This window comes from Protomyctophum bolini (assembly GCF_963924005.1).
Source record: "Protomyctophum bolini genome assembly, chromosome: 13".
Taxonomy (NCBI): domain Eukaryota; kingdom Metazoa; phylum Chordata; class Actinopteri; order Myctophiformes; family Myctophidae; genus Protomyctophum; species Protomyctophum bolini.
This window is the reverse complement of record NC_137874.1, coordinates 10,056,491-10,128,579: the sequence shown is the minus strand read 5'-3', so window position 1 is coordinate 10,128,579 and position 72,089 is coordinate 10,056,491. Positions and strand designations below refer to the sequence as shown.

Below are 72,089 nucleotides of genomic sequence, written 5' to 3'. Positions count from 1 at the left end.
TCAAGATTTGAAGGAAAGAATACTATAAGGCTTCTTTTTTTATTTACATTATAATCATACTAATTGGGATGGGAATCACTGTTCAAAGTAATTTTGTTGTTATGCTCCTGCTTGTTGCTCAACACTGCATACCACTAACTGAACTGCAGACTCACAGCAAACTACAGAACACATACTGTAGGCACTGGTTCAACACAGTGGTATGCAAACATTTATGGTTTATGGCTTTCATGGCTTTATGATTATGGTGTAACCCCTGGCTGCTGATGTCATACTGTACATTACTGTATGCCCTGGATTCTTTTTGCTCTATATGTTTCTCTGTTCTCACTGGTTCTCAAAGTGGGGTCTGTGAATCTCCAAGGGCCCCTTTTGTATTAATTGGGGGTCTGTGGTCTAATGGGGGTCCTTGAAATTAAAAGTGTCGAAAATGCAATGATCCATTTGTACACTCTCAGAATTAAAATAACATTGATTTTACAATATAAATAGGGCGTCCCAGAGACAGAAATGCCATTAAATGGCAGTCCGTAGACCAATTCATGTCAAACTGGGGGGGTCCTTGAAATTAAACAGGTTGAGAATCACTGCTAGAGCCATCAAATATATTCTCTTATGGAGGTCCCTGGCATATCTTCTCAAATGGGGGTCCGTGTGTCAATTTGGGGGTCCTTGACATGAAAAAAGTGTGGGGACCTGCACTGATTTATAGACAGTGACCCAAAAATGGGTCCCAGCCCATTGTTTGGGAAACACTGCTGTAAGTAATCTTCAGAGAGCATGTTGTGTTCTACAACCTGGCTCATGTAGCTGTTTAAACCCTACATGCGGCACAAACAGGACACACACTGTAAATATTTTGAAATTCGAGTCTCTTTTCATGCTCACCGGGGTCAAAGGTCTTGTTATGGCTTCACGCTGTTTACTTAAAAGAACATCTCTTGATGTCTGTGTGTGCTCACGTTGCTCAGATTACGTTCTAAAAACGGCGCTTATTGTTTTGCATATACCGTAACATGGAGTGACTTGCATTTTTTTCCTTCGACCTCCTGAGGCTGGTTTTTTGGTAAACGATCAGAAGCGTCTGAGTCACCGGCCAAAGTTATGTACGGTTCGGGAAAAGATCATATTCAGGCCATCCTACACTGACCACCAAAAAAACATTCACGAATATGCACGCACGCACGCACTACACACACACACACACACACACACACACACACACACACACACACACGTTTGTATTACTATACTTTGGAGGACATACTGTACTGTAAACATGTCAAGTCCACCATGGAGGCAGGAGAGATCCTCTATAGATGACTTTGGATCAGGAGGAACGACGTGGGCCAATACTGGGACACTAGCCATGGGTCAGATCACCCTGGCTGGGTCACCCGAGGGATGATGTCGAAACACTTTTTATTTTGTTGCCTGTTGATTTTTAACACTTTTTGTCTGTGCTTAATTGCATCTTTACCCTCACCATCACATGCTTAACTTAGCCTGACCTTAACCAAAGTCTAATTACAACGCTATATGTGAGCCTATAAGCTCTGTCCCATAAATAGATGCTTGGAAACTATGGGCTATATCCTCACAACGACAGAGATAAAGAAACCCCTCAACACACACACACACACACACACACACACACTGACACACACACGACACGAGCAGGCAGAAAAGTCCACAGTAATCCAAACCTATGTAAATGACAGGGCGAGCGTAATTACAGTTGTGTTAATATGACATAATGTTTGAGCCGTCCACAGATGCCGACAGGCTGACTGGATGAAACCGTCACCGCCACTACATCATGTCAAACCAGGAAGCATTAGCTCATCGCCTCTTTGGAGATGCATTATGGGGACACGCTGTGGGAACGTCGACGCACTGTAGGCCTACACTGTACAATATGCACCCTGTGTTGCACAGCAGTGCATTTCATCAGTGGTGTCAGTCATGTCAAGTTAGACAAAAATAGAAAAATAGCCACCGCTCATCTGCTGAAAAAGACTTAAGGGAGGTGCTGGAGCCACAAAGGTATAGTATAAGAAAAAATAAAGGGAAGCTCCGCACACTCAGATCTGCGCATAATCAGATTTATTAGCAAGCTTTCGGTCTACTGACCTTCTTCAGGCATGTCATGTCAAGTTAAAAATACATCTCCGACGTTTATACTAACCTGCTCCAAGGATCTATATGGCAATGATTCCCAACCAGTGGGAATTTGCCTGGTTATATATCCGGGCTGGATCCCGCATGGCTAAGTGGGAATCATGCAGATTCAGATATTAGGATATGGCAAGTGGGCCCACTAATCGCTGAGGTTTAATTGACAATAAGGTTAATACAAATACAAATAATAATAATTATATTCTTTCTTTAAAACCATGATAAATGAGTTTTCATTGTGATAATGATAAATACTGATTGATTGATTGATCATTAAAATGAAACAAGCTCTAAAAGTGCATGCGGCCCACCCATCTGACCACTTAACATGGCAGTGTTAGTCAATTAATTATTATCTCTGAAGTAGCTACAGTGTATTACTGTAAGGACATGTCTGACACGGTTATATATCAGACAGTAACATACGGTATAATGCAGGCTTTGTAGAAGGTGTGCATGCCGGTGTACAGTACAGTACACAGTCTGTATACTGTCATTTTTGATGAGCTGGTCTGGAGTACGGTTCACCTCAGAGGGGTCTGAGTTCTTTTGGAGTGTTAGTAGTCCACTTCAGGTGCTGAAAGGGTCCAAGTGATCCACAGTCATGTCAGGGTATAGGAGGTCAAGTGGTAATGCATGCTTGCACACCAGATATTCACCTCCGGTCGTCTGTACTATACTGTACCTGTATAGTTACAGTATCTGTCCTGTGTTTCATGACCACACTGCCGTTATGACGCATACATTTCCCCACACGATCGATAACCGTCTGTCTGACTGCCTGCCTGCCTGCCTGCCTGCCTGTGGTTTGCTGCAGGTTCACACTCGAAAAGACGACAAAGGAAGCAAAAAAGACTTGTCAAATGGTATACTTACAAATGCTTTACGAGGGACTGACAAGAGTACAGATGTGTCAGCCTTGTGGCTATCATCACCCCACAATTACTGTTTGCCACCCCCTTAAAAAAATCGAAAGACTAAAGAGGGGGTGGGGGGGGGGGGGGGGGAGCAGGGAGCAGACAGAGGCACAGGATGCTAGGTCAAAAGTGATTGAGATTCTATTGGATAGCGCAGATGAGAGAGGTCCCCCTCTGTCCACCTGCTGATGCAGGTGTTCCATCAATCCCCGTCCTACCTGGCTAACTCTGAATGACTCTGGCCTCTTCATACCTTCTGCTGTTTGCTGACAGACTATGCAGCAGCCACATGCTTATCAGCTACAGATCTGCACCCTGCTCAGCCCTGATACCAGATTAAAGTTCTACCAAGTCCTCCTGTGGACACACATGCACATGTCACACATGCACAGTCACACAAGCACGCGGCCGGGCACAGACACACACACGCGCGCACAGTCACCCATACACTCGCAAGTTTCCTTGAAGCAAGTATGAATGTTCCGAAACTCGAAACCAAATTTTCATTTTGCACCAATAGCGGAGTGTTGAACTGCGCTTGCGACTTACGTAAGATGAATTTGGTGGTGGACCACAAGTCTAAGATAGAGTTTCTGTCGTGCTTTTATGGAGTGCAGCGCATGTTGAAAGTTAAAGGCCTCCACTTGGCACTGTGCTGACTCAGAAAAACCTCACAGCATGGAGTCACTGGAGAGAGAGAGAGAGAGATGGGTTATTTGATTTAAATCAAGTCATTCCATCTGTTTGATGTGGGTAGAGTGATAAAAATGTATGTTTGTGGTGCAGCATGCAAAAAAGTCAAGTTTATTTGTTGGCCACTAGATATGCACTGATATAAATAAGTCTAAAAGCAACACTAGCAGCCCCTAAAGGCTGTACTGCTCCTTACACCGAACCGGACCAAAGTGGTTTGAATCAAGTGACATTGTTTTTTAGAGCCCAAAGAAAAGCTACAAAATAACGTTTAAAGGAGCATTCAGTGATTTGGGTCCGCCCCGGTAAAAAGATGTGCACTTACACACGCTCTACAGTGGGGGAGAGGAGGGGGTTAACTGGGGACAGGGAGGAACTCCTTATTTACAGTACATGGTCAGCACACTCTATACTAGGGAGGATTATAAAAAATAAAAATAAAAAGATATTTGAATGAAGTGAAATCACTGAATATTTAATTTAATTTGGGAGGTGGAGCGCGTTATTGTAGTCACTTTAGGAGGCACTAAAAGAAAGGCCTATTCGGTTATGGGATATCTTGTGTACAACGCTGTCAGCCTGAGGGTGCCGATAAAGGCAACGTCATGGGGTCATAGGGTTCATCCACTGTGCCGAAAGGTTCATGGCAATCCTAGCATGGGGTTGTTGTGAAGTGTGCAAGTAGAACCTTTGGCCTAAGGTTGGCGCTAGAAGAAAGGACATGGGATGACCAAAAAAAAGACTCATTAGGGTTGATCCTCTGGGGGACATGAAGGAGTACAGCAATTGCCATGGCAATCCAGCAAGTACTTTTTGAGATCTATTTTTGCCCGGCTATAAAAGTTGCAACCATGAAAGTTGACAGACAGACAGCTTATTCTGCTGTTGCTATTGACTCTTGTGGGTTAATTCCTTGGGAATGGGGAAAATGAGGGCAAATGCTTTCGAGGTTTTTCAAGTGGGTCCTGTTCCAGAAAAGGATGGTAACCAGTCGTTGAGAACAAAGCTATAGGTCGTTGTTTTCATGTGCAATGGATTCCATCCTATGTTGTGTGAAGCCTATACTATGCATGTGGCCAGCTAGGGCAGGCTCTGACTGCAAGTGTCTGGGCGGATTGGTGCTGAGAGAGATTCTAAAGGCCCTGCAGGGCTGATGGGACACTTTATAGCAGTGGTTCTCAAACGTTTTCATGTCAAACATTGACCCTCAGATTAATGTGGGGAAATGAACAAACTACAACATTATATAAAACGTATTGCCAGAAGCATTGTTAGCATAACAGAGACATAATGCACCAAACACATTCCTGACTTTTTTTGCTCTATGTTTATTTAGAATAAAGTGGAAGGACGGTGTGTTTATGGAAGCCTTTGCTTTGAAACCAGAACTGTGTTTAGTAATAAAGAAAAGTAATTCACACACAACACATGGCACAGGATGCAACAATCAACATTTCATAGCCAGTATACACATGGTTGATGCAAGCTACTTTAGACTTTTGTTGTTTTGGTGAGTTGCACCCCTGGTAGCAATATATGCACTATGGATGTAATGTGTTAACAGTAAAATCTCCCTAAAACCTTCCAAACCCAGTAGTATGAACTGAACCTATCATCCTAATTGAGGGAAAAGAGACCAATACAATGCAGGCTGACTCTCGGGGAGAACATTCAGTACACTAAACCCGCTCACTTTGGACCCATTACTGAAAATAAGTGGTTAAATGTTGTACCGTCACATCAGTCAAGTCAAGCCGTGCCTCGGCTACGAGAAAATGAGGGTCAGATGAGAATATAAAACCAGTTCCCTGCACTGGTTTGGCTATTGCTGGGTGAACGCTCACCGCAGTGAAAACCATATGCTCTCGGGCAACAGTTAGAGGTCCATTGGTGGACAGAAAAAAAGCTTGGAATAATCCCACAAATTTGAAGATGCCACGATTGCTTTGCGCACGTACGCCACATACTTTAGTCTGAACTAATTCGAAAATGCTTATTTGTTTCAGTGAGGAATCATCTTTACAATGCATTTGACTTTGTGAAGCAGTATAACGTTGTGTGTGAATGTATGGGCCTATTCAGTGATGAATCTGATGTTACTTTTACTTAAGTGTGCATATACCCTGGCTATAGGATAGTGAAAAGACAATCTGAGATCTTTACATGCCGGTATACATTTTAGGATTTTAGTTGCTAGAACCTATGCCTAGCCTACTGATTTGGAATCCATGCATATGTCACCGCCCCAATAAGGAAGTATACGGACTACCGGTACATGAAGAAATGTGATTAGTTCTGTAATTGTTTTAGCAACAAAAGCTGTGAGATTGTCCTCTATTGAGTGAAGCATTGACAATTTGACATGCATGTGCAATATTATATTATGGTATTGAATTGTACATTGGAAGTTCATCATGTTAACGTTATCTGCTCTGCCTCATGACAAATCCATTAGACCCGAGGTTGATTTAAAAGAAGCACCTCCTAAATCCTAACCTTTTCTCCTAAACCCTTCTGTTTTTCTGGAAAAACTTCAAATATCGTGTATCGTGTATTCTAAAAAATGTCAAGGAAAAGATATCGCGATATACAGTGTGTATATATAGCAACAACAGTTCAACAGATCTAAATGGGTTATGGTTTCTTTTACCAATGAAAAGTGCTTCTTGGGCACGGCCATCCACGTCAAATGCCTCACCATGCCTATACAGTTGTCTGTGGGTTAGCTAATGAATGGGAGTTAGGTTACTGTGGTCCTTTCCGTCCTGTCCTTTCTGACACAGCGCTTTCAGCCTGCAGCAGTGGCTCTCAGAGGCAGATGCCAAGGGACTGTCTCCTCGCCTGCCAATGCAAGCACTTGTTTGCTTTTTCCACAGAAATGCATGAATGTTTGCAAGGGCACATCTACGTTAGCCTGGCTAATAAGCCAGACTAATATCACACAAGTACTCCGGCAGGCAGGCAAGGCTGATTCGGTCAGGCTACGTCTACGTGTGTGTGTGTGTGTGTGTGTGTGTGTGTGTGTGTGTGTGTGTGTGTGTGTGTGTGTGTGTGTGTGTGTGCGTGTCTGTGTGTACTGTATTTGTGAGCAAACATGTGTGTATGTCTTTCAGTGTGTCCTGATCTATACGCTGTGTGTGAGTGCATGTGCATGTGCACGGCAATGCATGAAGTTGTGCGCGTGCACGCATGAACTTATGTGTGACTTACGACCCCAGTCGGTCCACAGAGCCAGATATTGGCTCACTCTGCGCCACGAAACCAATCTGGATGTTAATGCATTCAGTGGCCGCTGTTATTCTGATGTCCCACTGCTGACGCAAGTCTGCCCAGCAGGTTCTATTTGTGCATCAAAGCGGCTCCTTTATTGGACAGAGATTGCACACAGGGGTCTTTTGTTTCCCCACTGCAATATAGTTTCTTAGTTGACCCTTTTATTCACTTGCACTCATGTCTAGAATTATACTGGCTGTCCGGCAAGTTGAGAAATTAGCAACCATGAAATGAGATCAGCAGGTGGGGAGGGCTTTGATGCAGCCATTTGCAGACATGGTTGGTTAATAAAACAAACATGGATCATCATGACGGAGAATGAAGTCACTCCTCTGTCAAAGCAGTGTCACTTGGGAGCGCCGTTTTCCAGTTTGTCAAACAAAAGTTGTTGTCCTTTCCGTTCACGTCAAACATTGATTCCTTTATTCCTTTCATTCAAGGCCATTGTTCATGGCCAGCCTTATGTGCATTGCAGTTAATGATGTCTTGATCTTGTCAGATGATTTCACACAAGCACTTCATCTCAAGTACTTTTTTTTAGGAATTTCCCTCGCTTTGTGCTTCCTGGATGGGCGTGCCGTGGCATAGTAGTGTTTGCCCTCTGCAATGATCAGGCAGCCATTGTTGGGAGATAAGAGCCTTCATTGTCCTGAAGAACCCTGAGAGATATAAGGACTCAACTGGCACACCGCCAGTCAGTTCAGAGTGAACATGGCCACATTTTTAACAATGACCATAGACCTTGACCCCTTCTATCTCACTTAGAGCTGAGGAGACAGACCCTGAGTGAGGAGTGACTACCGTCTGCAGAGAGGAAGGGAGGAGGGGTGGTGCTGCTGGGGTTGCGACGGCCTGTGCAGATTAGTAGCAGTGTTTCTGATAAGGAAGACGGACGGCATGAGGAAAACCCTCACGGTGACCTTGGCCCGCAAAGCGGCCGTTATTGCCATGGAGATGTGTGTAGCGGTACTTAGGCATGTGCTGACCAGTTACTGAACCTTGATCTGTGATGTCCTCCAATCAGGAGACGGGGATTGTGTGGAGAGTTTTCCCGTAAAAACAGAACAACAGAGATGTTGACCCAGAGAAGTTATAGCTTTGCCCTGTCCCTGACCCGAGGAAGGTTAGCCACCAGCGCAAGCATTCCATTCTATTGTTTCACAAACACCTGATAGCAATTTTATTTACGAGTTGTTGTTGTTGAACATTCATTTTGCTGCTTAGACACCTTTAGGGTTTCAGTGCAATTTACTGTTAATTGATGCTTTCTGTTCTTGATAAAGTTTATTATTAAGCGAAATGAATATTCATTTGAATCATTTAGCTCTTATCTATAATGATGTACAAAGAGCAAATCAGCAACATTATTTCACACAATCATTGCAATAGTAAAACTAGAAAGGTTTGCACTGATGCGAGCTGCAAGGAATCCGCTGAGAAATTAATTCCGTCTTGAATTCTTCATGTATTCGGTCTTCTTCATGTGTGAAGCCATTTGCAGACTTTTTTGCACATTTCATGGGTTTATACTAGAAAGTTCTGTTCTTGATGAATTCTGTCTTGCCTAAGAAAAGGGACAGAAATTTGACTTTTGGGGTTACAGAAAAGGTTACAAAAAAATGTCCATTGTCCATTGAACTCAAAGAATAAAAACAAGTTTACTTTACTTAGCTCACTAGGCCAACAGTATTAGGATGATGCATGATGATGATGTATTGACCCACATGATGTCACAGGGACCCTGAAAAAGTTTATATGCATGGAATATATAAGTAATAAAGTCGAGCAATTACTATAGTCTGGTTGGCTCTGGCAACCACTCTTATTATTCATTCATGTTCCATTCACTGACTCAAGGACAGCATCGTTTTTGGGAATATTCAGTGAACCTTACCATGTTTCTATATAGGCTATTCAGAACGGTACAATTCATGTTTGCCACCATAGAGTCTATGAACGGTACATTGATTATTAGTATGTCATTATATCTGTACACCTGTCACAGGCAATTACATCACACATCTATAGGCCTTTATATTTAAACATCTGCAAATACTGAGCCGGGCTAATGTTTCTCCACTGGACGCATGACTGCTGCCTTCTTGCCGTTTCCCGTAGATGATTGCATTCACCTGGTGTCCATCCAAGGTCTCAATTAGTCCCTGATTAGCCCGTGGAGTACTGCATCTCCAGGATTGGAATCGATAACCACTTCCTGTGACCACAGGGTTAACCCATTCTGACCGGGCACACATTTTGGTGTTAGCATCATGTTATGCTTTAGCTATTGAAAAATAGCAGATCTACAAGCTCATATCGCGCCACCGAGTGGCGCGATACGAGCTTGTAGGTCTGCTATTTTTGAAAAATTCGAAGAACGACTGACATTTTTTTGAATCTGATCTCAGGTCAGAATGGGTTAATCAGACCAGTGTGTGTCCAGTGGAAATCTTGTATGAATCTGATCTCAGGTCAGAATGGGTTAATATACACAGTATTCTGAAATTGAGCACTGTTCGCCTTGTAGCAAATACGTTAGCAAACATTATAGGGAATATGGGTTAGCACGCTCTACTGTGATATAGTTACCACTCTGTCACCTGGCTGCCAGCCAGACCTACACAATAAAACCTTAAGGCCAGCTCGACAGAGCATAAAAGCAGCAGCTGGGGCGGCAGGCAGCAGGCAGGGCATTCATTGAGACCAAAAGTAAATGGAGTCATTCTGCTGATGTGGGGCCAGCTCATCGGACTGGCTGCTGTTGTAACCCAATTACTATACCCGGTCCACATGCTTGTCAAAGCAGTGGCGTTGTGCGGAGAGGGGGAAGCCCTCTCGCCTCCCTCCTGGCTGTATGGTCAGTCACCCTATTAAAAAACGAGGGGAAAAAAAAACATTTGCATTTGCAAGAACGAGAGAAATAAAATATAAAAAGAAGGGAGAATAAAGCGGTGCCTAATGAGTGTGACAGGCCTGCAGGTGAGAGATCTCAGGCCTCCTCATACCTACAAGGATCAAGGATAGGGAGTGGGAGAGTGACAGAAGGGAATAATCTGATTCAATGGCAATGCATTGACACTCTTTGTTTTGTTTCATGTTATTCAGTTCTAATCGTCACATGATCGACTCATGCCACGAGTGAACTCCTGTAGGCAGCATATAGTTCAGACCTAATAAATAATAATAATAAACCGCACCAAGAGCTAAAATGCAAGGTAAAAAGGTGACTGCGGTGGGAATGTGTATAGAAGAGAGATTGACAGAGACCGTGATAGAGGGAGACATGATGCAGGCAGGGGTGTGGAGCTAAAGAAAGTGACAGGATGTGGTTTTCAGTATTTAGGGAGTAGTGTAATTGATGATGTGAGAGTGAGTAGTTGTTACATGCAACCGGATGCACAGGTCACCCCCATCTGCCATTACGTACGTACGCCCTTTAAGCCTCCCTCAACTCGTCCTACCACAGTAATGTTTGTGTGGAAAAGGGATTCCCCTGATAATGCTCGGGTATATCGGATCTCTCAAGTTGCAGTGTCCCCCTCCACTCTATGAGAGGCGCAACGTTACATCATTGGTGTGCATTGCAACACACTTGCACGTACGCCATGGACGTGGTACTAGTTGCTGTTATAATCTGATAGCCCATGGCTGTGTACTTGTACGTGAATACACAATGTACTAGATATGTATTGTGAACTGTAGCATACTTTATAGTTAGCTACGGAGACATCTCAGACTGCAAGGTCAGCTTGCTGCAGTTGTTATGTCTCAAGCGTTGTTGTCACGTCATTGGGATCCAGCCGTACCAACTCTAAGGTTACTTAGAGTTTACAACAGTTGCATTGGGATGGATTACATGAATCTACTTGGAAAATGAAGACATTTTGTTGTCAGTGTTTTGATTCTTCATTCTTATTCTTATAAATAATCCTTAATTGATTTTGTAGTTCATCATTCCAAGCTACTAGAAACAGCCTTTTTCTGCAAAGTTAGCATGCTGAAATTGAAGCTTGAAATCTTGTTTGAAATGACCAAACCTGATGCCATTGATAGGCAGGTTTCTGAACAGTCCACAGTCATACTCTGAGACACAGGCCAACTAGACAAAAACTCATCTTAGCGGTCCAGGCACCTTGGCTGGTCCAGGCACCTTGGCTGGTCCAGGCACCTTGGCTGGTCCAGGCACCTTGGCTGGTCTTGGCACCTTGGCTGTCTACCTACTGTAAATCTACCAATAAAGGCAAAAAAGCCAAATATCTTTGGCTAAAATTATCATTAGTTAGGGCCAATTATACGAATATAAGTTGACAATTTGTGAAATGCTTTAAGTTATTCATCAGGCTATGGTGTAGTGTAGTTATAGACTGACCCCTGAAGGCCTGAAGGCCTAACATTGGAATTAACTGCACCCCATATAATGCTGCTGATTATGTTCAAAGCTCTGTCGCCATCTAGTGGAATCAGAGGATGATACAGAGTGTCAGAGACCATTAAAACCCTGTTTTACTGGTCATTACATTTTCATCCCATAACACTGTGACGGCCCCTGGGCCTTTAAATCTACTCTGGGGTTCGGTGGTTCTTTGTGTGTGTGGGGGGATGTGCCTTAACCAGTCCATCGCAGCGCTGGATTGGAGGGTGGAGCCAGAGGTGATTAGTGAAAGGGGAGACACCTGGCCAGTGTCTTCACAAACACTATTTAAGACACCTGTGCTCATAATGCTTCAAAACTGCATTTCTCCACACAGAGCCCCTTGTCTTTTAGTTTGCTTTGCTTATAGGTTTTTGGCACTAAGTATGTTTCCCTGCCAGTATGATTTGGAAGCTTTGATTGAATTGCTTTATTTCAACTTTTTTCACAAGTAATTCAAAACACTATTTTGATTTGTCCTCCGGTGTGGTTTCCCCTTTTTTGTTATGGCCTCAGAGCCAGCCATAACCATAGAATTTGTCTGTTCTGATGATGAAGGTCTAAGCGACCTGAGCGACACTAAAGTACAGTGTGCGGGACCTCTGCTTTGTCTTTCAAAGATACCCTTTTCAATGTAATGAATAGGGACAGATAAAATATAGTATGTATACTGAGCTATACGCCTACTTGGGCACTATAAGCATACCACTCAAACGTTAAGGTCACCACCACATCCTTGTACATCCTGCACGATACCCAGGTCACAGACACAGAATAAATGTAAATATAGATGGTGCCGTGCAGGCACTCCAACAATGTGTTGGCTGGAGAATGGTCTCACACACGCGCACACGCACGCACACACACACACACACACACACACACACACACACACACACACACACACACACACACACACACACACACACACACACACCTTTTTCAAGTACGGTATAAATATACTTTGAAAAAGGGTCATTTGCATTTGCGCCCTCTACCGATATTGACGTCAGACTTCGGTGCTCAATAGGGGCTCAAAGGTCAGGGTGCCCTCTAGAAAATTGGGCAGACTGAGACACACTCAGGGATGGAAACAAAAGATCGGGCTGGGAATTTAAATTACCCTCATATGTCATGTATAAAAATGAGAAAGTAGTGAAAGCACAGTTAATTCAGCTGATCTGTCTCTCAAATAAATACAAACTAAAGGGCCCCAGCAGCACAGTCTGTTTTGCAAACCACATATTTGTACTGCACACAGGATATGAAACTATCTCTCGACAGTGGGCCTACTTGTTGTTGTTTTTTCCACTCTATGGGAGGAAACCGATGACAAAAAACAAGAAAGGGAAGTATGAGTAACAGAAGTGGTCGGTATCATGAATGTCATGTTGAAATGTGTTGGCTAGTGTGCCACATCTCACACTAAATACAATGCTGCTAAATAGAACCAAAAGTGACAAAGACTACAAAATAAATCTCCTGGTCTGGATGGAATCCCTCCTGAACTGCTCTCTGAGCTATGGTATTTACTAATTTTATACATACATTTTACTTTATGCCTGAGCATAGATTTAAATGTAAATTAGTTAATTTCAGACTTATGTACCATCTGTTCTTCTGTTAAAGGAGACTATTTACATATGTTTTGGCATTGCCCCTCTATCAAAAGTTTTTGGAATTGGATTAAGGAGATTGTAGCAACCATTGTTGGTAAAGCTCTTCCCAGCTGCCCAGCCCTCTTTCTCATTGGTTATAACCAAAACATTGCATTAACCTTTCAGGACAAACGCATATTATTAGCTGCCTCAACTGCATGCTGCTAAGAAAATAATTATCAAAAACTTGTTGACTGGTTGAAATTGGCTTAATTTTCTGACATTTGTTTACTGGAGCGTTCGACTGCCAAGATGAATGGTGCCAGAGCGGACACTGTGGACAACTGGTCCAAAGCTCTTGACGTAGTTCAGTTAATTATTTAATTGATATGACGTTGTGACCAACGCTTTGCTTTTGGCTCCCTTGTCTGTATCTGTAGCCCTTGTACTGTACTGTACATGTCTTATTTGTCTTGTCTGTGTTTGTCTGTGTTTGTCTTGTACTGGTCTGTAATGTCTGTATGTTTTTTTGTTTATTATTGTTTTCCTTAAAATAAAAATAAAATAAAATATATTTTGCTGACTTCGAGTTACAGTATATATCGATTTTGTTTTTGTCTTTAACGGCTCTTTTTTCTCCATTTTCTAAAAGTGCCAAATTCTGCAGAGATGTAGCCCAGGGAATGCTCCAATCATGGTTTAGCTAAGGGCGCCCGAGCTGGCGACCTTCGGGGTCGCCACAGCGGCCAAATCCATATGGCCACTTAACAATAAGGCAAAATGTCATTATGCTTTAAGTAGCATGTGACGTGTCAAACTAGGGGTTTTCATGATTCTGAACCCATTGCAAGCGAAAAACACTCCTTGGCTTATTATATTCGCTCATAGCCACTTGCCCAAAAATGTGCCCAAATGTGCTGATCTCATCACATTTTTGTGATGACGGCTATGGCCGTTTTTAGCCCAAGGAGTGTTTTTCTTTTTTTTTTAACAATATATTTATTGCATTTTTCTTTTTTTTTACAAACAGACAATACAACAAAACAATACATAATACAGACAATACAATACAATACAATTACTTAAAATGAAAAACAAACAAAAAACTAAACAAAACAATAACATACAGTACAGTACAGTATAATAAAATAAGAGCACTTAGAATGGTAACAACAACAGAGTCCTTAATGGCCACAAGACCAAACAGCTGCAGAGAATACAATTAGACATTTTCAGTTTCCACCATTAAATAAGATAAATCATTAACCGTAATATATTGGATAAACCGTCCCCATATCTTATCAAACATCTTCTGTTTATTCTTCAAAGTATAAGTGATTCTTTCCAGAGGAAGACACAATGATAACTCCCTAAAGTCCTAAACCACTGAGCAATACTGGGTTTGCCTATCTTTTTCCACGATAAGGCTATAGCCCTTTTGGCTTGTAGTAAACATAAATCTAGAAATCTTTGTTCGCTACTCTGAATGACCAGGTGGGTAAAGACCTAATAGAAACAGTTTTGGGTCAAGCTCAATATCTATCGACAATATCTTCTGAATCTCCCTCCTTACTTCTTCCCAGAATTCTTTCACTCTTGGACATGCCCACAGACAATGGAAAAGTGTACCTTTGTCTTTACCACATCTGATACAAGTATCTGGAATATCTGCACTAAATTTATTGAATTTCTCTGGAGTGATATAGACCCTCATCAGCCAATTTTATTGCAACAGTTTTAACTGAGTATTACCCGTCTGGGATTGAGCATCCATACAGGCTGTGCTCCACTCTTCCAATGTCAATTCCTCTTGTAGATCACATTTTGACATTGGCCCCAACAATGTGATTATCAAACAAACAATGTGATTATGTGTAGAATGTGTTCCTGTGGATTGCTTTCCACATATTACTCCAAGACTACCAGCATGCCATGCTTTCATTTTGAGTAGTATTTGTATTTGAGTAGTAGGCCTATACATATTGCATAAGTTAACACTTATATGTATGGGGAAAATGCTTGTGCTTAATAGAACCCCAAAAGTTTTATTCAGGCCAAAGGCTAAGGCAAGGACACACACATTCTGTGTACTAATAGATCATTGGAGAAAACAAAACAATCCTCATCCCTATACAATGGTGACCATACAAAGAGCACAATTTCTAAGAATAACATGCTTGTTACACACAGTTTGTAAAATCACAACATTAAGATGTCAATATCTTTTAACATAGCTCAATTAGACAGATCCTGAATACCAAACTAAATCAATGGCTCTGTCAGAAACTGGAGGAGACCCATGTACTCCCATAGCCTACAGCGCAGCTTGGTCAGTTGTTGGAGGTGGACGTGTAGCGCTGTGCCCTGTTCCCTGTATTCACTGTGACGGCTGCGTAGACCGAATTACCTAGAATAAAAAGACAATGGTCTGAGAGAGATATAATTCCAGAATATGTTTGGTATGCATTATTATTTTATTAGATATTATTTATTTATGTTATATTTTATTTACATGGTTATGGTTCCACAATCGATTAATTTATGGGAAATTCTGAGAACACTTTGTATGCCTCTTGTTTGCATCAATGTTTGCGTCACATTTTTACCCCATGCTAGCACAGGATTGAAACCTTAATGGAGTTCACTCTCCCAGAGCATTTTCAAACATGACATGACATTTTGTTTGAAATCCCATGACCTCTCCTCTATCACCATCAAGAGAAACATTAAACGAGAAAACCGGGCAGATTTTTAGGCTTTGGCAGAGGTTTGCAGTTTGCACATTCTATACTCTGTTTGCTCTATGTTTTACCTGTGTTAACAGTGTGGGAGCTGCTTCTCTTACGCAGAATGACGGTGCAAACACACAGAGAGAGGTTGAGAGCCGTGGCAGCAATAATAGCTATAATCACAGTCTTGAAGGAGGAGTCTGGAGTCATGTAACTTAATTGACCTGGAACATGGTTTAAGCACATTTCATATACAATCCAAAGTTATTTACATTATGGAAAAAGGCATTTAAAAGTATAATGAAATTGAGCAATAAAATGTAATCGAAAAGGAAAAGGCATAAACAAAATTTAGGATTGCCCAGTCTCTAAATCTCTGAGATGTTTCCATTACATTCTGAAAAATGCCATGCAGCATCAATGTAGACAAGAGCCAACTTGGCTACCACCCACTAGTGGAAGTACAAACAATACAAAATAAATAAACATGGTGTCAAACTTTCAGTAATCACCATGGCATTTGATCATTTTACACCCACACCCAAATGAACATAAGAGCAATGCCAATTAAGATGAGTGCATTTTAGAAAGGGCACAACATGGTTACTATTCATTTATCTACTGACATCAACAGAAAGTCAAGAATGATCATTCTCTCACCTCCACAGGCTGTTAGCTGGGTGACTGTTTGACTCACGCTGACTTTGTTCTGAACAACACAAGTCAAGTTTCCCACTAATTGACCAGGTAAGCTGAGGCTGCTCAGGTTGGTGTACTCAGGTGTGGCTCTGCTCAGTGATTGGTTATCCAGGCTCCAGCTGTACGGCGATTGGCCGGTGGTCATGATCAGCTGCCAGATGAACTCAAGGTCATCTCCCGTAGAAGAACAGCTGACCTTCTTCTCTTCTGCTGATACACACACCTGAGATACATCTGGCTCTGACACGGGAGCTGGAAACACACACACACACACACACACACACACACACACACACCAACCAAAAACTATACTATTACAACAAGTTTAAACATTTCAATTAAATTATTGTTCAAATTAAAATTAGTTTGAATGTTTTATATAAACACACACAAATACTTTATAATTAGTGAGAATGTGCCTTTTGGGCCCACCTTGTATTTGTAGTTGCATCAAGGCTTTCCATAAGAATCTACCGTTTGAATCATATGTGTCCAATTGGTAAATGCCAGAATCTTCCTTCATTGAGAAGTCCAGTCTTAATGTTCCATTGGGTAAGTATTTACACCGATTTTCACATTCCCCATGAGGTATTTCTCCCTCAGATGATTTATCTTTTTTCATTAAAATGATATGACTGCCCTGTCGGCCTCTTGTTAACCTAAAGACTTCCTCATTAGTAGAGGTCAAATTAATCAGTAGAGGTGACCCCAGTGCTCCATAACACTTAATAAAACTGTGATAAAACACAGTTTTATCACCTTCAGCCAAAGTACACAATCCTGTAAGGGGAAAGAAAGCAATTACAGAAGTGTTTATTTCAGCTGTAGGGAAAGAAATCTATCCTTTTTCCATGTCAGTAATTATAACACCCAGTTTGTGTAATAAAATAAAATAAAGTAAAATATGAAATGAAATAATACAATAAATATAAAACAGAATGTATAGCCTAGCTATAAAAGTAGTTTGTTCATAACTTACAGTAGGCTACTACAGACTCAGTATGTATAGTATAGTTTTCAATAATGGTAATTATGAAAAAGGACACGTGTGTTTGAATTACAAATATATGTGTATGTAAATAAAAACTTGTAAGTAAACAACAGTTTTCTGGTAATTAAAGAGACAGTATGGATAAAATGGTGACAATAAGCAGAAACATACCTTGTGCATTTGCTGTCAGAGCTGTGATGATGATGATGATGATGATGGAGTTCATTTATTCAGTTTAGGCAGAATGATTAGAGCAGGTGCGTGGTAGTCAGTCCAGTCAGTGTTGTTGAGGTTTTACTGTCTGCACCCCTCTTTTAATTACAAAACAACATGCACCAATGGTTCACACCTCTAACCATTCTCTCTCTCTCTCTCTCTGTCTCTCTCTCTCTCTTCTGCTGTAATGCTATTGTCTCTGTGGCTGCTGAAACAAGCGATGGAAGACGTTGTGGTTAGCACCGGTCTGTCTCACGGTCTGGCTATATGTTTAAATATAGCAATAGTTCATTTTCACTGTCGATGGCAAACATGCAACATGTTCATTATGTGCAATGCAAGTAAGTGCAGACATGCTTCGGAAGAAATAAAACAGTTAAGCAAGCAGGCATATCACTGACATCGGGGTTCATGACCTTATATTGGAGGCACCAACGTGACCAACATATATTTTGAACTTCTACACCAACATAACGTGTCAGTCACGTTCCACAAATTACTTCTAAATCGCTAGTTCTCACACTTTCAAGATTTTCCAAAAATGTTCAAAAATAGCAGATGTTATGTTAGTGACATGCCGTGAGCTTGTATATTTGCTATTTTTGAATAGCCAACGCAAACATTTAAAATGACACAGAAGCTTTTCCAGTTTGAATGGGTCAATGGTGAGATTTATGTCACAATGTTTGCATTATGTTTTATTTTGTCTATACAATTTTAAACAACACAATATAACAATATGTATCCCAGTTGCCATTAAATAACACCCGTATTCGTGTCTTCTTTGCTGGCGCAACGGCCGCAAAAAAGATGGTTGCTTCGCACTGGAAACCGCCTCATACATTGTCATTTCGCTTGTTTCGGGATTGTTTGTTTTTGTGTTCCTTGCTTTTGCTGTTATGTGTTGTTTTTATGTGTTTTGTTTTCTTTAAGTCATTCATGATGTTAACGTGTCTTATTGTGATTTTTGTCTTAAATAAAAAACATTTGATAACAAAAAATATATATATAACAATATAACTATATAATTGTCCTTGCTGCACAAACACAGTATGGGAATTAAGTCTGAGTGCTTGACTGCTTGTAATACTATAAACGAGTGCTCTTAATGCACTGGTGAGTGTGATCTCCAGTGCTCACATCTACTGCATACAGAACATACATGTCTTCTATATGGTTGGCAGAAAGCGGAGTGGTGTTGTTTGTGTCGTGTTTTTCAGTGTAGCAGACAGCAGGGCTTTTGTCCACGACTCCTGTCATCCATTTCTTGTTACCTTCACCTCCCTTTTGCATACTTTGGCCATTTCCTATAGGAGCTGCTGTAGCAATGGTTTCCAGGAGCGTCACCGGCCCAGCATGACCTACATCATCCCCACCTATAGGAACACAAAACAAGGATTAATGCCAAGTTATAGTTGCCATGCACGTGATATGATGTCATTTTCATCACCATCTCAACATGTCTGTGGGGACATCCACAATACTGTACATCCTCGATTTTGTGATCACGCGCGACAAGTACACTGACTGCATATGAGCTAGAAAGTTTGATCCTTTTGAGGAGAGGTTGATAGGAAATCAAGTGTAAAAATGGAACCAAATGAACTGGTTCCATTTGTACACTTATATTTGGAGGTCAAATGCGGAAGTGCATTCGAGCGCTCAATGTTAAAGCTCAGCTGCACGGGGTTTCCTCGTCATGAATCCACGGGTCCGCCTGCAGTCCTTCCTCTTACCACTAGGGCCCAGCGCTTCAACATTGGAGTGCCTAGCTGGCCCCTTGTTTTACGCACCATTCCCGCGTCTGCACTTCAGCGTCGCCGCGGTGACGAGGTTGTCCAGGGGCTGCAGGGAGGTCATCCAGGCAGGAAGGAAGTCCCAGCTCCGCAGCCCGCGCGGCAGACACGCGGGCCTCCGCGCCTGCAGCACGTTCACCGCCACGACAAGGACGGCCGCCAAACCCAGCGGCGTCCCGACCCCGGCCAGCACCCGCCAACCCGCCATGGAGAGAGCAAACACCACGGAGGGGAGGAGCAGGAAGCAGACCAGCAGGTAGAGCACGGCAAACCAGCGGTACCTGCATGGGGGGGGGGGGGGGGGGTTATGTTGCTATACTGTACATAAATGGTAAATAAATGGTGCATTTATATAGCGCCTTTATCCAAGGCGCTTTACATAGATTGTGCATTACATTCACCCATTCACACACACATTCATACACAGATGGCGGCGACGGAAACCATGTAATTGTAAGGCATCAACCTGGACATCAGGAGCAATTAGGGGTTCAGTGTCTTGCTCAAGGACACTTCCGACACCAACTCTGGGGGAGCCCGGGTTCGAGCTGGCAGCCTTGGGGTTGCCATCCAGCTACTCTACCCCTGAGCCACCGCCACCCCTCAATATACATAGCATAGCAACATAGCAACAAGAACCCCAAAAGGGGGTCCCGTCCTAATCCTCATTTCCTTTAATCTATCGAGGTTTCATTAAATGCAAAGCATGTCATAATGTAGCATATAGATGTATACCTGCCAGTACATCTGCCAAGGGCACGAGCCATACGGATGGGGAGGCGGGAGGCTGGTACCGGATACCATAACATGATACCGAGGACATTGAAGAAGAAATGACACAGGGCCACCTGTAGTGAAGGAGAGGACCGCTTATTCTTCATTGAATCCGAGAATGTGTTAATGAAATGTGTGTGTGCGCGTGCCAGTGTTGTTTTCGTCGACTAATACTATGACGAAAAATGTTCGCCGACTACCTTTTTGTCACTGGCAAAAACTACATAAAAGCTAAATAAAAACAATAAGCCATGATGACTAAAACTATGACTAAATATATACTGTCGATTTTGTCAACAAATAAATACTAGACTAAAATGTTATGAAGGGACTAGTGGACAAGAGATCCAGTATAAGTCATTTTACACTTGGTTGCATGCTGAACATTGCAGATCTACTAGCTCCACGCAAAAACGCAGGTGACTAAAATGTGACTGAAACTAAGTGAAAATGAAAACTATTCAACTAAAATCAAAACGTTCTGCCAAAAACAACAGTGGTGCGTGCCTCTGTGTATAATGTACTGTACCTGTACCGATGCAGCCAGTTTCTCTCCAGGACTGGCCAGGGCTGCCAGTATTGCAGTGGTGGTGGTTCCCAGGTTGGAGCCCAGCGTCAGAGGGTAGGCTCTCTCGATGCTGATCACACCAATACCTGATTATTGGGTCCTTCATGCATTATATGAACACGCATTTCCATGCAGACAAGTCATCAAGTGTGTGTGTGTGTGTGTGTGCAGTGCGTGTGCGTGTGGGTGTGCGTGCGTGTGTCTGTTGTACCTATGAGAGGCGTGATTGCAGACGTGAAGACAGAACTGCTTTGAACCACAAAGGTCATGCCTGCTCCCACTAAGAGAGCTAGATAACCTGCCAGCCAGCCAAATGGATAGGGGAAATCTGGACAGAGGAGGAGAGGGAAAGTGTGAAGACAAAAACTGTGTCTAGTATCCGGTAAATGAGGTTAACTTATAATATAGCAACAAAAGGTTTAACCTCAGCATTTCGAAATAGCAGATCTGCCAGTTCACAGCACATCGTGATGCGACGTGTTCTGAGCTTGAAGCTGCTATTGTGTGTGTGTGTGTGTGTGTGTGTGTGTGTGTGTGTGTGTGTGTGTGTGTGTGTGTGTGTGTGTGCGTCACGTGCATGCGTGCACCCCTTTACAGACCTGTATTAATGACCGTGTTGACTGCAGAGGCCAGCTGGCCCTTCAGCAGCGATCCCAGGACTTTGACCAGAACTACCAGACAGCTGCACAGCACCAGCAGAGAGCAGCCCAGGAGGATCAGACCTATGGCCACATCTGATAGAGAGCTGTCCACAAATAGATGGCTGCCTGGGACACGTATAGACAGACAGACAAGCTTATTGTCTAATAGGATTGATTTGAAAGGTAACTGACTACTATTACAGAGACTATATATAATAACAACATGAACTACTGTATATCTAAATAGGTAGAGAAGAGAAATAGATAATATAGACTAATGGCTATAGGAACGGAGGCTAAGCCTGAATGTAAAATAAATGCACACTAGGGAGAGAAAGGGAAAGGCAGGCAATGCATACTTTAATATTAACTAATGGTGTGAAATTATTGGTCATCTTAAATAATATAAATAGTATCTAATTCAAGGTCACTGTCTTATCTCTTCCCCCACTCCAATGTGTCCCTTTATGCCCCCCTTTTTTCATTCCGGGTACTCTTGCCTCCTGCGATGCTGTGTTTGATTTCAGCGGATTCGTCCGTTATCACTGCATTAAATATACAAAATCAACCGTTATCAGGAGATTGGAATATGGCCAATATGGCCATACTGGCATACTAGACATGGTGGTGCTTGGCTGTGTTCACCCGGACTGCATGCAAAGCCATGCATGCAGGGTGGTGGTGCAGGCATAGCCTGGTCAAGGACTGAACAATGAACATGTCATTTCCAACTCTATTGTCGGGCATGGAAACTAGGGGCTACTAATATTTACTATTCTCTGCTTATCGGGACGTAACTTGGACAGCGCTGAGTCGGCTGACTAGGCTCTGGTGGCCGTCGCAACGCTCGGCACGGCGACTTGCTCGGCTAGCGCCTCGTGCGGCGGTGCCTCACGTGGCTCAAGGCCGCACCAGAGACAGCGCACCTCCGTCATCGACACAAAAAGCAAACGCTCCCATAGTTTCACTTCCGGATTTCCCAGTATGTTGATAATCACATACTGGGGGTATTTCTAGGGTGCTGATAACGAACATTCTCTTGAATAAGCGGTGATAACATCCGAAGTGGGTGCAGATTTTGGGTTTTGAGTTTCTACTTTTGGGTCCTTCGTTCATGTTCGAGTCATTCCTGACGAGCACAGCAGAACTTGAGCAGAAGAGACCCGTCTCAAGACAAGAGGACATACTTTAAAAAAAGAAAGAGTCTCACATCTCTTTGTGTGTTCTGACAGAGAGTGGTTGTGTGCACTCCACGCTGTTTCATTCTTCTGCAGCCGAGACAGAGAAAAGGAGAGAGAAAGATATTTAGAGAAAAACATTGTGTGAAAGACAAGGATTGGATGCTATGAGAAACCAGGTCATATAAGGGTCGACTATGATTTCAAAGAAATAGAGAGGAACTGTGTACGACTCAGTGCGAAACCCCTTTAAGCGAGCATTGCATATGTCTTGACTCATACACTGGCTTGTAAAAATGCTAGTCGGTACTTACAAAAGCTTACTCACACAAACACATTAGGGCTGTCCTATGATGGTCTTTTTAAATGTTTTATTGTTGTTATTTAAGACATTGTCAATTGATTAGTACTTTTTATGCTCTTTGCAATTTATTTGATTTATTGAATACTTTATTAGTCAGAAATGTAAACAGGACCAGGTACAGTTAGACATTTAGGCTAAAGCAGTGGTTTTCAACCCTTTTTGTATCAAGGCCCATGCATTATTTATCGGGCATTTGGGCCACGGATCACTATTCGATGACATTTAGCCTCTCAGACCCCAAACTTTGCATATCTTGATCAAAATAACAATTCTTCTACATTCTCTAATTGTGTAAACTTCTTGTAGATAATAATGCAGATATTTAACAATAATGTAACTCTTGAGAGCGTGAATTCATTTTACACTCTCAAGAGTTAAAGTTACCAACTCTCCATCATCATTTAGCTGGAGACCACCTGGAACCCCCTCAAGGACCACTGGTTGAAAACCACTGGGCTAAAGGGATAATAAACAAGTCTTGCAAACTCTAGAACCCATATTGATTCTGCCAGTCTACATCTTCCAATAGAGAGCTGATATGAAATAACCATTACAATGATAATGTTAGGATCTGTCTCTCCACAGACCATGTCAGACCTGGCCACTCCCACTTTCCCCTCCACTCACACAGTCAGTTCACTCACCTGTCTCCAACCCCATCGTCATCCCACCTGTGAACACTTTGACAATCAGCCTGCCCCATATAACTGGACTCATTGCACTCACACTTTGTCAGTTTATACATTGTTGTTATGATGTCTACCCTGGAGCTCTTGCCTGTGTCTCTGTTCCTCTGGACCCTGCCTTGAATACCTCTGGTAATTAGCTTGTACCTATTTTTGTGGGTGCATTTTTGGGATTGCTTATCCTCTGCCTTTTTGTTAGCCTGCCTTTGTTCTGCATTTAATTAATAAATTAGTGTTTGAACACTACTCCGCTGTTTGTTAGGGTTCAACACATTTTGACACCGTAACAGTTAATTTCCATATCCCACCAACCTAGGCAGACATCATGCAGACACAATCTGTGTGATTTAAATGGTAAATGGTGCATTTATATAGCGCCTTTGGCTTTAAATAGATTGTGCATTACACACACACACGCACACAAATAATTGTATAATAATACAGCCACATGTGTTTCTAATGTGATGTAGGCCTACATAACACTAACCCTTATCTTTTCTCTTCATGTAATTCCAGAATATGAAGAGTCACTGCACCAGTGGTGTAGGCAGCACCAAGCCCTGGACCCTGAGACGAGCCATGTCCGTGGGCCCCACAGCCCCACCAATTTAGGCTTCCGAGGACCCCCACCCTGGAGCCCATGTGAAGTGTCCCAGACCGATGCCCCCCTCCCTGCACAAGACATTGAGGTAGGAACTGTACGCTATAGCTGCTGGGAAGAGCTGCTTAATGCGCAGTGAGTACAAATCTTGTTTATTGTCCTTTGCTGTCCCTGGTGTGGTTAAGCAGGGTACTGATGGTGTTGCTCTCGTTTGCGTTTGCGTTCCGGCTTCCTGCGGTTGCGTCGCGTCGGGCTGCCTGCTGTTGCACTCGTTTGCGTTGCGTCTTTTGCGTCGACTGCCACAATTTCGGCCGGTTCTGTCATTTCAGTTTACACCTCATTTCACCTAACTTGTGGACACTGCCTGTCTTCTGCAGAAGAACGTGATGGTTCACGGTAAGTATCTGGTTTTTGTATTCTTTGCTGCTGGTAGGGTAGGGCTGGTAGGGTAGGGCTCCTACTCCTATAGGGTAGGTTTTAGCGTTGCATCGCAAACTAAGCACTTTGGCACAGGCATGGAGCTCCTGGTTTACTGGGATGGGGTTCGATTCCCTGCTGCGCCCTGCTGATTAAATTTAATCTGTTAAACAGGCATCCTTTTGCACAATAGAGCGTCGCAGTCCCTCCCCCTTTCAGAACGAGTGGCCCAGGAAATTATTCTCTTTCATTTTCTCCATAGGCATTTCAAAACGTATTTATTTAAAGACCTTTAAGCATCGTACGAAGCCAACTCTTGTCGTGACAAATCATGACGACACACTATTTTGGACCAAATGATTACAAAGAAGAACAAAACATGTTGTAACCTGCCGTTTTTATCTACTTTCGAATTCTTTGTTTGGCCCGAAAAATTGTGTTTGTCATGATTGGTCCGACTGTTCACTCTCAAATTCCTGCCGAAGTTCGAGTCCTAAAATAAGGGCTAGGGTACAGCCTTAACACACGCACACGCACACGCACACACGCAAAGCTGTATGATACCTGCGCTGCGATGGCTGTGCTTTGGCACCAGTGTCTCACCAGACTCCTGTTCCTCATGCTCTGGTCTCCTGTAGCGACAGCTGTGATGACAGAGGGGTCCAGCTACATGGACAGGACAGAGCCAACGTGTTAGCCTACTACAGCATATTAATATTGCTCTCACTGTATGTCCAAAATGATGTCGATCCATTATGTTTCAATGGATCCAGTGTATTTAGTCACCATCTCTTTCCATATAGCCACAGAATTATAAGGCCTATAAGTTCACGTGTCATGAGTGACTCACGATGTGACGCATTGTGTGCTTGTAGATCAGCTATCTTTTCATCAGTCTCACACGACAAGTGTAGGGGAATTAGGGTATAGGGAAATTGAAGTATTGAGACGGAAGATTTACACAAGAGCAATGGTCTATAGTGCCACTACATTGCAACAGACGTCCGTTTCCAGCTCTCACAGATGGGTTTCATTTGTGCCACATCCACCACAGCTCGTATAATAGTGGGCAAAGGTTAAAAAACGGTAAATACCAGATATCACAGGTGTCACAGGTTTGAACCCCTAATCATTTATCATACCATTTTCAACCCAGTGTCCCTATTCTGGTCATGCAATTTATGTTTATTTAAATAATTGAATATAATCATTTTGGCGAGTGGTTCAGTGATGTGTGTAGCAGCACCTGTATAATCATTTTGGTGAGAGGTTCGGTGATAACTTTCAGCAGCTCGGGGGCTTCCTCCCCAGTCCTGAGTTGGAGGGAGTCGACCGCCGCCTGTGACAGACGTCTCAGGAGACCACTCACAGCCTCCAGGGGGAGGAGCACCAGCACGGACAGCCAATTAAAACAGTCGTGGACTGTTGCTCCAGCAAACGCCCTAGGTGGAAGGTATGAAAGTATTTGTGTTTTCATTTGCTGTACAGTCGTACCCAAATGAACGGACAAATGCGTGTGCGCACACACACACACACACACACACACACCTCCACTACTAGTACTCGTAGGCCTACCGCTCAAACTCATCTCTTTCCCCAGCCTGCATCAGAGCAACAATGGTGTTGGTGACTGATGTTCCAATGTTGGAGCCCATGATGATAGGGATAGCAGACTGAACATTCAGTACTATACGGGAGGGAAGGATAAACACATTGATTTAATTGAACAGATTAAATAAATAGATTGACGTATAGACAGATACAAATCTTTTGTTTTTACAGGTTCAGTAAGCATATAGGATGCCTATCATATAGTCCTTATCTTGACGTTTGTGCTGTACACTGTAACTCACATCCAGAGGACACCATGCTGACGGTGATGGAGGTGGAGGTGGAGGAGCTCTGCACCAGCACCGTCACCATGATGCCCACCACCAGGCCTGCCACGGGGTTAGACAGCACAGCACTGTCCTGGAGGATGTCCCCCGCTGCCCTGCCTGGGACACACAGAGAGAGAGAGAGAGAGATTAATGGCACTTTTTGACGACGAGGACTAAAAGTGGGTTTCTGGATTTGTTTCCATATACACTATGGTTCGGTTTCAGATACGGTCCTGATCAGAACCTAAATTTGGGCCTTGCTCAGGAGGTTGGTACTAACCCCAGTTACACAGATTTACACGTTGTTAGCATCGGCTATTTGCACGTTCTTTCTTTTAATGATGTACCTGACACTTCAGGGATGGTTTCCAGTTATAAGCGGAAATGTAAACAAAAAAACAGTTCACAGTATACTGATGTATATATTTTACCATACAGGAGAGAATTGTGCACACAGACGAGATGAAGTTCCATGATGTTTATTTCAGAGTAGGCACAGCTTACAGCATATAGACTCACGCCAGCCAGCAGAGTGCATGGCTCATGTCTCCACAAGGCTTGCGCCTCCGACTGACCCAGTGATAGTATTCTAGGTCAACCTTTTAAACAGTTTACATGGGTGTAGGGTGTCAACTTTTATTGCATAATGTAAAACCAAACTCTTTGATCAGCCAGTATGTCCCTTCAGGTCAACAAACCCCTTTTGTTATACAAATAGCCACCGGAATTCGGCTGCTTCTCCTCTTGAGAAGGCCGACACCCACGTATGGTGACCACAGCTGATAAACCAAAATAGGTCCACTGTCTGTAGCCTAGTATGTAAATTACACAATTGACACAAGGCATTGCAACATTGTATAATTATGGAATCCCATATTCTTCAATACTTCACAGGTTCTGAAAACGGTTTCAAGTTATGGAAGTTTCTGGGTCATACATCTTTGTGGTTAAGAATCGCCAGAATTGAGAGGCAGGAAAAGAGACATGGATTGCAATAGCTGACATGTGATGTAAGAAGTGACATGCTGAGGAACGACAGTAAGGGTGATGGTGGTGGTGATGATGATGATGATGATGAAGGAAGAAGCGTACCTCCGGCCAGCTGGAAGGCGGAGCTGAGGATGTCGAGGGAGCAGACAAAGAGGTAAAGAAGGATGAAAAGGAGGGGGATCTTGGAGACGCTGGCAATAACCGATCTCACACGTCCAGCTTTTGACTGACCTTCCATGGCAGAGGACCTGCAGCGCCATAGGGACAGCAAGAACACATACGCTATATGCTTTATTCAGAAGAAAAAGGTGAAGCATTTGTAGAAGTATTAGTAGTGGAGGACGATGTACAGTAGTAGTAGTAGTAGTAGTAGTAGCACTCTGATGAATTGAAAATGGAGGACCCTGATCTTAGTGCTTTTTATGGTTTTATCATTGTAGCAGATTTTGTATTGACTTGTGCTTTTGTTTGAAATGCACCCATACTGTGAATACATTTTTCAATCAATCAATCAATCAATAAGCAGCAGCAGTAGGAGTAGTTACTGTAAATTGGTAGCCTACTTAGAGTTTGATTCAAAATCATTCCTTATGGTCAACACCCTGAATTTAGTGATTCAGGTATTTTTCTGCTACTGTAGCTTAATGTGGCAAATTGTCACATTCACCGCCTTTTACAAGTCATGTGGCAGATTGAAATTTAACCCAATTCTTGTTTTCTTTTGTGGCATTATAATGACTGCCTGTACTACACAGAGAGAGAGCCTTTATCTTTTGCTCAAATGCTAAAGTAATATTTATTCTCGGAATTCAGTGATATATATATAGTTTTGCCAACATTGCTTAAAGAAAACAATGAAGAAAGTTAAACTGTAACATAGCTGACATCTATAACTGAACCAGACTGATTGCTATATTATGTTCACCCTTTGGATTCTTTCCACACTGGCTAGTTGACATTCCCCCATGAGGCTATTTTGTGATGTCTAAAACAGTTACAGAAACTGGAATAGAAAAAGGAATAGTGGTGGTAGGTCGGTTAACATTGATATAATAAAAGAGGACTTTTGTAGAATACATTTGTGTGATTTTACCACAATAATGCAATAATGAAAGACAAGGGTGAACGGGCAAAAGAGTGAAATAAGTGTCAGAGAAAGCAGAAAAAGATAGATAGATAGATGATTCCGGCCTGGAGACATGTTATCTTAATCAACAAAAAACAGAGGAAAACAGAACAGAGAAAGAAATAAAGTAACATAATGAAAGTAGAAACTGTGAAGGTGTGAAAGAATAAAGGTACAAATAATCAAACAAATAATTGACCTACCTTCTTTCCATACAGTGAGAGCAGCCTCGCCAGCCCGAGACAGAGAAGAAACGGGGGAAAAGAATGGAAGTGAGAGTGCAGGAAAATAGATTTAAGAGATCTGGAACTTTGAACTCTCTCCCTCCACCCTTTTTATTTAATTATTTGTTTGCTAACGTTGGTGTCTTCCATTTTTCTCTTGCCGTGTTTGCCATGACCCATTCAACATATTTATTAATTGTATTTTCAATTCACACTGTGAGTGATTTGAAATGGAAGATAATACATTGTACCCTAGTTTATGCTTTGTTGTGTGAGCGATTAATGAAAATAGCAGAACCACAAGCTCAGATCTACTGTTCTTATTAAATAACTAAATACAATTTTGAGAAATGTATGAAAACTTTCAGCTATAATGACATGTTCAAAATAGGCCGGGATGCCAGGGTGAAAGTAGCTAACCCAAGTTGTTGTGACCCATAAGTGGGTCACACTTTTTTAAATACAATTCCATGCAATATTAGTTTTGCACTTGCATGTAGTGTTGTTTCTGACATTGAAACTACTGTATGTATGGCTATAGGCTACTAGACCATGTGCTCATTGCACACTGGCCTACTCAGGAATAATGCTTCCTTTTATGCCTTTATAACGGGACCTTGAGATATGCTGGTGACACACTTTCAGTCAATCAGTCAATCAGTCAGTCAGTCACTCACTCACTCACTCACTCACTCACTCACTCACTCACTCACTAACTCACTGTGAATCTATCTGTACAGATAATTTTATTGTAAATTATTGTTATAAAAACTCACTCAAATATGCCTGCATGCCTTGAGTGTTTCCTTTGATTATTACGGTTTGAGTATACAACTGGATTTTTGAATGGCTCTATCTTTATCTCTGGCAGTAGTAATGGACAACAGATCATAGACCAAAGTCTATACAGTAGAAGTACTTTGAGGAGGCGTAAGACATTAAACCAGGAAGACGTTAGGTATTGTTGTCGGACGGTGACGGAAGAAACGGACATTCCTGCACGGGGCCTGGGACTATGAGTGATTATGAGGAGGCCTTAATGGACAGTGGAGGAGGAGGAGGAGATTCTCCTTTCTTGAACCTTGATTCTCTGGGTCCTGCAGGGCCTTTATTGGCTATGATGAGGGACTACGAGGAGAGCACGGCATTCCTTGGACAGTGGGGACGCTTCCAGCAGACGGTGTTCTTCCTTCTCTGCACCAGCACCATTCCCAATGGCTTCAGTGCCTTCTCGGTCATCTTCCTGGCCGACACCCCCCGCCACCACTGCTTGGTTCCAGATGTCAACCTGACTGCAGAGTGGCGCACGGCCATCATCCCAGTAGAGGTGAGTGCCTATAACGTCACTGTGTTGTTCTTTAAGATGTTTCCTTGTGTTTTAAATTGTATTTTTATCCCATGATTTTTTTATAACCCATTCTTTTCACTCGGTGTCATCAATTGTCTAATAATGTACGCTCCCTCTGCCAACCTGGGGAGAGCAACGGACTATGTAAGAAATGCATTTATATTTGACGAGGTGGTAAACGGACAGGAGGAGCAGAGCCGATGCCACCGCTACAGACTGGATGAGGTCAGGAACCTGTCTGCTCTGGGCTACATCCCCGGTTGGGACGTGAACCTCACTGAACTGAGACAGGAGAGCTGTGTAGACGGATGGAGCTACAGCCAAGACGTCTACCAGTCCACCATAGTCACAGAGGTCAGTGTGTGTGTGTGTGTGTGTGTGTGTGTGTGTGTGTGTGTGTGTGTGTGTGTGTGTGTGTGTGTGTGTGTGTGTGTGTGTGTGTGTGTGTGTGTGTGTGTGTGTGTGTGTGTGTGTGTGTGTGTGTGTGTATCCGTCAGTGTTCATGCGTCGCGTCGTGTGCGCCTACAGTACTTTTTTTTTTTTTTTTTAACCAGAGGTGGACCCGGAAGTGTCAATCTTTCTTTACATATAAGCTCTCTACCTGCAGTTCGACCTGGTCTGCAGTGACCAGTGGAAGCAACCGTTCACCTCCTCTGTGTATTTCCTGGGAGTTTTGTGCGGATCCTTCTTCTCTGGACAGCTCTCAGACAGGTATTTGTGCGGATCCTCTCTGGACAGGTATTTTGAAACACATGGCATATGATTGACTGATGCTCTGTCTCTTCAGGCTTCACAGCCTTCCTATAGAATTCAACAGTCAACAGTATGAAATGATTTGTCTTTGAAATGTAGTGAAGTGGAAGTAATCCAAAAAAAAGTGTTAAGAAATACTCTCTCTGTGTGAGATTCATATAAGAAGAAAGTCATGGGATTGTGAAATGTGTGACTAGTTAGTACCCTTTGACCTTCAGTGACTTCTGTGTTATCGTTGGTCTATCCCGTTTATAATCCACCAATCATATAGTTTCCCTTTATCCAGATACACATATGGCATTGGCTGGCCTATTAATAATATATATTTTTTAATCTGTATCTTGGGTGAACCTATAGTCTAGTAGAACGACAACTCTTTTTGTATCGTTCAAAGGCCTCTTTTGATTCAATTATCCAGATGTTGTTGGCTATTTGTGCACATAATGTTACAACATGTTGTATGCAGCTTGTCAGCCACAGATTCTAATGTTTACCTCACCTGCCTTCTGTATAGAGCTTTGTTTGTTCTTTTTCCTTGCACTCTATTTACGTTATACCATTTACAATGAAATGTGTTGACCAAGGTTCCAGCTATTAACTCTGTTCGTGCATTCTTTAAGTTGGCCTTGATAAGTGCATCAGCAAAATGTCTAACATGTAAATTGTAAATTGCAATGGGAAAGACAAACAAGATACATATTGCCTAATTTTGTCTCTCTTGTTTTTCCTTCTTTTTTTTTAAGGTTTGGAAGAAAGCCAGTTCTGTTTGCAACCATGGCAGTCCAGACACTTTTTACCTTCGTCCAAATCTTCTCTCCTTCATGGACGGCATTCTCTATCCTCTTCTTCATCGTTGGTTTGGGCCAGATCTCCAACTATGTGGCTGCTTTTGTCTTAGGTATGTATAGGTAACAACTATACTCACATATTGAGAGTGGATGGTGAGTTCAAGCCTGATTTATACTCTGACGTACAACGGAGTCACACACTGACAATAACTGATCCCCATGCTCGCAACACGGCACGGTAGTTTGTGAATCTGCTATTTTCGTCCTGCGACTCCAGCATCAGGAATGCAATGAAATGATATAATTATACATACTGTAACTGTACATATCAATATTATTGCAAAATACAGTGTCTAGGTTTATAGAAATCTGTGGAACAGCGGAGGTCTAGCCCAGTGGTTCTCAACCTGAGAGTGTCGGGACTCCCACATGATTTTGGGGGGTCCCCAGAGGTCATTTTTAAAACCTAAAAAACAGTAAGAAAGAAAAGAAAAAAGTCCATGTTGCATCAAAAGTAATCAACAAACTATACTATAAAAACTGGTCTCGGTCAAATTGTCAAACTATATAAGAAAGTACAAGCTCACAATCAGCTATTTTGACAATATTTATCTGACCGTGGAAGAAAATGTAATGCCTCAACTGTAATGCCTCAACTATTTTGGGGGGTCTCAGCCTGAAAAGGTTGATAACCATTGGTCTATAGCTAGCCGATAAACGTGTTTTATTTTGGTGCATTGCTCTCCCTCTGCTTCCCTCCAGGTACTGAGATCTTGACAGGCAATGTTCGCGTCCTGTATGTGTCTCTGGGAGTGTGTCTGTTCTTTGCTGTCGGCTACATGATGCTGCCTCTCTTTGCTTATTTCACAAGGGACTGGAAGTATCTTCTGTTGGCTTTATCTCTGCCTGGCCTGGTCTACCTCCCCCTCTGGTGGTGAATTGCCGTCATTGTAGATTGAAGAACCATATCACAACTGAGCCAGATTTTGTCTTTTTACTCATAATATTGGGAACTTAATGTTATCACTATTCTCACTGTATTACAGATTTTGAAAGGGTTAACGGCATTGCTTTCATGACTATAATTTGGGAATTGTATTACTTTTGTATTTGTTTAGATTAGAGCTTCTTGCATGCTTATTGTAATTGGATTATTTTTTAACCAGTTGATATTTGTAGGCTATAGAAAGATAGAAAGGCCTAACCAGGGACGTAAATTAGCCTCGGCTATTAATTTCAAAAACCCCACATACAACGGTTTCATGTTTTTAAAACCCTTCTGACTGCTGAGTGTGAACTCTACTGTGTTCCATAACGACCTTATCTCTCTCCTACCTGCGAGGCAGGTTCATCCCAGAGTCTCCTCGGTGGCTGATCTCTCAGGGAAGAATAGAGGAGGCTGAGGCCATACTGAGAGAAGCTGCTAGGAAGAACAACGTAGAGGCTCCACGGGTCATCCTTGAGGGTTATGTAAGTCATACTGTTTAACCTTTTCAATTTCATTTACTTGTAATATTCTTCACTGGCATATTTTCTGGCCCCTACACTGGGAATCACATTCATAAGATCATAACAGATGCTGTAATGATAATGACCATGTAGCTACCAGAGGTTTCACCAAAAAACCTCCTAAAAAAGATTGTGCACAGAGGTTTTGTAGTGCAAGCCTAATATACAGTATAAATGGCCCTGCTTACATCTAACATTATGTTCAGAAATAGAGAATGACCATTATAATTGACTTCAAATGTGTCTTCAATGACAGCCGTTGGCGTAGACACTGACATAGCATGGAGGAAGAATGTATACTGAACTGATGGAGATTGAGGAGGCCAATGCTTTGTGTCCTGCAGTGTGACATACCAAACCCAGAGGAGCACCACAGCGTTCTAGACCTGCTAAGGTTGACCGAAACCAGAAACACAACACTCATACTCTTCCTAGTGTGGTGAGTCCACAGGTTGTATGGCAGAGTCACCATATCACATATATCTATGTGCTTCCTTTGCATTCAAGGTACCAAAAGTTATTAATTTTCTCCATGCTGTCTAAATGGCAGCCTCTGGTGGACAGTTCTCACTTCTCACTCTCTGCATCATAGAGTAGAGACTAGAGACTGTGCTCTGCATACAATGACCAACAGGTGTTTGCCATCATCACTTAACTCATTGGCCAATGACAGTCCGGGTGTGTCCTTATATAAGCCCTCATTCAGTCCACAGACCCGAGCCCTCACTCAATGCACACTCCTGTGACCAAATAAACCAGTAAACATGTGAAATATATACACAACCCTCTCTTTGACTGGAGAAGCTTTGGGTGGTCAGCTGTAGGCCTATCCAGAACTAACATAATATTGAATGGTGGCTTTTGCCTGTGCGAATATGTGCACAATGTGCACACATGTGCACATTGTGGGGATGAAGGTTTGACATCCATATTCATCCCGTGCATGCATCTATTATCAATCTGCCCATCATCCATCCATCCATCTGTCAATACATTATTGATCAGTACTTCTATACCGCTGTGACAGAGACTGTTGCCGTGTGTGTGTCCTTCCCAGGTTCGCTCTGAGCAGTGGCTACTTTGGCCTGTCCCTGAACACGTCCAGTCTTCACGGTGACCGCTTTGTCAACTGTTTCATCTCGGCGGCCGTGGAGGTGCCGGCATACGTCTCCGGCTGGCTGGCGCTCATGTGTCTTCCCAGGCGGCTGTCTGTGGCAGTCAACATGGTCCTCGGGGGAGTAATGCTTTACTGCATTCAGCTGGTGCCACAAGGTGGCTGTTTTTTTTTTTTTTTTGTGTGTCTTAGAACATATAGGGAATTTATCATAGGAAACTGGCGCATGTCTGACGTTGCCTGAAAATGCCAAATAATACCAATGGCAGTAAAAAAGTGTGCGTGTTTGTGTGTTCTGCTATTCTGCTATTATACATTTTGGATATTCTGTACTGAACATTCAGTACGGTGAAGCGCTTACATGCACATACGTATATTACGTACACAAATATATACATGTATAAATACATACACCCATACAACATATCTACAGTAAATAGATATATACAGTACATGCATCTATTCTACTTTATTCTCTTCTATTCTTGTTTGCTTATAGGCCTACCTGTCCTGTCCATAACACTGGAGATGCTGGGTAAATTGTGCATTTCCACCAGTACAGCCCTGATGTTTGCCTACACCGGAGAGCTGTACCCAACAGTCATCAGAAACACCGCTGTTGGCACGTGTGCCATGGTTTCCAGAGTGGGCAGTATCCTTGCTCCTTATGCCATGGAACTGAGTATGTTTCTGCCTATATTATATCTGCAATGTCAACTTCTACTCTGTCAAAGAGTAATTACTTGGTTTTACAACTTACTGGCACAGAAAACTGTGGTCTCTATTTCTATCGCGCCTTTATCCAAATTGCTTTACAAAGTGCATTACATTCACCCATTCACACACCATCGCCGATGGTGCAGATGTGGTGATACACAGGTAGTGGGGATTGAACCCCATTCTCCCACTCACCAGACCCACGCACAACCTATCATGCCAATAGGGCTGAGCCCGATTAGCACGGCTGTTGTGGGCTGGGTCCGTATAAAATGTATATGTGTGGTAACTCGTGTAGTCCTGGTGCAGGGAACATCCCAAAAAGTAGAACCATACCACCAAGTCAAACTATATGCAATAATTAGTTAGGCTAATTAATTTGGTTTCGCCTGACTTCAACCCTTGTGCACTCCCATGCACAAATTGCACATGCTGCATATACACGCAGTCTAACCTATAGTATAAGGTCATTAAAATGTGCTCTTCTCCATGTGCAGGTACATACTACAAGTATCTACCATATATATTGCTGGGTTCTCTGGCTCTTCTGTCAGCCCTGGCCACTCTCTTCCTCCCAGAGACCTTCGGTCAACCTCTGCCTGAAACTATCCAGCAGATGCATGTGAGAGAGAGGTATATATATGCTCCTCCGAGAATTACTAGTCGTGATCTTGGAGATAAAGATTGGACAGATATGTTTGGGCAACATTTTTCCCCAACTAAATGTTCAAAAATAGCAAGAATACAAGATCTACAAGCTTGTGCATCAGCAGATTTTGCAAACAAAGTTTAATATATGGCTTTAGTGTTTATCTGCATTTATTAACACTAATCCTATGCCTTTTCTTTGCCAGGATAAATTGTGCATGTTTCGTCATTGCAGAGGATGAAACCCCATCTGTGCCCCATCTACAACAAAGTTCTAAATTTTAATTTTTGTAAATTGTGTTTATATTTATTTTTCAAACATACAATTATTTTACTAGTATTTGTTGAAATGTGTCAATCATTCATTTAAAAGGAAAAAATATATAAAAAAGACACGTACCAATTTACCAAAACACATACAGTAAGATTATGAAGTCTAGGCTGAGTCTAAATTGAATGTATCGCAGAAGAGCTCTTGCTTTCACAATGTCTCATCGAGGCCTTCTTCTTCTCCTGTAGTCTGAGGGAGTTTGTAAAGTTTTTTTTTACAACACCTGAGAGAGAAAATGGATCATTACTACTAAGGAATTTTGTTCATGATTCTTTTGTTCATGATTGCTTCATTTGTCACTGTCCAACCCACCTGCATCTGAAGGAAGTGGATGTGTGTACATGTTCTTTACACAAACATGTAATTGTCAATAGGTCAAGTTCTTACACGCGTGTTCAGAATGTAAGGCTAATTCTGTTATTTAGCGTGTAGTGTCACATGTATTTGAAACAATAACTTGGGTGTAGAGCACCTGAAAATAAAAAAAATAATATTGTCGTTCAGATCAAAATAAACTATCTATTTTTCAAAGCGCTTTTTACCCTATTTCCACACTAGGTATACTGTATCTTCCAATCATCACTGTCAGTACTATAATACACGACGTGACAGAGAAATACGCCTCACCCGGGGAAGCGCTGCATGTGAGCGATGGTGTCGGGGAGAGGCATTCCGTAGGTCTCGGGGAGCAGGAGGCTTAGCAACCCAGACACAGCTGTGAGACTCCCTATGAGGATGTAAGGCAGTGAAACGGAATAGCTTCCTGTGGAAAAAGAAAGAGGGGAGTGAAACAAAACAGCTTGGGTGTGAAATGTGTACTCACTTGCACCATAATTTAACACAATAAAACGCATGCCAAAATAAGGCTTTATAAAAAGGTTCAAGTGAAGGTTCAAGTGAACGGCTTTGAATTAAGAATTAAGAGCACAGCTTTGCACATCAACAACTTAAAGGCATCTAGATTGTTGGTCACGAAACAAACCATGGTCTTCTGAAAAGCAAAGTGGTTTAATCTGGTCGATGTTTATTTTCTGGAAGATTATGACCATGCAGGTTCCTACAAGCTTTTGGTAGTGCTGTTTGGATCAATGGGGGATTGAAATGCCTTACTAAAATGTGTAATGTTTTATATGCAAATGAAAGAAGGGGAGGGAAAAAGATCTCTCTCTCTACACACGCACACACACACACGCGCGCGCATGCACACAAATAATTGTCCTTACGCAAGTAAATAAAGTATGGTGCAGAGATGCTGCCTACTCTGGAGGCCATGGAGCATGCACCTATGGCAGTGTTCCTCAGCACGGTGGGGTACAGCTCGGCTGAGTAGGCGTAGATAATGGCAAACGCTGCAGTCACGCCGAACTTCCCCATCATCTCCAGGGCAATGGCTACGGAGTTCAAGTCTGAGAAACAAACACATTGAGCTGTTTAGAATGCAGCCTGAGATCAGATTCTAAAAATGTCTTCTACATCCTGACAGTTTTCAAAAATAGCAGACCTACAAGCTCGTAGCGCGCCACTCGGTGGCGTGCTATGAGCTTGTAGATCTGCTATTTTTCAACAGCAAAATGGGTTAACTGTACAGACGCTTTCATACTGACAGTGACAACACTAACCGCCATTCGTCGACTACCTTTTTTCACCGACGAAAGCTAAATGGAAACTAAATGAAGACTAAGCCATGATGACTGAAACTTAAGACTAAATGTATTGACAATTTTGTCAACAAATAAAAACTAGACTAAAATGGACAAGTGGACAAGAGATCCAGTATAAGTCATTTTACACTTGGTTGCATGCTGAAATTAGCTGATCTACAAGCTCACAACGCGTCGCAGCGCGACGTGTGTGAAATCAGTCATTTCGACGGCACCATGGCCCGCCAAAATACATTTTAGTCGACCAAATCAACTGTAGATTTAACCGACTAAAATCTTATGATATTTAGTCGACTGAAACTGGACTAGCACTAAAACATTCCAGGTGACTAAAATGTGACTGAAACTAAATGAAAACCTTTGACGAGACTATGACTAAAACTAAAATCAATTTTTTTGCTGCCAAAAACAACACCAATTCCAACCCATACAGAACATTAAGCTCTGTTTCTTGGATACCAAATAAAGGAGAGGAGAAAAGACATTGGCGCGCCTCTTACTTGATGGAATGACGTGTACGAAAAGCAGCACCACCCCTCCCAGGAAGAGGGTGGAGAACAGAGACAGTCTTCTGGGACAGCAGCGAAACATGAGCCATGACATGGCATAGGCTGGCAACTCAATCGCAGCCGACAGGAAACAGTTAAAGTGGGCACTGCCATGAAGGTTGGAGGTGTTTAGAGACAGTGCAAAGTAGGCAATAGACAGAACATTCCTGGGGAGGAAATAAAGATGCAATTAAACACCTATGGTTTGCCTGTCGTGAGTCGTGACATGTGGAATCCTTTAGGGGAAAGAATAAAGTTACAAATTTGTTCAACGCAAAATACTGTGAAAGCGTTCAGGAGAAAAAAAGCAATTCTACTGAATGCTGCCTTCCGGAATGGCATGGTAAGGAGTGGCATTTGCATTTCTTTCACCATAGTAAATGCTGCATTCGTGGTCTGAAAAAGGCAGTTGTTTTACAGACGGCTAGAAGGGCAGGGGCTGGAAGCCCCCTTTGATGTCTATGTGTGCACGTCCCTGCTCTGCAATATCCAAAAGATTTGGGGGTTGATTGGATAATGTGTTCATTATCTATATCAGCTTTTGTAAAATACTGTAGGTCCCACATTTTATAGCAGAACAGTATTGACTAGCAAAAGCCTGTGAGGCTGTTCTGAGTCTCATTAACATACTCATATCATACCAAAGTTTGTGGGATTTGGACTGCGTAGAAGTTTCGAAGGGCGTGTGTTTTGAAGAAGTTAATGTGGGGAGTTATGGGTTATTTCCCCTAAACTGGGTACACAGAACACAAGATATATATTTATTTCTACCTGAGATAGGTCTAATGGTGGCATTTCCACCGTGCCAATTAGTGTGACTTTGTTCTTTCTGAATTCTGAACCGCAAATTGTGTCATCTCTCCAGACAGACTAGTCATTACTTGACGTTCTCTAGTTAGTTATTTAAACTTATTTTCCTAATAGATAAACAGAAGGGGGAGAATTTATAGTACATTGTTTTTTAATTGAACTAACCCATGTTTTTTTTTATAGATTCATGCTCGCAGGCGGCAGATGTGGAAGACGACCAGCATGCTGTGCCGTCCACTTGGGTTTAATAATGTCCACTTCGGTTCGGATTGATCGCTGTTTGTTGTTCAATGGCTCAGCTGGAGGTGATGCATGTTGGAGATTGGAATGTGTATGTGTTGCACTGTGTCACTCCACTAGATGAGGGAGGTCACCGGCATAACAGGAACTCACCAGACCATCCACAGCGTGATGGAGGCCCAGCGGATGTTTCGAGTACGCAGCAGATCGCAGATGTTGTGGGGCTCACTCTTCGCAGGCTTCAGGTCTGTCTACCGGACGGCACAGATTATGTAACAATAGTCTCGTGTTGGACATCAATCTTAACCCATTCTGAGCTGAGATCAGATTCTAAAAAATGTCTTCTACATCCTGACAGTTTTCTGAGAAAGCTCTGTTTCTATGACAGCCGTTCTTCGCTCGTATGAACTTGTAGATCTGCTATTTTTCAATAGCTAAAGCATAACATAATGCTAACACCAAAAGGGGTTCCCGCCCAGAATGGGTTCACTGACAAGACATTCCATCCCACCGGGGCGTTCACTTCCTAAATTACCCTTTACCACTTGTTAGGTTTCATAAAAGCACCTGGAAACAATACAGTCAATACAAACTGGCAACCTGTGCTAATTACAGTGCAATGACTGTTGCTAATGAGTGTTGGCACTGTTCTCTGAGCTGCCATCCCAATCGAAGTGGACTCGGATATGAATGTTTCCATGCCACTGAACAGTGACCCCAGAGGCCCAGACATTCAGCTCCAATTGCCCCTTTAAGATCCTCCTATTTTTATTCTCATGAACTCCAGGATTCAGAATCATGAAATGAACCACACTGTAAGGCCGAGAGTGATGTAGAAAATTCCGTCTATATCAATGTTTACTGTGTGTATAAAAATGTACGATAAAAAACAAAAACAATTTGTCTTTAGTTTGGGGGAAATCATTTTCCCAGTTATCTAGCTTTTTGATAGTCTTCTAATCATCAGAACTGCAGTTTCAGGATGTAGATTTGGAGTGTATTTCTGTGATTCTGTGAATTGTGTTACTAGCATAAACTCACCCACCTAGTACTCCAAGTATGTTGAACGGTTGCAAAAATATGTATTTCATTTGAGACAGATTTGATTAATAATATCTGTTAGATCTATCTATCCATCTATCTATCTATCTGTTTGTCCATCTATCCATCCATGCTACTAATATATTTGAGTGTGTGTGTGTGTGTGTGTGTGTGTGTGTGTGTGTGTGTGTGTGTGTGTGTGTGTGTGTGTGTGTGTGTGTGTGTGTGTGTGTGTGTGTGTGTGTGTGTGTGTGTGTGTGTGTGTGTGTGTGTGTGTGTGTAATGCAAACTGGGCCAATAACCTGAAAATATTCTGAGCAAATGATTAGGGCCATTCTAATTATCATTCATTATATGCAGCTGACATTAGAACCAAAAAGTAACTCACCTGCTGTGTACTAAAGATGACCCGCGGAGCCTCCACGTGGTTCTGTTTAGCAGCCTCTCTCAGTATGGCCTCAGCCTCCTCTATTCTCCCCTGAGAGATCAGCCACCGAGGAGACTCTGGGATGAACCTGCCTCGTCGTGGAACACAGTGGACGTGTTACCATGGTTCATCTCACCTACAAATCCCTCCATGAACCATGGTGCCCCACACAGACCTCCTCAGGGACTACAATTTACAATTTAGGCATTTAGCAGACGCTCTTAATCCAGAGCGATTTACATTAAGCAAGAACAAAAAAGCATGGGAATACATCACATAAAAAGCATTCATCATTAAACATGCGTAAGCTAAGAACGTAACAGTGGAATATCAATATAATGAAACTATACATATATAAACTATATACTATTCTATGCTATACATATGTACTTTGACGTGCTATGACTACATACAATGCAATTATAGTGCTGTCTACATAACAGGCTATAAGTCTGTATCAAATGCTATCTAAGTCTACAGAAATGCTATCTAAGGGTGTAGGGTAAGTGCTATGGGCCATGATGGAGGTGGCTTTTCAGACTACGGCGGAAGATTGGGAGTGATGCTGCAGTTCTTCCCCTTGGAGATTCGCCAGACTCCTACATTGGACTCTTTCAAGTCTGCACTGAAGAGACTCAATTTGTTCACCTAGGCTTTTGGCAATTAGTTAGTTATTATTATTATTATTATCTCAAGGGGTTATTAACAATAAAAATGTTCAATATAGTGCAGACTGCAGAGGGAGAGTTCATGTAAATAAAAGAGACTGAATATGACTGATGGCAAGTTAACTTGCCATCAGTCATATTCAGTCTCTTTTATTTACTTACTTTGTGACATTTTGCACCCTTAATCACAGCAGAGGTTGCAAAAAAAAAGCCGTCACGGTGGATAATGTTATGCAGTGAAAATATAAAATGTTTTCCTTACCACCAGAAAGGCACACAGATAAGGCCAGGCGTGGTGGTAGCCAGAAGAAGTCTTCTCCAGTCTCTGATGAAGAAGGCCAACAATGGCAGCAGCATGTAGCCCACGGCGAAGAACACACACACGCCCAGAGTGGAGTAGACGGTGCGTACGGCGGGGCTGAATATCTCCGTTCCTTTGAGAGAGAATGACACGGGGGACTATTTACTACAATGAAGGAATTGGGCTTCATAAATAACCCCCGTAGTTCAGAAAATCCCTATATAGGCAAACGGAAAATACCTAGGACGAAAGCAGCCACATAATTAGAGATCTGTCCCATCCCAACGACAAAGAACATGGCACAGAACACGGGCCAGGACGGGGAAAACACCTGGATGAAAGTGAACACCGTCTGGACCGCCATGGTAGCAAACAGCACTATTTTCCTCCCGAACCTGAGGAGGAGAGAATTAATTAGAGAGTTAATTAATTCATGTAATATTTTGGACCCAAATGGAGTTATGTGATGTGTGACAGAGCAGGGTATGCTGCCTATAGTGGCTATACCTAAACTATCCTCTGGAGGAAACAGGAAACAGTCTGTGGTGAGGAATTCACCCTACAGGCTGAAATTATTCTTTCTATGCCAACTATACGAGAAATCTCACATTTTCCCTCTACACACCAGTTATATGCCGACTACGACAACTCTTGGAGATAAAGCTTTATATCAAATATGAAACGGTTTTGCTGATAATCTACTTTTAACACTGGCAAACGCCTTGCATACCCCCAGCACCAGGAAACGTGCATGTGTGCACGCATCCCATCGAGTCCCGTTTAAAATAGGATTTTTCCCTCTCCGTTTTCTCTGAAACTGCGAGCACTGTCTGTGGTTTAGGGTCACCCATCCGAGGTTCAGAGTTTTCTGGCGAAAGCGTCCGCTAACGTTATAGCCGTTTCTTACAATGGAGGTCTGCGAGCCTGCATGAAAATGAGTGAACATGGCCAATTTCTGTTGGAAAGGCTTACCTACCCTCCGCGGCCACACGGTATAGGAAGGTTGTGATGCAGTGGTGTCCACAGAGTCCACAGAGACGTCATAAAACAGTGATCATTATAGTCGCTGCTGTTTATCTTTGCACCCCTCACTCCCTCTCAACCGAACTGTTCGAGGCAGATGGCAATGACCACCCATGAGCCAGGTGATCACCTGGCGCTGGCGGCAGGCTGGCGCCAAGTCCCTCCATGCCCCGGTGGTCCGGAACGCTCCGGTGGACCTCTCCTTCCTCAGGAAGGCCTTCACCGTCACGCGGCAGGAGGCTCTGCGCTTCGGCAACTTCAACTACGTCCTGGATCACCCCGACAAGTGTTCCGGACAGGACGTCCACCTCCTCGTCTTCGTCAAGAGCGCCCCGCGGAACGCCGACCGGCGGCAGGCCATCAGGGACACGTGGGGCAACGAGGCTTACCTCCGGCACGCCAAGGGCGTCACGGTCAAGGTGCTGTTCGCCCTGGGAGCGCCCATGATGCCCGACGGCCAGCGGGTCCAGCGGGACGTCCAGGACGCGCTGGAGCGCGAGGACGGCCTCCACGGCGACCTCGTCCAGCAGGACTTCGCCGACTCGTTCCGCAACCTGACGCTGAAGGTGCTCATGCAGCTCCGCTGGGCGAGCACGCGCTGCGGCCACGCCCGCTTCTTCATGACGGCCGACGACGACGACGTGCTGGTCCACACGCCCAACCTGGCGGACTACCTGGCGGGCGCGGCCCAGAGGGACCTGTGGGTGGGCCACGTGTACAGCCGGACCGGGCCCTTCCGGGACGCCAACAGCAAGTACTACCTGTCCGAACAGGCGTACCCGTGGTCGCACTTCCCCGAGTACACGTCGGGCAGCGGGTACGTGATGTCCCGGGACGTGCTGGAGAAGATCCACCGGGCCTCGCTGACCCTCGACGCCTCCATCCACGTGGACGACGTGGTGGTGGGCCACCTGGCGGGCGTCTCGCCGCAGCACCACGCCTCCTTCCTGGCGGGCCTGACGCGGCAGGCGCGGCGCCACCCGTGCGTCTACAGGCACATGATGACCTCGCACGGCGAGCACCGCGGCCGGGACATGTACGAGCTCTGGGCGGCGGCCACGGACCCCCGCGTGGAGCGCATGGCCTCGGAGGCCAACTGCTCAGGGAGGGGATATTGATTGGGGCGGGACAGACACACACACAGACAGACAGACAGAGCTGCGTTCACTTCCCGCGTTTGCGCGTCTTACTGGTATAACCCCCCTAAAAACAAAAGATGTGATCAGGTGTGTGCTGATCGAATGTAGATGGCATTAATATAACCCCCCTAAAAACAAAAGATGTGATCAGGTGTGTGCTGATCGAATGTAGATGGCATTAATATAACCCCCCTAAAAACAAAAGATGTGATCAGGTGTGTGCTGATCGAATGTAGATGGCATTAATATAACCCCCCTAAAAACAAAAGATGTGATCAGGTGTGTGCTGATTGAATGTAGATGGCATTAATATAACCCCCCTAAAAACAAAAGATGTGATCAGGTGTGTGCTGATCGAATGTAGATGGCATTAATATAACCCCCCCGGAAACGGATACACTAATGCTTGTAACTGTATGACACTGATCACCTGTCTGATACCTGTCCTGATATGAAGGAGCCCATGAGCACTCCGCAGAAGAACAGGGAAGAGGTCAGTGGGTTCTTCCATTTGTCGTCACACACCAGATCCCACTGTAAAGACACAGAAGAGAGAACTGGTACACGATGCAAGGATAAACAAGTGAAATGGGAAGAGATGAAAACAATAATTTGCAGACTAAATTGGAACTGGGACACTGTACATTTGAAGATGATGAATGTGTTCTCTCTCTCTCGTGGTTGGATGAAAATGGCAACCTATCTTTAGTATCTTCTATTTACTAAAGAGCATGGAGAGAGAGAGACATGGAGACTACAGCAAAGGCTCACACGCACACACCTTTAGTGTGTCCCTTTCCCTTTACAACTTACAAGGGACTAAATTAATTTCTCTGCTATATGCCACCAAAATGTGGAACGCCCTACCAACAGGCCATTAAGACATGCGAATCCCTTGACTACTTCCAAACTGCTCTCAAAGGTGACCTTATATGGACGGCTGCAATTCGAAACTGGCCCCCGTAAAAAATACTAAATACCAAATTTTCCCACTCCACAACCCCACTGCCAGACTATATTGAGTTGTGATTGAAATGTACCTACTACTGTATTCAGCATACTGTTAATAAATACTTCAATCAATAAATCAATCAAACGCACGCACGCACGGGCACGCATACACACACACACACACACGCACGCTCGCACACACACACACACACACACACACACACACTGTGACTACACACACTATAGGCCTACCTCTGATACGATAGTGGAGATATAGGTGCTGCGGTCATACTCCCATCCGTCCAAGCAGCCCTCCCGCTGGATGCTGGACAGGTTGACATCAATGCCCGGGACAAACCCTCGCTCCGACAAACTTTTGATCACATCTAGTTTATATCTGGAGCACCTGCTGAGCGCAATGGCGGTAACACCCCCGCTGCTGACGCTTTCTTCCAGGGGAATACTGCTGTTTCTCCATGCGTCCGTGAGGTTGGCGTTTTCGGGAATCAGGCAACTGTGCGCCGGCGTGTCGCCGAGGAACACAATGGACAGACCCGAAAAGCCGTTTGGAATGATGCTCATGCACAATAGAAAGAACACGGTCTGCTGAAACGGTCCCCATTCACCGAGAAACGTTGTTAAGTCATCATAATCAGTCATATTGTAGGCTACTATAACTTGAACTCTCTTAAAAGGTACAACAGAGCACACACACACACACACACACACACACACACACAGTCACACATGTACACACAGTCACACACACACATACACACAGTGGGGGTGGGCTAGTGGTAATTCGAGTGTGTTTTATAGATAGGGGAGAGGGGTCGTTTAGAACAGCGAGGACTCAGGTCTCAGCTGGCAGGCTAGTCTACCCCATGGGGACTGCATGATGACAAATGTCCTATAATGACAGCAAAACTGTGTGTTGTTGTCTCACAATGATCCCTGCATGGCCTATTAACAATGGGGTCTCTCTCTCTCTCTCTCTCTCTCTCTCTCTCTCTCTCTCTCAATTCAAATCAAAGGAGCTTTATTGGCATGAGAAAACATGTTTACATTGCCAAAGCAAAAGTGCATGGAACAAAACAATCAAGGTAAAACAATTTACAAATACATATTGAATATAAATTGGAATAAAATTAGTTAGATTAACACTTTGACTAATACTATCTTGTGAAACTATACAAATATAAGTGCATTTCTGTCAGATAGTTATACATCCATGTAGTTTAGCTTTATACTTTTGAAAGTTGACAGCATAGTATTTCAATGTTTTTGCATTCACTTAAAAACATTTACAGCAAGTAGCAGCAATTTATTAAAATGTAATTGAATTAAAGTTAGTTGCTCTGTTTACAGTATATAGTATTTCTATGTAAAGAGGTCATATTTGCTGTAAACAGTGGGGTGTACTGTAAACAGTGTATTGTTGTACTTCACCCAACAGATTGGAGTGATGTTTTCAAACTCTCATTGATTATAATCCATGGGAATGTCTCTGATGTCTTGGTACAGTGGGCAGACGGTTATAGGAAGTGTAGCTCAGTTTCTACCTCGTTTTGTGTGCAGTGGGTATAGTCTGTCTTCTCTTTGGAGCTCTCTATCTCTCTCTCTCTCTCTCTCTCTCTCTCTCTCTCTCTCTCTCTCTCTCTCTCTCTCTCTCTCTCTCTCTCTCTCTCTCTCTCTCTCTCTCTCTCTCTCCCTAGGCCTTACCACCCAGAACTCACCTAACCCAGGACGTCTTGTTCATCTGTAATGCTGCATACTGTTCTGTTTTTGACTGCAGACGTCTCAAAACAAACAGGTCAGATTACTACTAGGCCCCAGAACTCACCTAACCCCTGGTCTGTTCATTCCAGTTTCGGCACAAAAATGGGGTGAAATAAGTTCGACCGCTACGCCACCAGAATGTGGAATAATGTCTTACCAACAGTCATATAAAAGTGTGACTCCTTATCCGCTCTAAAAGACCACCTACAGCCAGGTGGCTGCAATTTAACTCGTCCCTGTAAAAAGTCTAAGCTTATCACCGGAAAAGACCCCACCCCCCAACTGTAAACTGTTAATCAATCAATCAATCAATCAATACATTGGTTATACTTCAGTTTTGTATTGTTGTTCTTTTTTTGTCTTGTTTTCCGGTGTGTAGTTTGTTTGACATAGGTTGTGTTGGTTCACACTGAAAGAAAACTACTATAGTGAAATGGTTGCCAAGTGTGGTTAATGGCGGCGGCACGTCTTTCCTATTGGCTGGCGCCCGGTAAAAGTTCACCAATGTTGAACCCCACGCTTCGCACGTGTTGGACTTCACGCTCACACACATGCCCCTTCTCTCCCATAACATGGAGTCGGGGCTTTACACACACAACACTGGCAGAGAGAAAAAGGGTTGGCTGGCTCAATAGTGCAAAGTTATAAATTACTTTGATTTAAATACATAGCAACCAGCAGACCCAGCAAGGCTGCTGGCCTACATGCGCACAGATGTAAAATGCTGTGAGTTGTTTGTGCATGTGTGTATGCACAGTTATATCCTTTTCATTCCCTTCTTACCGTGTAAAAAAAGAAGAACATTTGAGCAAAAACAATGAAGTACTGATGTACTGTATCATTTCAAGCCTACTTGCATTTGAGAAAGTGTGGGGCGTTCAAAAATTTTAGGCTTTGCTAATGGTGTAGATATACAGAATGGCTTCCTATTTTGTTTCAGCTGCACTTTGCATGCACTTGTGTGTGTGGTTCAATAGCTTAAATAGCCTGAATAGAGTCTAAGCCACTTAGGAAAGTTAAGAGTACAGGCACGTGCAAGTCTTTGGCATACTTAAATGCGAAGAATGTTCTTTTCGAAGAAAAGAACTCTGCGATGGCAATGGCAAGGAGAAAAACCTGCAGGTTGCGGGCTGCATTGGCCAGATGGTTTGGCCACTGCTGAGCCTTTGATTATTTCTTTCACTTCTCTCAATTCTAATGAAATGCGTTGCCTACTTGCCTCACACCTCCACTGCCATCCCCCTCAGATCTGACTCCGTCCCACAGGGATACCTGCTGTGTGCTGACCCAGGCACTGCCAGCTTGTGTCATATACTGTAGCTTGGACGCTGTGTTTGTCTTTCCCCCCCCAGTATAGCTTTTATTTTTATAACGAATGGGAGAAGGCAACGAAGACTTATTTTCTTTCTGAATGATTGGATTCAATTAGTTATATTAGTTTAATAGTTATTAGTTATTATATATCTGTCGGAGCACCTCCAGAACGCCAACGTTTCATTCCTGAGGTCAACCCGAGTGTGCGGCATGGAGGAAGGCCAGCATTCCCACAGAGGTGGTTATGAATTATTATTACCTTTATCTGCTTGACCTAGTAGCCTACTAACCTCGCCCACCAGGCTTTGGTCACGTCAGGCGGTGAACAGACAGGACGTCCTGAGCCAGTGTAACCGGTACACTGCATTATGGCATGAGCTCAGAAAAGCCCTTACACAACGTGAGCATGGAGAATGAACCATACAAACATCACTGGCCTGTATTTTACATTCATTATTCATATTGGCCTGGGCCGGCTTAGCGGTCCAGGCACCTTGGCTGGTAAGCCATCATCCATCATCCATCAGTGTGTCGCGGGTTCGAGTCCCAAATCCCAAAGAACTATGCTGTGTGTCTTCCCCCATCTCTCTCCACGATTCCTGTCTACCTACTGTACATCTGTCAATAAAGGCAAAAAAAGCCGTCACATCGACAGCCAGACGGCAGAGAAGGAGCGAAGGAAACGGGTCATCCTGCTGATGGGAGGCCGTCGATGTTCTGTTACGCTCAAAGTGTTAAGTAGCCAAACGTGCCAGGGACCGTCGGGCGCCGGCTCTCAGCAGCTTATATTGGCAGCGTTCTGTTGATGGTGATTGTGGAGCAGCTGGGCTGATTGAGACCAGCCACACCTGTGCTGGCTGCTGGCCGAGGGAGACGCCGGCCCTTGCCCTATGATGTCGTGCAGGGGAGGGTGTTTTCATGGCCATAAATATTATGTAGGCCTAGTATTCTGCAACATAAAATGAATCACTGATAATCTGTTTTTATGGTAAGTGCATTTAGCTTTGAGCTTCCTGATCACAGACCAGGAAGTTATTCATTTTTATATATTTATTTATTTTTATTATTAGTAGGCTAGTAACTGCTTCTTATCAGCCGCCATTGAGGTCCCTGCATGGTCACGGTGACCTAGCTGCAATATGTACGGTACATATTGCAGCTAGGAAGAGAATGCTATTATCATTTCTCATCATTGGAGGTGGATTTCTCTTATAGGCCTATACAGTAGGCCAGGGGTCCTGTCCTCAGCTGGTGTCTCCCCAGTGTCTCCAATAGCAAAGCAAGAGCAATAATACCGGACCTTAGTCAAAAGTGAGCTTATCTTGTTTGCATAATTGCCAATAACAAGATAAAAACACAATCATCCATGATAGCTTCAAAGGCGGGATCGCTGATAATAAATGATCCCACACAAGTTGCTCTTTAAAGAGCAACATTTTATCAACTTCCAGGCAGTGTGCGGGACTGTTTTCTTTCATTTTGTTATCAGAGATCCCCTTTTGGAACATTTGTTGTCCAACGATCTGTCACCAACCTTTGAGGTGAGCATTTCTTCTAAAAAGTTAAATGGCTTAAAATAGTCTGTCTTACTAAAGAAAGTTAAGAGTGCAGACTCAAGAGTTCTTAAACGCAAGGAATGTTTAGAAAAAACACTGCAGTGGTTGCAAGGAGAAAAGCCTACAGGGGGTGGGGTGTATGGGCCAGATGGTGTGGCCACTACTGAGCCTTTGATCAGTTCCCTCATTACTTGCACTGTACTTTGGTTAAATTGGTACAATGAGCTGAGTTCTCTCACTTCTGATATAACTTAATATTAATAACTTTGCCCGGCAGTGGACAACAATAAGGTGAATGTGGAATTGGAGTTCTTCCCTCTTACTGCATGGAACAGCAGTACACCATCAAGGCTTGACAGGGGGCTCGAGTCGCTCGACTGAATTCAGGAGATCCTTAATTTGTGACTGGGACCCACAGGGGGACCCACTGACCCCACGCCTCTTACCCTGTGTCGTACTACATCTGGAAGGTTCTCAGCGATCTACCAAGTTTGGAAGGATTACAGAGGTTTGTTGGGATTTTCTTGCTTGAGTTTTTAATTTTTTCATCCAAGAGCTTTTCTTTTTCGTAGCAAATGGGTGAATACGATGAAGCCACAGCCTTCCTGGGGCAGACTGGCCCTTATTTCTGGAGGATGTTTTTCCTTCTAAATACTGTCTTCGTGGCCAACGGACTCAATGGTTTATATATCGTATTTGTCGCAGCCACTCCAAAACACCACTGTTTCATTCCTGAGGCCAACCTGAGTGCGGCATGGAGGAAGGCCATCATTCCCATAGAGGTGGTGAACGGACAGGAGGAGCAGAGCCGATGCCACCGCTACAGACTGGATGAGGTCAGGAACCTGTCTGCTCTGGGCTACATCCCCGGTCGGGACGTGAACCTCACTGAACTGAGACAGGAGAGCTGTGTAGACGGATGGAGCTACAGCCAAGACGTCTACCAGTCCACCATAGTCACAGAGGTGTGTGTGTGTGTGTGTGTGTGTGTGTGTGTGTGTGTGTGTGTGTGTGTGTGTGTGTGTGTGTGTGTGTGTGTGTGTGTGTGTGTGCGTGCGTGCGTGCGTGCGTGCGTGCGTGCGTGCGTGCGTGCGTGCGTGCGTGCGTGCGTGGGTGCGTGCGTGCGTGCGTGCGTGTGTCCGTATCATTGTCCTTGTTTGTGTTAATTATAGAATGATGATGTCTCCTAACAGTGGGACCTTGTTTGTGACAATCAGTGGATGGTTCCCTTTGCGACCTCAGCTCTCTATGTGGGCTACCTGTTTGGGTCCTTAATCTCTGGACAACTGTCTGACAGGTAGGCCTATATAAAAATCACACCCGCGTGAAGTGAGGGCCCGGGCGCTCTTAATCATCGTACATCATCCAATAAAAAAAAGAATATACTTCCTCATGAATTCATTTGCACTTTTGTTTTGTTTAGAAAAATCCATTTGCTCGTGTATATATACACATATGACGTAAATTATCCCTTCATTGTCAATGGCATTTAATGTTTGTGTTGCCACAAAAAGCTGATTTGTTCAGACGTAAATTCTCTAATCATTGTCAATGGCAAATGTGACACGTGTTGTGACGAAAAGCTGTATATAGCGCCCCTTATTGTATTACTGCAGTTATGACTGTATGTGACTGTATAGTGTTTTCCACCTCAGACACTATTCTGGGTGCAGGAAGCCAATGTATATTACGTTGCATGAGGCGCTTTTAAAATGTATTGGAGTGGTGATTCAAGAAAATATTCATTTGACGCAAAGAACATAACAGTCTGTATGATCTCTTTTGGTACAAACAGGAAAGATCTTTGTCCATGACAACAGCTCCATCTACTGTTATGTAATGGATTTGCATTACAGAACAGGGCAAAGTGGATCAAATGCTTAAAGATGGCATCGCTGTGTAGATCTGGTATTGTAGCCTTCGCTGCAGCCAGAGACTATGGCTATTTGTGGGTTATTTGCATGAACCCCTATTTGGGAACCCTTACAGCATCATGGTGACAAAATGGCATCAGATACAAAAGGACTGGAATACATTGACATTTAGACCAACTGACATCAGACATGTCGATTATTTGAGTCTAAAATATTGAATACAAATGTTTAACCTTGGCTTAGCTGTCCGTTTGAGAACAATTATTTCTGTTCCATGTAGGTTTGGGAGGAAAAAGATTCTCTTCTTGTCAATTGGATCTCAGTGTTTTTTTGGCCTGGTTCTGGCCTTCTCCTACTCGTGGATGATGTTCTGTGTCATCTATTTGATTATTGGAGCCTCTCAGATATCCCTATACATCTCTGGATATGTACTTGGTAAGTACAGTCATCATTCAGTCTCAGGGATCATCAAAATATCCCATCTAATCTCTTTGTTCACTGACTATGTTCTTGTGCTATATGACAAACATGTCCTGTCCTTCCTTATCATGCAGTGTTGATTATATTGTCTTCCACAGGGACAGAGCTGCTGAGTAGTTCTATGCGTGTGCTATTTTCAACACTGGGGTCCTTTCTCTTCTACTGCATTGGGTACATGGTGCTACCCGGGATTGCATTTGGCATGAGGGCATGGAGGACTCTTCTAATCATTATCTCCTTGTTGTCTGTGGCTTACATCCCATTGTGGTGGTAAGGTCCTCATTATGTTATCTGTAGGGATCTATGAGAGATGCTGACTAAAGGCATACTGGAAGTGATCAACTCATCTCAAGAGTCAATCAAACTCAATGACTAATTCAAAGGCATAGGCTATTGTTGGAAAGGGAAGTGGTGGCAGCTGGGAACAAATATTGCCCAATTTAGATATTTGAGTGGAATCTTAAGTAAATGAAAAATATCAATACCAGATTTTTACACATTTTTGGCATTCCTATTTTGAGCATGTCATAGGCTAAATATTTCCCAAACTTCCAAAAATCTCCCCCAGAATGTCAGAAACTATCAAAATAGTCGACTCGATATACACAAGCTGATGTCATATTACAATGCAATGCAAAATCTTGACACAGCAGGTGGGCCTTGAGTTACTAATGTTTGGGAACACCTGTTACAGCTGATGAAATCAACACCTAGTAACACCTATTGTTTGTGCAGGTTGCTTCCAGAGTCTCCTCGGTGGCTGTTCACTCAGGGCAGAACAAGGGAGGCTGACGCCATGCTGAGGTATGCAGCCAGGATAAACAAGGTTGAAGCACCTCTGGTCATCTTTAAAGAGGCAGACGTAAGGTCCATTATGCTTGTTAGTGGAGGAGTATATGCAATCTTAGCTTCTTTTTCAATGAAGACACTAAATCCTGTGAAATGATGTCTTTGAATTTACTTTACAGCATGAGGTTTGTCTGCCACCAACAAAATACACCTTACTTGATATTCTGAAATCCAGCAACATAAGATGCATCACACTGTTGTGTTTGACTTTATGGTGAGTCCTTCCAGGTTTAACATTCACATATATTCAAATATCTGCCTTTTTAAAGATTAATGTTCATTAAAACATTATATTATGCAAAATGTTAATGGATTTCTTGGTAAAACAATGTAAAATGTATCAACAAACAACTATGCAGTTAACGTTTGAATATTTGTTTTTATTCTCAAGGCTGGCAATAAACATTGGCTATTTTGGACTCAGTTTGAACACTTCTAATCTAAGCGGAGACCCCTTCTTAAATTGCTTCTTATCAGCCGCCATTGAGGTGCCTGCTTATATTGCAGCTACCTGGTTTTTGAAGAAATATCCACGGAGAATACTGCTGTCAACATTCCTCACCACTGGAGGAGCGTTACTCCTGCTTATTGAAGTTGTCCCCGACAGTAAGTATTATTTTGTGTTAGCCTACGTACATGAAACCTACATCACCTAATCTTACAAAAGCATCGATTCAAGTTTTTTATCTGAATGATGGCCATGCCAGAGAACAATGTTTTTTTTTACTGCTTTCCCCTGTCCACAAGTTGCCTACCTACATATTTACACGCTCCTAATCTGTGTGACTTTTACCTTCGTCAATAATACCTTCAAATTATGGGTGTCAAATCTCTCCCCATGCAGGCCTTCGTGAATTAGCTGTGGCTATAGAAATGATTGGGAAGTTTGGCTTCACCGTGGCCTTCAGCACAGTGTACATCTACACAGCTGAGCTCTACCCCACCGTGCTCAGGAACATGGGCATTGGCATTTGTTCTTCAGCTGCCCGCATTGGCAGCATCACAGCTCCTTTCATCGTCTATTTGGGTATGTATTGTAGTCTACTATAACACATGAGACTTGTACTGGATGCATTCACTTAAGAGGTATACCTACCAGGCTGCGTATACTCACACTGCTCATATATTAATCATACCACCTCATTGAACAATTAAACAGGCCATTATGATTGGCTGAGACTTGTCATGTGTGTGTATAACCGGGGTGTTGAAACTTTTTCATGATTGGGCCAATGGTTTAAATTACATTCAACTATCAAACTGTCATTCAGTTATAGGAACACTCACGTCAAAGTAGAATAGTTAGATTTAACCACTTATTGCAACAAATGGTGTAGTTAGGTCATCTTAAAGCTAAATCAGGGAATGTTTTGTGTGTTCACAGGCGCCTACAGTAAGTATCTACCGTACATTCTCATGGGAAGTCTCACTATCAGCTCATCTGTGGTTAACCTCTTCCTTCCTGAGACCCTCAATAAGGACCTTCCAGAAACACCGGAGCAGATGCAGAAATGTCATGGGTAAGGTCAAATCCCCCAAAGTTATTTCAATGTAGCCTACTTCATTCATGCACATGAACTTGAGAAATGATGTCTGCTTAAAGCTATATGTTGCAGTCTGCTGCCTTCTGCCGTTACAAATGCCCTTTTTATACCAATAATAGGGGGCAGAAACCATTTATCTCCATGTTTCAACTATTTAAAAAATAAATAAATATATATATATATATATATAAATCAGTGTTAGTGGGTCTAAAAGTGTATTGATACCTGCAAACCAGCACTGTCTGGGTAAACACAATATTATTAATTATTATCATTATCAATAAATAATAACAAGCTACATCGCCTATTATGAGAATTAGCAACGATTATTGTGTTCATATGATTGAAAATGGGTCTTTTAAGCATATATCTCCAATAACAGGTTTGGCCTTTTGACAATTGGAGCATAATATTTGACACATCATTTTTACCTCATCTGTATTGTTACAGGTTGTGCAGGAGGGAGAAGAAGGACAATTATTTGGTAAAGGAAGAAAGAGTTGACATAACTCTGCCACGTGAGGTGAAATTCTGAGCAGACTCTTGTGAATTGTTGCCAAATCTACACTACTTGACTTTACTCCTCCTGTCCTCCACATACCAATTACAGATTGTATCTAAGTTGTGTGTATATTTGCAAAAAGGGTCGTTTATATTTTGTCTTGGCTTGTGTCCGTGTAAGGATGAAAGCAAAGCAGTTCCGTTTTCAAACATCCTCATGCACTTGTTTGGATTGGATCTTTCAGAATATTGACAGCTTCTGATTCAAATTGTAACATATATATTACACACACATGTATGGCACTGTTTCTGCTTTTGCATTTCTTGTAATATTTTTACATTATTTGTTGTAACATTTTAGAGTTAGGTTAGAATAGAGAATTTGACTGACATTCATTGTTTATATTTTTGTACGGTGTATAATATATATAGCATAGTAATCAGAATTTTAAAACAGCCATTGTCCACTAGACACACGCAGATCTTTAGTTAGTTAGTTAGATACAGATACACTACATGATTTTTGACAAGATTTTGGAAAGATTTTTAAAAGTGTTTCACGGTAGGTTACTACGTCCAATGAAATAATTTGCCAACATCGACACGTCATCATAGGTCACCAGGTAATTTAGTGTGCTAGCTGTTTCTCTTCACTTTCCTACATTACTGAATGCATACACAGGGACCACCGGTGATCCACGGACCACCGGTAGAAAACCCCTGCTCTATAAGCTACTGCATATGCACTATAATAGCCGACAGTTTAGTGGCTGAATTCCAATGCCGCTACATCGCTTAGACACCTGCAATATCCTTACTTTTAAACTTTGTTGACCCACAAATCTTTACAGAGGTTGTTGGACGTACAGTAGGTCATTCTGTTACAAAGCTCCATTTGATGGAAACAGCTATAGTCTTCCTCTATCCTTTAGATCAGGGGTGTCCAAACCTTTTTCAAAGGGGGCCATATTAGAAAATATTAAAACACCCAAGGGCCAACCTTACTATATCTCCTGACATAATGTAGTGACATACTAGTCTATAACAAAGTCACATAATGTAGCGTCGGACTAGTCTATAACAAAGTCACATACATGTGCATTGCATTTAAACAATTCTATTGAACTCATCATATCATCATCAATATTTCATATCAATGGTCTTTTGTCGGGTGTGTGCTGTGAACAAAAAGTGTCTCTCAGCCTTTTTTCAGCCATATGTCACATTACCAAATGTAACCAGACGAGCAACGTAAAAATAATAATACAAGGAAGAAGGAATAAGGAACACTGACAAATTATATTCTGGGAAATGCCCAGGTTAAAAAGCTTGAATGCCTCCCCCTGGCCTGATGGAGGGGAAAGTAACTGGTTGGAATAACGTGTTCCTTACTTCCTTCCACGCCCCTGTCGGGTGTAAAGGAGCAACGTGGACACTCAGGCATGAAGGAAGCATGAGTTGAAGTCCGTTGCTCTCCCCAGGTTGGTGGAGGGTGTGTAGAGCCCAGGATCACATTAGATAAGGGTGAAAAATGGGTTACAAAATCACGGGATAAAAAATATATATTAAAAAAAAAGTAAAAATGTCATACGGCCCGGCTGTGGGCCGTATTACATTTATCCCAGGGCCGCGGGCCACACTTTGGACACCCCTGCTTTAGATCCACTACACCCTTCTATCACTTATAAGGACATCTTGATACAACTTGTTTTGTTTATGCTTCTAAATTGACTGGACTGCACTGGACTGAATTGTAGTGATATAAAGTGTGGTGTGGTGGTTGGTGGGTGAGTGGGTGGTAGCACTGGTAGGTAGGTATCTGTGTATGAATGCAGCTGTATACTTTTATTGTATGTATCTATCTGTTCATGTTTTTAAAAACATATTGATATGATATTCATGTCAAATATCAATATGTGTACACCTGTTGGTCCGACCTATAAGATCGATACTGAATGGTAATTTCAATTCATGAATGGCAATAAAGAAAGTTAAAATACCATACATATTGCTTCAAGATTCAGCCGCATGCAGGGTGCAGCTTCTTTTCCATCCACCAGCTGTCTAAAAACCCCGAATAAGAGACCCCGGCAGACAGCGGAAAACGGGGCCTGTCTGCTCAAGTGTGGAAACACATGTATGTGCGTGTATTCAGTGTGTGCAAGACCCACATGTCATTCGCTGATGTGGCAGTCAGCTGACCAATTGAGCGGGGTATTTAGGCTCACCTAGACTTCTTCCTGCCTTCCTTCTGCATAATTATGGTTCCTGGTTGTTGTTCTGTGATGTTTAGCCTCGCGTTACCAGACTGTTGCCTCTCGCAATTTCCAAATGCTTCCATCATAGAGTCTGGAGCAACGGAAGAGCTGTCATGAGTAAAATATAAAGCAGAAGTGGAGCCTCCTCCCCACTTTTGTTTTAACTTTTCAGCCGTGCATTTATAATAGAAATAGAAATCAACTAAGCATATTTGGCTTGCTGCTAAATATACTGTAGTGTATGACCACTATCTCCGATCTTTCCTGAAGATGGCCCCACGGAAGAGATCGGTTCACCCTCACCCGAAACCCACGTTCTTCTAGCTCGTTGCGGTTCGTCAGATAACTGTCTTTCACGAGTCTTTCAAGAGATGCCAGGGTGGCAAGCCTCCAATACTTACCATGTCAGATAACACGCAGTACACCGCATTGGGGGAAATTTCAGCCAAACGGTTCCTGTCAAACAGGATAAAATGAATGCGCTTACGTAAGCTGCCTATATCTTGCCAAGGAGGCCGCACAGAAGAGATTCCACAGAAGAGTGGCAAGCCTCATTCTTAATTTGTGACTGGGACCCACAAGGGGACCTACTGACCCCACAACTCATACCGTGTGTCGTACTACATCTGGAAGATTCTCAGCGATCTATACCAAGTCTGGTATCTGGGAGGATTACAGAGGTTTGTTAGGATTTTCTTGCTTGAGTTTTTATTTTTTCATCCAAGAGCTTTTCTTTTTCGTAGCAAATGGGTGAATACGATGAAGCCACAGCCTTCCTGGGGCAGACTGGCCCTTATTTCTGGAGGATGTTTTTCCTTCTAAATACTGTCTTCGTGGCCCGCGGACTCAATAGTTTATATATCGTATTTGTCGCAGCCACTCCAAAACACCACTGTTTCATTCCTGAGGCCAACCTGAGTGCGGCATGGAGGAAGGCCATCATTCCCATAGAGGTGGTGAACGGACAGGAGGAGCAGAGCCGATGCCACCGCTACAGACTGGATGAGGTCAGGAACCTGTCTGCTCTGGGCTACATCCCCGGTTGGGACGTGAACCTCACTGAACTGAGACAGGAGAGCTGTGTAGACGGATGGAGCTACAGCCAAGACGTCTACCAGTCCACCATAGTCACAGAGGTGTGTGTCACAGTGTGTGTGTGTGTGTGTGTGTGTGTGTGTGTGTGTGTGTGTGTGTGTGTGTGTGTGTGTGTGTGTGTGTGTGTGTGTGTGTGTGTGTGTGTGTGTGTGTGGCGCGCGCATGCGTGTGCGCGTGCGTGTGCGTGTGTGTCTTCACAGTATGATTGTGAAGACAAATTTCCTTTTCACCAACAAATGGTTGTTTTATGATGTTTTAGACTAGAGGTTAGCTTTAGCTGTTGGGGATGTTATAAAAATGTTGACTTATATGCGTGCCAGTGTTCCCCATTGGAAAATAGCCGATACAACCGGTGATGTGCTATTTACATGCGCTGTAAGGAATTGTTAGAGAAAATATCAAATCAGCTTTGGTTCCTATAAACATCCTTTTGTCCTTAACTCGTGTCACATTTGCCATTGGCAATGAAAGGAGAATTTACGTCATTATATGTGTCAACAAATCAGCTTTTTGTCCTAACCATTAAATGCCAATGATGATGATATATGATGATGTATAATGATAAGAGCGCCCCTCACTTCACAAGAGTGTGATTTAAAAAATAGTTCCCTTTTCCCTTCCCCTCCTCTCCAGTGTCCACTGTTGCTGTCTTTTTTGTGAATTAAACATCAGAATGATGTCTCCTAACAGTGGGACCTTGTTTGTGACAATCAGTGGATGGTTCCCTTTGCGACCTCAGCTCTCTATGTGGGCTACCTGTTTGGGTCCTTAATCTCTGGACAACTGTCTGACAGGTATTTATTTTCTAATATTTTTACTTTCTTCTCGTTCTTATATTGCTGCAGTAAAGTTATGACTTTAGTGTCAGTTGTATTCCACCCCAGACACTATTCTGGTTGCAGAACGTCGTTACATAGGCTACATTGCATGAGGGTAAATGGTCTGGTCACAATGGTGCATATAGCGCCTTGGATAAAGGGGTTCAGTGTCTTCTAACTCCGGGGGAGCCCGGATTTGAACTAGAAACCTTACTTGCACCATCCGGTTCTAGGTATAAGCAATATAAGCGGTCGCTTGGGGCCACAACCACAAAGGGGGCCACATACTAGTCTTTTTTTTTATGTCCAATGTATTTGCATTTAAGTTCATTAAGTTCATTTCAAGTTAACATGAGAACATATAAATGTATTTGAAATTAAATAACGTTAATTTTCAGGATTCCAATTCAGAAATAGCAAAAACAATATTCAGGATTCCAATAAACAAAAATTGCAATAATTGCCAGTTGAATGCAAGTTGCAAATTGAACACTGCCCACAAGTGAAGTGGTTTGCCATTGATTGCAGTTGGTTGATTGCATTGTTGGCAATAGGCTAGCACAGTAAAGATGATATATAATCTATAATTTTATATGTGTAGTTCTTTATGGATATAGGGCTCCATTTTTGTCACCGCTAAACCCCTTATCCCTAAACTTTTTTGCCTTTTTTTTACTATTTTGCATAACATTTTTGAATAGTTAAAATGGCCAGTCTACAAACTCACAACGCTAGTTGAACTATTCAAAAATGTTTTTCAAAATAGTAAAAAAAAAAGGCAAAGTATATAGTTTAGGGATAAGGGGTTTAGCCGCCACATGTGTCTGTCTGTGGCCTATTATATGTATTATTTACAGTGGAAAATGGTGCGCAAAGGAGGGCAGTACTGAGCAAATATAAAAAACGATTTCACCGTTGAGAGAAAGTGTGCAGACCGTCCAATCCGTGCCTGCTGCATAGGGCCACTTGACTCCTAGAACCGGCACTGGCATCCGGCCACTCTACCCCTGAGTAGCCTCGGAAACCCAGACGTTTTTATTAACAGGGAGGAGAAAAAAAAGTCTGGGTCCGAGTCCACTTCAATTCGGCATAGAGTAGCGCAAACGTCGATCACTCTCTGCTGATTTCGGATTGTCTGCATCTTTGTTAAATTGACGCACACACACACACACACACACACACACACACACACACACACACACACACACACACACACACACTCCTCTCTCTCTCTCTGTCGCTCTAATTAATCAGTCTCATGTCGCGCAGCTGTGTCTAGATTCTCCCGGCGGATCCGGCCGGGCCGACTCTTCTGCTATGATCTTTGTCCATGACAACAGCTCCATCTACTGTTATATAATGGATTTGCATTACAGAACGTGACAATGCGCTGCAGTCATGTCACCACAACATCCTGTGATACTTCAGTGCACAAATTGGTTTCCAAAGTGGGGCCGCCAGGAGAGTCAATCAGAAAGGAGGGGGGGGAGGATAAATCAACATTTAAATAAATCACATATAACATATTCATTTATTTATTTCAATCAATGCCATTGTCAAAATTGTGTAACATTTTTCAAAAAATAGTCAATCTATACAAGCTGAGAGCTCACAACATGAAGTGTCAATAATTTATAGGCTACAAATTGCTTTGCTGTCGTTTGAATCATCATTTATTTCTGTTATGCATGTATAGGTTTGGGAGGAAAAAGATTCTCTTCGTCTCACTTGCATCTCAGTCTTTATTTGGCCTGGTTCTGGCCTTCTCTTCCTCATGGATGATGTTCTGTGTCATCTATTTGCTTTTTGGAGCCTCCCAAATATCCTTATACATCTCTGCATATGTACTTGGTAAGTACAGTAAAAAATATTCATCATTCTCTAATTCACCCAATCACCTGCATGCGTGTTTACATTACTGACTGTTCTTGTGCTATGCTGCCAGTGGTAAATGTGAGTCCTCATCATGTGAGTCCTCGTCAGAATCGGTCTTGATTATATTGTCTTCCACAGGGACAGAGGTGTTGAGTAATTCTATGCGTGTGCTATTTTCAACACTGGGGTCCTGTCTCTTTGACTGCTTTGGCGACATGGTGCTACCCGGGATTGCATTTGGCGTGAGGGAATGGAGGACTCTTCTAATCATTCTCTCCTCGTTGTCTGTGGCTTACATCCCATTGTGGTGGTAAGTTCTTCATATCTGTTAGGGGTTTATGATGAGAGATGCATACTGGCATATACGGGAAGTGATCAACTCAACTCCAAAGTCAATCAAATTCTAGAGTGGCTCAAAAGCAAATTCAACAGGAAACAGGACACAGAAGTGGTGGCGGCTGGGAACAATTAATTTAGGTATTTGTGTGGAATCTCAAGTAAGTTAAAGAAATATCAATACCACATTTTTGAGGGGTCTATCCCCTCCTATATTCAGCTATAATGTAGATTTTTTTCCTAACACAAACATTAAATGTCATTGACAATGAATGGAGAATGTACGTCAGTGTCTGAGCAAATCGACAAGTTACGTCATGATTGATGATATGATGAGCGCCCCTCACGATCTGGTGATTTGTACCTTTTACAGATTATTTATTTACATCAACCTGGCATCCCTATTTTGAGCATGTCATTATAAGCTAAATATTTCCAAAATTTCCAAAAATCTGCACAAAATAGATATTCAAAAATAGTCGATCTACAAGCTCACATCGTGTTGAAAAAACACCTATTGTTTGTGCAGGTTGCTTCCAGAGTCTCCTCGGTGGCTGTTCACTCAGGGCAGAACAAAGGAGGCTGACGCCATGCTGAGGTATGCAGCCAGGATAAACAAGGTTGAAGCACCTCTGGTCATCTTTAAAGAGGCAGAGGTAAGGTCCATTAGTGGGAGAGTATCATACCTCTGCTGTCAGGGGAAAAAAACTCCAAAATGTTCATTTTTCAGGAAATGTTATTTTTTTCTATATTTTTTAAGAAATTAGAAAACAAGGCAATTGCGCCTCACCAAAGTTGGTATTGTGACTTTATAAATTGTCAATTACTTGACAATATATATATGTTGTTTTTTTTACATTTTCTTTTACATTTTATACATTAAAAAACAATTATTCACATATATCCCCCCCCCCCACATCCCCATGGCAGCGCAAAAAACAAAATCTTCCAAGAAACATCAGGAAATGAACAACAATAAATACAGAACAAATAAATAATAATAACAAAAAACACATTACATACAGTTAAACAAACAAATGCACAATGTCTACTTGACGAGAGCGGGAGAGGCGGTGCATCTGCAGTAGGCCTGGTTGCTTTAGCAGACAGTTTTTATTTATTTATGTATTAACAGTTTGCAGAATTACAGTACATTTCAAGCACAACTCAATACAAAAACTGTTAACTGTGAGTGGACGACCCAATAAAGCACTACACTTGTTTACAAGAGGGTCCATCATTCAAGCCATGTTTTATTTTGGAATTGTACTGGAAATAGCTATGACGAGAAAGAAGCCTATAGTTGACTTGAAAATGAAACTAAAATAATATATATTTTTTATATTTATAGTTTTTTTTATTGTTCATACCGGCGCTTTAGCAGACAGTTTGAGGGTCCAATGGAGGTTTTGTCCGAAGCACATTTGTTTTTAGATTTAGATTTTTTTTTCTTTTTCTGCCTTTATTAGATAGTGTATAGTATGTTGACAGGAAATGGGGGGGGGGGAGTTATCCTCACACACTGTCAGGCTAGATTAGCAGCCTAGGTGCCCGGACCGCTAGGCCGGATTTTTAGCTTATTTTTCAATGACACTAATCCTGTAAAATGTCTTGTTTGCTACTTTATAGAATGAGGTTTCACTGCCAGTGCCACCTAAACAATACACCTTCCTTGATATTCTGAAATCCAGCAACATAAGCTGCATCACACTGTTATGTTTGTTTTCATGGTGAGTCCTTCCAGTCTCATCTTTCTGATTACGGAGAAGGTTTAACGTTTTAAGATTCATGTTCATTAAAAACCGGTATGGAAAACTTTAATGAATATTCAATTAATGTACTTGGTAAAACAATGTAAAATGTATCAACAAACTAATGCGATTCACTTTTTAATATTTGTTTTTATTCTCAAGGCTGGCAATAAACATGGGCTATTTTGGACTCGGCTTGAACACTTCTAATCTAAGCGGAGATCCGTTCTTAAATTGCTTCTTATCAGCCGTCGTTGAGGTCCCCGCTTATATTGCAGCTACCTGGTTTCTGAAAAAATATCCAAGGAGAATACTGCTGTCATCATTCCTCACCACTGGAGGGGTGTTTCTCCTACTTATCCAAACTGTCCCCAAAAGTAAGTACTTCTCTTGTATTAACAACACAACACACGCCAGAGCACAATGTTTTTTTTATTGCTTTCCCATAGGGAAATAAAACTGCATTCCTCTGAAATTGTTAAAGTTAACATTTAAAGCCATGAATCTCATTATTGATGTGACTTTTCCTTCCTTCCTTTACCTTCACACTGTCATTCATTCTTGTGTATGTACAGTATGGGTGTAATTTTTTCCCCCTAATGGCCTACATATCTCATGTTGGAATTAAATCTCTCCCTATGCAGCCCATCGTGAATTTGCTGTGGCTTTGGAAATGATTGGGAAATTTGGCTTCACCATGGCCTACAGCACAGTGTACATCTACACCGCTGAGCTCTACCCCACCGTGCTCAGGAACATGGGCATTGGCATTTGTTCTTCAGCTGCCCGCATTGGCAGCATCACAGCTCCTTTCATCGTCTATTTGGGTATGTATTGTAGCCTGTAACACATGAGACTTGTATTTTAGGCATTCACTGAAGAAGTATAGCACCGTTAGCACGCTGTGTATACTCACTAAAAAGCATTATAAAGCATGCACATACACTCACTGAAAGCCAGGTGCTGGTCCGAGGTTAAAATAGGTAATAGAAAAGAAAGATAAGGTCTGCACACTGGATGATGCTCCAAAACTTAAGTATACCTGGTTTTCACCTTAGCACCACCCACCTGAACTGAAGCCGCGCCCACAGCTGTTGTATGATAAAAAGGGGAGGGGATCATTTTAGTGTGTCACTAAAACGGTGTATTTCAATTGGGCCTTTTAACTCAAAAGCTTTCAGCTTTCAGGAAGAAACACAGGAAGACCTATTTGAATATTATAACCACATCCTGGGGTCTGTAATATTAACGCCATAGACACATACAAAACAGAAAACGTACAAAACTATGGCACCCCATTTTTAACAAAGAAGTGTTTCACCAATGGTTGCATTGTATTTTTGTGTGTTCACAGGTGCTTACAGTAAGTATTTACCGTACATTCTCATGGGAAGTCTCACTATCAGCTCATCTGTGGTTAACCTCTTCCTTCCTGAGACCCTCAATAAGGACCTTCCAGAAACACTGGAGCAGATGCAGAAATGTCATGGGTAAGGTCAAATTTATTACAATGTATCAAAAAGAGGACATTCAAAATAAAGAAAAATACAACTTGGGAGGTGCAAGTCTAGTTAGCAGGCATATAAACTGTAAAAAGGGATGGACCTTCCAAGGGAATAGACATGGACAAGTTATTTATTAGCATGGTGCGTTTCGCCGTGAGCTTCGCCAGGTGCTACGTACATAGCATCTGATGATCGAAGCTCACGGTTTAACCTTAATTTATTCCCAAAAGCTGAAAGGACCACTTTACTTTATTTCAGCCATTTTCAACCTATCTTCATATAAGTGGTCCTCAGTAATGCTCATTATAACATGGCACCATTTATGTCTATTCAGCCTGTGTCTCAGAGGACAGTTCAGAAACCTGCATACCAGTGACATCCTCGGTTGGCAGGTTTGGCTATTTCCAACAAGAATCCAAGGAGAATATTATATCAATACAAGAACAATGGCTTCTATTTCAGTAACTTCCCAGGAGGAGAAAGGCTATATAGTCTCTATTAGTTTGGAATGGCCATCGATGACGTCATTGGTAAACTGTTCATAGTCCACCAATGAGATACAGAGAGAGTAAACCGAAATGGTGCCATCTTATGAGAATTAGCGTATGATCATACGGTTGAAAATTGGTTGATGTGCTTCTTTAAGCATACGTGTATCCAATAACGGTTTGGCCGGTTTGGCAATTACAGCATAGGTCTATTTGACACATCTTACCTCATCTGTATTGTTACAGGTTGTGCAGGAGGAAGAAGAAGGACATTTATTTGTAAGAAAGAGTTGACATAACTATGCCACGTGAGCTGAAATTCTGAGCAGACTGTTGTGTGTTGTTGACAAATCTACACTTCTGTACTCAAGTAATCCTCAACATCCTACCAATGACCAGCGACGGCTCCAGAAATTTGTGACTGGGGGTGCTATGGGGGGGCTGGGTATTTAGAGGTGGGGGGGGGGGGGGCTAATGAATCTTGGTTTACATAGAAGTCAGTCAATTGGACTTGTTTTGTGGGGGGGGGGGCATAGTCTGGATTTTCAGTGGTGAGGTGACCACCGCTCCGGTGGTGAGCTGACCACCGGAGCTGAAATAACGTTGAGCGGTGGTGAGTAAAAACAGAGAGAAGGGCTGGAGTGGTGGCGGTGGTTTGCTCTTCACCGCGGCTCGTGTCGTCATGTTGTAGTTCGGTGGTCACCCCACCACCGAAAATCAAGACTATGTATGATCCTTAAGCCTCCACCAGAGCCGTCCCTGCCAATGACACATATAGTATCTAAGTTGTGTGTTCTGGTTCTGTCACTCGTCCTTGGCAGCCAGGTCCATTGGGAAAACACTTGTCTAACTCATCCTTGGCAGCCAGGTCCATTGGGAAAAAACTTGTCTAACATGTCCTTGGCAGTCAATAGGTTTGACTTTAGGTGCTGTTACACTCATTAAAAAAAATTAAAAAAGTTTTGTTGTTAAAAGGTTAAACCGCTATTTTGATTCATTGCTGTATATAGTGTTTGGGGTGCATATCTTTGGCCCGACATCCTAAAGCTGCGTCAGACCTGAACTCGGTTCGTCCAGTTTGTGCTGCGCCAGGTTTCAACGCGCCTGTTCGCGCAATTCTCGTCTTTGCATTGACTTTGTATGTAATCGCTCCACTCTAACCATCCAACTCTGAACACACCTTAACCTAACCCTAACTTCACACGGATGCCACGGGTGAGTCTTAACCGGCCACGTATGTCAGACTATTGATACATACTAACACATGTCAGAAAACAGAAAATACAATTTCATCCAATCAGGAGAGCTAGGGTACTCATTCAGTGTTCCAATTCCAATTGTGTCTGCTTAGTGCTTACTTCTTTCTGTAATCACTTCCATTTTCCCTCACATCCTGTATTCTGTATGACCTCGCATCTCATGTCAATTCATTATATAAACATGTTCACATTGAATTTATGTTTTGTTAGCTTTCTTGAAACTAGTACGAGATTATGGTCTGACAGGCCAGTGATCAGGTTGTATGATTTTTTAATACGTTCGGGTTTATTGGAAAGTATTAAATCCAGTTGTGTTTGAGAAGACCTTGTTATCCTTGTTGGTCCTTTAATTAATTGGACAAGTTCAAATGTCTTTGTTATTTCTTTCAGTCTCTTGCTGCGTACTTTATCAATCCAATTTACATTAAAATCACCCAGAAGGAGTAGCTCTTTGTTGAGATCACATTGTTTCAATATATCAATCATAAGGTCAAAAAACACATATGTTGATGATGGTGGCCTGTACATCGCCACAATATTGATTTCTGGGAATAATGTTACATTGACGCCCACACATTCAACAGAGTTTTCATTTTTAAAATTAATTTGTTTGCATGCAATGTCATTTTTTACATAAATCAAGACTCCGCCTCCCTTCCTATGACCTCGGTCCCGTCTGAACATATTGTAACCGGGTACATTAAACACATGCATAGGTATTGTTGAAGTTAACCATGTTTCTGTCAGGCACAAAAAATCCAGGTTAGAGTCCGTAAGGAGATGTTCCAGTTGCTCATATTTCGACACAAGGCTTTGTATGTTCAAGTGCCCTACGAAGAGTGCCTTTGTTTTTAATTTAGGGTCCCAAATTACTTTAGCATGTTTAACAGTTTGAAACAGTTTAAGGGGTGGTTGTTTGTATATTCCAGGCTTCTTTTTGAGGAAGGCTTCGCTTTGAGAATGTCCTCGCTCATGATATCCACTCCACGCTTCTCTCTGAGAAAGTACTTGCACATGATGTCGACCCCAGGCTTCCCTTTGTAAAACCCCTCCCAAATGATGGCAGATAGAGCCATATTGTGTAGAAGCCTTGAATACCCCATAGGAGAATGACCTCCGTAGTAGCAGCTGGAGCACCATCGATTGATTGTAGAAGATTTTTTCATGTGTGAAGGTTTCTTATATGCCTGTGCGATGCTCCGGTGACGTTGACATTTGACGTCAGGTGCTGAAGTCCAATTTTGTCAAAGGTTTGTCAAGTCAGCACAGAAAATCATTATGAAGGAAATAAATCACACTCGTGGGAAGTGAGAGGTGCACAGCTTTTTGGGGGAATGTTGACGTTCTCATGTCTGTGAAATGTTTAAAATCATGTGACCATCCAGCGGTATTGGCGAGGTGTTGTAGCTATCCGTGCTCAGACATACAGACACAGACATACACACATAGCTGCGTAAATCACACTTGTGTGAAGTGAGGGGCGCTCTTATCATCATACATCATTCATCATACATCATCCAATCAAGAGAGAGGTAGGGAGGGAGAGAGATTCCAGACCTGAGCCGACAGCTGCAGCTGCCAGATTCCCGGAAATGCTTGCCCCTGCGGCAGTCAGCCGTTGGGGTGGAGCTTAATTTCCATCCACCAGCTGTCTAAAAACCCGGAAAAGACGCTGGCCAACAGAGAAAACGGCCGTGCCTGTCTGGTAGGTCTGGCTACGGCTACAGACAGAGTGGGGAGAGAAGGGGGATGGAGGGAGAGAGAGGTGGAGAGAAGGAGACTGAGCTTTGCATAACGTTTGTGCTACATGAGCCAATATTCTGTAAGTGGCCGAGGGAGGGAGAGGTAGAGAGGGGGAGAGAGGTTGAGAGAGGAGAGAAAAAGGAGAGGGGGGAGAGAGAGACATGAGGACCGTATAACGTGAATGTGCAAGCCTACTCGGATCAGCGTTGCCGCGTGGAGTGGTGTGGTGTGACACTAGAGGTGAGGGCCCCGTAGTGGCCCGAACATCTCTAGCCTATTGTTGTGATATACAACATGCTGTGTACTGATACTTGGTACTTGTACGTGAATATGTATTGTGCACTGCCTGAACTGTAACATACTTTAGAGCTGTGTTAGAGCACGCTCAAGGCCGCGTGCTGCAGGCAGTGATTTGTGATGTCTAGTCAGTGACGTCATTAGGACATGAAGTATCCAAGCTATATATGCTGCGTGTAATAAACTTTGTGAACGTCTTAATGTGACCAAGTCTTCGTGTCATGTTAATATCTGACAGACAGGCTAGCCTGTCTGTCTGTCTGTCCACCGCCGAACCATGAAAATGTCAACCGGGTCGTCACACACCAGAACCAGACGAGGGTCCAATACTTAGAACAGAGAATCATAACACCTATGACATGACTTGAAATTTGGGCAAGGTGTCAACAGGCGTGCCATACGCAGTTCCGCCTAACTTTTGTGCCGCCCTCCCGTTGACACACATGGACTCTAACGAACTCCGGCGGCCAATGAGGCATCTATTTTTGAGGGGCGCTAGCCCCATATATGTACAGCTTTTGGTGTATATGCACAAACTTTGTCCTACACAAACAGTACATTCCCATTGACAATGAATGGGCAATTTTACGTCATAGTGTCTATGTTATGTCATGATGATGTACGGGTGTGATTTTAAGTGAACGAAAGCAGCAGCAAGAAGCAAAATGTCATCCGTGGAGCTGACAAGTCATATGGCTATCCTGCCTATCCACACTATTATATGATCCAGTCCACTACAGGGGTTTTCATTCAACGTCTTTACAGAAAATATCTGGCTCTCCTGCAAGTACCACCAAAATTACTGATGTTATCATGTTAAAATGCAGACCTATCTGCCCTAGGTGGACCCTCTTGTAAACAAGTCTAGTGCTTTATTGGTCGTCCACTCACAGTTAACAGTTTTTTGTATTGAATTGTGCTTGAATGAATGAATGGAACTTTATTGACAGCCGTAGCCAGTAGATGACAGACAACAATTAAAAACATACAAAACAGTTACAAATAAATACATTGGTTCATAAAACTCTAAAACTCTCTCGTAAAAAAAAAGAAGAATATCTATAAGAGGCACTCGTACCAATGTTTCCACATCAAGGAGCGGTATCTAACCGTGCTAAACCTGGGATTAGTCAACATCATAATCACATTATTAAGTGACCCATCAAGTCTGCTTTTAAAGCTGAACATGAGGTTTCTCAAAAGAGCCTGGAAGGTGGTTAGACCAGAGTCGCAGAAGAGCTGACTAGCACTGCCACCCCTAGGCTTCTTCAGGAGAATCCTGCTTGAATTTTGTACTGTACTAATTCTGCTTCTGTTAATAAATACTTCAATCAATTAATTAATCAATCAATCAATCAATCAATCAATCAAACATCCTATTCAGCCTATTAAACACATGAGGAAAATGTAATTTATTCTTTGGATTGTTTTGTTTTTGTTCCATTCCTGAGCCAATTTTGCTGCTGCTCTGGTTTGAGAACCAAGTACCAACCACTGCAAACTTTCACTCTTTCAGGTTCACTCTGTGGTTGACTCTAACCAGGCTTTACATTATGTAGTTACATATATCCACCAGGGAGTGCACAAATGTGTTGGAAAATGGATCACTGTTGTAACTTGTGTTGTACATAACAACAGATTGTTAATAACCACAGGTGAAATCATAATTTATTCTTGTATTTCTTTTCGGGTTTTTTTTAATGAAATTTACCAAGCCAAGTATAGGATCTTGAAATGTATCATAAACTTCAATGAATGGTTGATGCTGCTTTTAATCATTTAATCATGCTTTTAATCTTCAATTCTCCCATACGCAACTTCCGGTTTCACAGGAGCGTGTGCGTGACGTCATCACGTACAACGTGTTGTGAGACAACATGGCTTTGAATGGAGGTTTGTACATTCAATAACCTTTAAACTTAACTTCGGACTCTTTTTTAAGGTCATTAAGACACATTTATGTGCGTGTGGGTTTCATTTGACATATTCGGTGAAAAAAAGATTGTGGCGTTTCTTTGTCATTTCACAATTGGAGTTTGACAACCCAGGGAAGTAGCTAGCTAACGTCAGGTAGCTAACATTACCAATATACCATGGCGTAGTAGTAGTTGACGTTATTTTCTTTTGTTTACACATTATCTTGTTTAGCTTGGTTGAAAAATCCATAACTGCGATTAGGAACTAACTACTAAATGATCACAATAAGTGATATAAAGTATAATAAGTTAACGGGCGGGACATAAAAATGGAGATGATCAGAGAACCTCCTTCAAACTGGAATCTATTTTTGGCATATCAAGCTCACAATCACAACACTCTGATATGATGAGTAGGGCTTGTAACGTTTAATCTGGTACGTGTGGCTGGGAATCTGTATACATAACGCTTTGCCTAGGTATAGCGTCTATGGCAAACACACAAGTTGACACAACACATTGAAGATAAGCTAACCTTGTCATTTTGTGATATACTGATGTCTATATACTGAGATATAGCTGTAAATGTGTCATCAATTAATGAATGTGTATTCAAGTGTAGAGCTAATATTAAAAACATAAAATACATGTGTAGACCTAATGCCTGCAACCATATAATTTGCTGCTTTTAATGGCAGATGATGATGACTTTGAGTGGGAGCCTCCGACAGAGTCAGAGATGAAGGTGATCCAGGCACGCCGTGAGCGCCAAGACAAGATCAGCAAACTAATGGGAGGCTACCTGCTAAAAGGCTACAAGATGCTGGGAGAATGTTGTGATTTATGTGGGGTGAGTGGTCTGACAGTTGATTGTTTTATTTGAAACCCTAGCCCTACACAGTCAGCCCTAGAACACCCTACTCCCAGTTTTCAGCACGACGTGCGTGGCATAAATGTGGTCGGCACTCCGTGTCTACTCTTACTTGGGCGGCTGTAGCTCAGGAGGTCGTCCAATGATCCATGGGTCGGCGGTTCGAATCCCGGTTCCTCCTGTCCACATGAAGTGTCCACATGACACTTGACACACGCAAGACACTGAATCCCACCTTGCCTCCAGTGGTTGCCTGCACCATTGGTGTGTGAATGTGGGAAGTGAGGACGCTGGCGACTGCGTTGACTGTTCGCCGCTTCACCTCCCAATGTATGAATGAATGGACCATTGTAAAGTGCTTTGAGTAAGCATGTAGTGCATAGAAAAGCATAATAAAAAATGCAATCCATTATTATTATTATTACTCACCCATTGACTTGGAGTCAGATATTGTCCTCTACTTTCATATCCATGTGAAAGTTCTAGCAGTGTTTAGTCAAATATCTCCACTTTTCCATGGGATTCACTTCCTCTGATCACCACAAACGTCATCACAATACCTTTTTTTGCATTTGGGAAGAGCAAAAAAGGCATCCAGGGTTGCAAAAGGGGCTAGTCATGACTGAAACATTGTGGAATGAAGGAAAGGAGAAACGGAAAAAAATAGAATACAATTGTCCATCATAGCTCACGATTAAACGGAAGAAAAATAAAGATTCTCCACTGCAATTTTAGAACCACATATCCTGAATTTATGCTACCCAAAAACTTTAAACTTGGTTTTCTTTATGTACACTTTCTATATTCATTGTAATCATTTTTATGCCCATGGATTATTTTCCTCTCCTCCTACGTATTTCCATTTCATAGAACATACAGTAGCAAGTTAGTGTTGAGTTTTGAAAGATGATATAAGGCAGTAAGCTGTATTATTTTCAACAACATGGAATGCTTTTGTCTCTAGACAATTCTTCTCCAGGACAAGCATCAGAAGAACTACTGTGTATCATGTC

General features: G+C 42.6%; 5 protein-coding genes across 5 annotated transcripts in view; 3 read left to right on the top strand and 2 right to left on the bottom strand.

The window, feature by feature from the left end:
• Window positions 1-15,400: 15,400 nt before the first annotated feature.
• On the bottom strand, window positions 15,401-28,940 carry LOC308327512 (sodium-dependent phosphate transport protein 2A-like; the record flags this gene model as incomplete). Its single annotated transcript, XM_080781034.1, has 16 exons — window positions 15,401-15,477; window positions 15,883-16,023; window positions 16,460-16,705; window positions 18,980-19,081; window positions 19,499-19,782; window positions 20,237-20,349; window positions 20,805-20,929; window positions 21,055-21,171; window positions 21,443-21,610; window positions 22,695-22,752; window positions 25,295-25,396; window positions 25,977-26,172; window positions 26,306-26,417; window positions 26,584-26,727; window positions 27,703-27,848; window positions 28,930-28,940. The coding sequence occupies 16 exons, from the start codon at window positions 28,938-28,940 to the stop codon at window positions 15,401-15,403; spliced, it is 2,142 nt and encodes a 713-aa protein (XP_080637160.1).
• A 1,127-nt stretch (window positions 28,941-30,067) lies between these two features.
• LOC308327511 (uncharacterized protein) lies at window positions 30,068-54,970 on the top strand (the record flags this gene model as incomplete). Its single annotated transcript, XM_080781033.1, has 21 exons — window positions 30,068-30,277; window positions 30,470-30,652; window positions 30,906-31,009; window positions 31,795-31,949; window positions 32,602-32,773; window positions 33,186-33,309; window positions 33,693-33,787; window positions 34,406-34,620; window positions 34,962-35,144; window positions 35,677-35,801; window positions 39,538-39,612; window positions 43,024-43,968; window positions 45,278-45,568; window positions 50,354-50,581; window positions 50,834-50,913; window positions 52,706-52,832; window positions 52,939-53,033; window positions 53,211-53,425; window positions 53,664-53,846; window positions 54,204-54,339; window positions 54,814-54,970. 21 exons carry the CDS (start codon window positions 30,068-30,070, stop codon window positions 54,896-54,898), a joined length of 4,026 nt encoding a protein of 1,341 aa, XP_080637159.1. The 3' UTR covers window positions 54,899-54,970.
• On the bottom strand, window positions 36,782-45,627 carry slc22a21 (solute carrier family 22 member 21; the record flags this gene model as incomplete). The annotated part of the gene is made up of 9 exons (XM_080780293.1): window positions 36,782-36,921; window positions 37,382-37,564; window positions 38,320-38,534; window positions 39,571-39,668; window positions 40,847-40,973; window positions 41,816-41,987; window positions 42,095-42,249; window positions 44,447-44,550; window positions 45,220-45,627. The coding sequence occupies 9 exons, from the start codon at window positions 45,625-45,627 to the stop codon at window positions 36,782-36,784; spliced, it is 1,602 nt and encodes a 533-aa protein (XP_080636419.1).
• Window positions 54,971-57,868: 2,898 nt separating the features above from the next.
• Window positions 57,869-65,273, top strand: slc22a5 (solute carrier family 22 member 5; the record flags this gene model as incomplete). Its single annotated transcript, XM_080781032.1, has 10 exons — window positions 57,869-58,258; window positions 58,908-59,011; window positions 60,732-60,886; window positions 61,049-61,220; window positions 61,776-61,902; window positions 62,876-62,976; window positions 63,160-63,374; window positions 63,642-63,824; window positions 64,352-64,487; window positions 65,237-65,273. The coding sequence occupies 10 exons, from the start codon at window positions 57,869-57,871 to the stop codon at window positions 65,271-65,273; spliced, it is 1,620 nt and encodes a 539-aa protein (XP_080637158.1).
• Window positions 65,274-70,131: 4,858 nt separating this feature from the next.
• znrd2 (zinc ribbon domain containing 2) overlaps window positions 70,132-72,089 on the top strand; it is a 4,754-nt gene continuing 2,796 nt past the window's right edge. Inside the window, exons 1-3 of the mRNA XM_080779655.1 lie at window positions 70,132-70,182; window positions 70,904-71,055; window positions 72,041-72,089. The exon at window positions 72,041-72,089 is cut by the window's right edge and continues 36 nt beyond it. Coding sequence (XP_080635781.1) covers window positions 70,167-70,182; window positions 70,904-71,055; window positions 72,041-72,089 — 217 coding nt within the window. The 5' untranslated portion in view covers window positions 70,132-70,166. The remainder of the gene's footprint in view (window positions 70,183-70,903; window positions 71,056-72,040) is intronic.